This window comes from Brachionichthys hirsutus, chromosome 5 (assembly GCF_040956055.1).
Source record: "Brachionichthys hirsutus isolate HB-005 chromosome 5, CSIRO-AGI_Bhir_v1, whole genome shotgun sequence".
Taxonomy (NCBI): Eukaryota; Metazoa; Chordata; class Actinopteri; order Lophiiformes; family Brachionichthyidae; genus Brachionichthys; species Brachionichthys hirsutus.
The window spans coordinates 3,259,804-3,331,892 of record NC_090901.1 but is presented as its reverse complement, the minus strand read 5'-3'; positions in this window follow the sequence as shown (position 1 = coordinate 3,331,892).

Sequence of the window (72,089 nt, the reverse complement as noted above, 5' to 3'; positions counted from 1 at the left end):
TGAAGAGACAGTTGCCAGTTCTGAAACCTTGTTGTCTGGCCCAGGTCAAAACATCCAGAAGGTAACCTAATGTTTGTCCAAAGGGGGGGAAAACAGTCTCAGAGATTACAAGTTTTAGCTGCAACAATAAAATGTTACTTCAACTCATTAATGGATAAATGGACATGCATTTCTTTATTATTATTATTTTCTTTTTTTGCTATTCACTTAGATAGAAATATCAAAATCACGACACACAATACTACAGTATATGGTCTGGAAATAAACATTAACCTCTTTTGAGACTAGGTCCAAAGGCTAAAAATAAAAATAAGACTTTTTTTTGTAATCAGCAACAGATATTTTAGCATAATTCCTGGAATTTTTCAAGATGAGATTCCAAAATGATTGACACGTGCTAAGAATAGGTATTTGTTAGTTCCTGCCACAGAAAAGTGGGGATAAAAACAAAAATTTACAAAACTGTTGAAACATGAAAAGGCATCACCTTGGTGTGCGGTTGATGCAATTCAAAGCTGTATACCTATTGCAAATTCTACGGAAGCTCAATATGCAAATAATAATAATACTCAAAATACATTGGAAAAATATGTACATTGGTTGAGAATAGAATGACAATACAAGTTTTTACCTTGATCCTAAAAGAACACTCAACCAGTGAGTCTGATGTCAATGTCAACAGGGGATTCAAGGAAATAAGAAGTACCAGTGAAATTACCCCCCATAGTCTTGACAACTCTATTTTAACTAATGAAAAGCTGTTTATTTTTCTTACATTAACCGAGGACAAGACCAGTGACCTTGGCTACTGTTAACATCTTCAGATACTTTCAATGTGCATTTCTCAGTCTTTTGGCAGTATCTTACAGCATCTTAATGGAATCCTGATGAATCTAATATGTGAGGGAATAACAGGGAAGCTGGTTCTACACTGATCAAAATAAATGTGCGCTTATCTTTACCGTTTACATCAACGAGTCTCTAGAAGCAATAGCAATGCATGCTTGGATAGCCAGTGGATTCAGCAAGTATTAAAAGGCTTAAAATGAGGAGACAAGAGAACAAAATAAAATCAAAATCAAACCTTCAGGAGGAGCCTTTAGGGCCAAGATGCACAATATCACACCCTACTCTTCTCTGTGGATGCATCTCTCCCCTGAGAGGATTCTACACTCCGGCAAACAGCGGGATTCAAAGATATATCAGGTGCATGACCTTAGGGTTAGTGAAATGTACACATAAGCAGTATCAGCTGAAAGAGTAGGACACAGAGCCAGACATCATGTGGATAGATTTGTGCAATAGATTGGTATTATAGACTGTGATTTTTTTAAAAATATAGTTCAATCTACATGCACAGAAAGTAAAATTTAATTTAATTTAATACTGACTGACTTTGCATCTTGCCCAGACATAATGCATAATTTGCTGTATCTTTGAAAAAAGAAAAGAAAAATCCATTATCATTCAATTTTCCCCTCATTAACCTTTGGTTCATTGCTTAATGTGTCACAGGCCAAAGGCCATTGTAATCTCTCTCAATGGACACACAGTTCTTGATCAATATACTACTTGCTCAGCAACTCACATTGTTTTATTTTCCTGCTTGTGTTCCAGAGTAAGGTGTGAAATGAGTATCCCAGGTCTCAAAGGAGAGGCTTCTTTCTATATCCTCAAAGTAACAGTTCCACCCACTCAATTGTTCTCAACTAATCATATAAAAAGATTCAGGAAGAGTTTTTTTTATTGTTGTTGTGTTTTTCCTCTTCTGAACAATACCCTTCCGCCACAGGGTCCCATAACAGCCGACCAGTCTGCACCCCGAGCACCTCCGCCCCTCATCCCACCCTTGCTATCTCGTTTTCCTCATCTGGCCTAGGCCCACTTCCACATCTACATCCCATTGTCTGAGTGAAGGCAGCACGCGCACGGCAGGGGCCAGTCCAGACATGCTCATCTCTCTCTCTGGAAGACTGCCAGTATTCATTAAAAAATTAAAACTCGGTTATGTTCCAGATCCTTTTAACTGTTGTGTTTGAGTAATGTAATAAAGTCTACACTTGCTCTGCTTGTGACAAAAGCAGAGTATATATTTATTTGTAATGGCTTAATGCATATTTGTATGTGTCACAACACATGTTGGGATTCCTGTGTGCACGTGCCGGAGAAAGAAAATCCCAATACATCATGCATCCCCCAAGGTGGGCCCAGCCAGTGTGTGTTTGTCACTGTCCCTTGTCAGGAAAGAGGCTTGGAGCGTGTTCTCCGGACGGAACCCCTTTGGCTGAGGAAGTGCTCCTCTGTATTGGCCTCTTTGTGGCTCGCTAATCGAGCTTTCCTGTCAGCAGGCTGCACGGTCCCAGCGCACGGTGCGCTGCGTGATACAGACCCACGCCGGCGCTCCAAGGGAAGTTCTGGGATCAGCAGATAACGGCGTCAGTTCTCGCATCTAACACGCAGAATGGTCTTGCCTCTCTCTGTTCCTCTGCCCATCCATGAATAAGGGAAACACGGATTTTAACCATTTACTAAAATGCCATTATTCAGAGCGCTTCACAGCCAAACAATCTCCTTTGGAAACCCCCGTAATTTCCTTTAACGATTTAAGTGATTGTATATAACAATACAATTTTCCAAAATGTAAATGATTACACTTAATTAAAAAAAAAGACAAATTTTTTTTTTTACAAAGCTGAATACATTTTGTCAGGAAATACCAAATGTCAGGCATGTGCTCATTACATTATACTGCACTGTCTGCTCTGGGTTGCCAGGTTGATGATTAAAGCAGACCATGACCCCCCCCCCCAGCCCAACCCCCCAACCACACCTGCATTTTGAGATTAATGTAATATTTCTGTTTAAAATTATAATTGAATTTTTGTACACGGCAGAAAATACACATGCAAATTGTGAATACGATATCACATTGTCTGTGAGGTACAGTAAGTATACTATTTATTTATCCTTACTTGGATCTTTTGGGGTAAACTAGAAATTGAAGTCCATAGTGAATTTTACTAACAGTAAATGAGTTTCTACTAATAATGTGACAACCAGAGGAATTTAGTTCAAATCTCAAAGCAAGATTTTTTAGTAATGTATAAAAACAAATGGCAGTTAGTGTGAATTTCACATTAGCTGTGTTTTCAAGCGAAACGTTTTGAAGATGTGTCTTTATGCAGTCACATTTGAGAAAAAAAAAGTAATACAAAAACATTATAGGTCAAACAGATAGCGCTCATCACTGTATTTCTGGAGCTCTATTAACAAAGGACACACAGACACAGCTTTCACCTGATGGATGTTAAGGCCGGCAGCTGCGGCGTTCCGTGCTGGACAAAACTGACTACATATACCTCCAAAGTACGAGATGCCAGCTCCGGTAGTTGAAAACAGGACTATGATATGCTGATCTGAAGTGAATTATTTTGACTTTCACCGGTGACATTTTCCGGTGGCATATGGCAGCAGACTCATGGGAGAGCACAGCTTTTTGATGAATACTTTGAGTCTGAGGGACCAAAGGACAGTGTTGCCTTCTGTCTTTGCCTTGTGAAATGATAATGTGGCCTCGCTTTAACAAGATTCTGAAACCACTGAGTTGCCATTTTTAGCATCAAGAAATATTATAGGAGGAGCTGTCTGTTGATAGACACAGAGGACATGTAGTTTTTGTGCATTGTGTCATTTCTCTGTGTGTTTTTGTGTTTGTGGTTTGTCGTAGCTGATGAACAGGCACCATCAGCATACAGATATCCAAATACTGGATTAGAACAGTAAAATAACACACATTGAAATGTATTCTATGATTTGATATGCTTAAATAAGTAGCCTACTACGCACCATGTCTTGTCAATTTCAAGTTCATACATTCTGAAGGCATGATATAAAATGTGCATGAATTCTTATTTGCATTTTTGTCCACTACCTGACAAAGTCCAATATTAATTTGCTTTATGTCTCCAATTTGGTCGCCATCATCTACTATTACACATTTATAGTTATATAATTATTCATATTTACTAAAGCCGTAATCAGGTGCCTGCTGGAACAATAACGTCAAGATCTGCAAAACCAAAACAATAAGCTGAAAGATGATTGATGTAGTTTTGTTACTGAGCGATGATTTTGGATGGCAAAAACTTTTTTACCACAGAGATTCTCTGCTTAAATGTTTCTTCCAAAGATCCCCCGCAGATAACATTTTATGGCTTGTTTATATAGAAACTGAATATTGTTGTATTGCTATTCTAATATGTAAGGCTCCACATTGTTCAGTATAGCTGGAGGCATCGAACTTTAGTTCAGACTCTGTTGTACTTCACAGCATGTTTATCATTAAAATAAAAACCTTTTCATGATTTTTTTTTTTTTTTTATCATGACCTCTTTGAATCTCTGAACTTCTCTGTGAAATGTTTAAGTATACCGTTGGGCAAATGAATTCATCAAAATTGCTATACTGCATCAGTGTGTAAAAGGACATCCACATGCACAAACATTTGCATTCTGCAGTTTAGAAAACCCAAATCAAACTCCAACGTTAAAGCCAGAAATGCGTTATTAATTTACAGCAAATGTATCAGCAATTCATTGGATAATTTAATGAGTAACTGTGAAATTGGCGCACTTCAATGGAAAGCCCACAATAGTTTAATTACTATTTCATTGTATTACTGCTGGTCAGTGTGACGGAATGTACAAGGCTGTGGAGCGGAGTCGTATTTTTGGCTTTAAGTACGGCAAATATACACACACACACACACAGGCTCGCGCTGCTTTCAATGAGATTGGAGTTTTAAAATAAACTATAATTGCATTTAGTTTCTGTATTTGCATCCTGCATCGGTGGTCGATTGCATGCGTATTGCCCCAAATGGCTCCTCAGCTCGTTGTCTTTTTTTACACAACGCCTCTTCATGCCAAAGGAGGACTTGCCCTTTTTTGTTGCTACCACTGTGTAGTCTCATTGGCATGCTAAAGAGTCCTGATATTTTTGTCTTGCAAAGAGGGAATTACGCTGCACTATTAAGGGCTTATGTCTAGGGCATTTGAACCCTTTTTCATGTCTCTTGGAAGCTGTCCAAGTTGATTGAAAAAATTGCAAGATTAGAGAATGGATAGAGAGTTTATTGACAGCACTGGGGTTGGTACTTTGAGGGGCAACTGGAAACAATGTGCTGACTGTTAGCCAAGGAGCAGCCCAACCACATTGTGTGGGTGCCCCAAGTGGGTTTCTTTTTTATGTTTCTACCCTTCTCCCAAGAATGCAGTTGCAATGAAACCAAGTCCAAAGCAGCAATTTGTAAGTCAAGAGCCTGACAAAATTGGTAGTGTGCAACAAAAAAGGAGTTGAAAGTATAGTGTGTAAAGTGAGAGCTGAGGGTCTTCTTAGGGTGAGTGGAGGGCTGATCAGATTTGCATGCCACATAAAGACACCAGCAGTCCTGTTTTCCCATAGATCGACACCGGCTACTGTTACATGGTGTTGTTACAAATAAAATTAACATTTTTGAGTCAAATGTAAAGACCAAAGATGGAATGATGAGGTCAACGCATAGATAGATAGATAGATAGATAGATACATCAATACATTTCAATATTCATACTGGTGTTTTGATTTCTTTAAATGTAGTGATGCAGTGTTCTATGCAGAAAAGATGATATGGATGATTAAAAAGCTCGTTGCAACCAGAATAAACGTAAAATTTGTAGTTGCACGAATCCTAGCCACAAATCGAGACTTGGATTTGTGCATAAAACTACTTTTGAGCATTGCGTGGGAATTTTTCTCATTTGTTAGTTTGTCAAAACATATGGAATTGCTACATGTGTTGTATTAAATCAAGATTGATATATTAGTCTGGAACAAATGAAAGATAATTTTTTTTCTATTAATGTCCACCAGTAAAAAGAAAAGAAAAGAGTTAGGTTTGGCAACAATGTTATCTGAGAGTTTAGTGGCATTTAAGTGCTGCTAAATATACAGTGGATTCTGATAATCTGTGATATGCTGAAATTAGTGATCAGAAGAACAGCCGTTGGGTCAAACAGCTTTAAAGGTGAAGCAATAAATCCAGAGGTCTACACAGCTTTCTGGTAGATTTACAGAGTGACAGTTTAAATGCCGCCTCTGAGGCAAGCATTCTCAATGGAGCCCCTGATTATGAGAGCCATGGTCTGCCACTGGAAACAAACTCACTGACATGCTGATGAAATCCCTGCCCCGTGTTTATATGCCATTTTGCAAAGAAATCAGAAAAGGTAATCATGTATGGAAACGGAGGTTAAGAAGCAATGTAACAGTCTATTAAGCTTAATGTAGATATGTAGAATAAGCATATGCAGGCGGCCATTAGCATAAATCTTGGTTGCACACGAATGGTGCGGTGCACAATATTCTCTCCCTGTAGTTGCGTCTAATGACAAACACTGTGAATGAGGCGTGCCAGCCTGCTGACTGCTCTCTTGAGCTCTCAATTAGCCAGCTTGCCAGTTCGTCTCCAGTCCATTCAGAGTTGCGGTCTTATGCAGATTTCTGAATACCATAATGTAAAAAAAAAAGCACAATGGCATCAGTTGAATGTGATGCTATTGGAAAATCTCTCCAGAGTTCAACTGTGAAGAGTTTCAGTTTCAATCTTTTGATGAGTGTCAATTTACATTTAAGCTGTTGAATGAAGATATTGTTTTTGGAAAAAAACAACTTTTGCCACCAATAGTGGCAAGAGCTGTTTTTATTTTTTATTTGAGATATATGTTCTCCCTTCAAATATTGTGATCTGTAACATATAGAGGAAAACAACTCAGATATAAACCTAAAACAAACTGGCTTTGGAAATGTTATTTATTTATTTTTATTATTGGGATTCCTGTGTGCAATGTTTTTTTTTTTTTGCCTCAAGCATTTGAGCCTTTGTTTTGATGTTAAGGATGTTACTGTTTTTATGTACAAGAAATGTGCATAGGGTACCTTTAATTGTTTGTCACCTCAGTCTGCAATGACACATAATATGCCTGAGTTCTTGTACCAGAGAAGGAACACGCCTGTCGAATCAGTCATCTTTTTGGGTGGTGACAACACTGACAGTTGACAGCAGACTGCAATAAACATATATCACAAGAGAAAAAGCCATACTCAATTGAGTTGCGACTCAGTGTAGCGCCTTCAGGGGCTAATTGGATTGGTGTTTAGCAAGACCTGCAGATGATGCAAAGATTACCTTCATGCATAACATTGTCTTTGTTTTTTCTCCGTTGACTTCCTTCTCCCTTTTGTTCCTCGGTTGCTTTTCCCACTGCCTCCCCCCCATTTGCACAGGCCATTGGAGGAGTCATGTAAGCATACCTTTGTCCCTGCATGGGAGGAAGAAAAAAAAAAAAAAGATCTGGTATTAAATTTCAATAACACGTTTTCCCAGGTCCTCCAGAGTACAAGCAATCAAGGGTTAAATTGGATCTGTAACGTATGCTCTGTGACCCACAAATCGCTTACCCATCAAACAGACTCATTACGAGCCAGCAAGCAGATGAGTGTTTGTGAGCCTTGCCTCTGAGCGGTGGGGATTGTGTGTATTACCGCTAACACGGCTGAGGTATTTAAATTTTGATTTTTTCGTAATGGGTTTTGACATGTTTCATTTCCTCTGGGGGAAGCGCTCAAGACCTCCGAAAGTAAATGTTGCTAAAAAGTCATCAAGGCAGAATATTAAAATGCCATCAAATAAGAATTTCACTAATGCGATGGGGCTTGGGCTTCAGGTACGCAGGGCTGGGGGTCAAAAGGGCTTGGTTCTGGGAGAAACACTATTTGTTCCCCTTGGCTGCCTTCTTTCCCTCTTAAATAAATTATTAAACTACTTCAACCCCCTCCTCCTCCTCCTTCTCCTCCGTTTACCGCTCCTTCTCTCTGCCCATCTACCTCTTGTGCCTCTCACAGCTTAGCCCTTGCTTTGGGAAAGAAAGGCCAGCAAGATAAGGAACTGACAGTCAGAAAATAACCCGCCTTTGAATGAAAAGGATTAGCCAAAAAATATACCTTTTTATATACATTGACTCACCTCAACATTTTGTGCCATGCATTTAGAAAATAAAATAAAAAATATCTGTTTGAAATTACTAACACAGTGTCTACATTTTTTCGATCTATAAATGGAGATCAACTAACCTGACCTTTCAGTCTTGAAGCTTTGCGTTTTATTACCAAGGTGTAAACCGTTGGTAGCTTTTGTATTCCGTGGGTACTCCTTTTGAGGCCATTACCACGCTGACAACCCACCAGCTGTCACTAATTGCCCACTAATGGGGTTTGGTGGTCGGATGGTTTGTCTGTGAGTGGCTTTCCAATTCTACACTGGAGGTCCTTCTGGCTTCCCAAATCAAAGGGGACACATTTAAAAAAGCATGTCATGTTATTCTGTTATATTTCCTCTAACCACACTTTAACAACATCTCATTTACAGAACGGTACACTGCATGTGAACATGCCTTTTGGCTGTGACTAATCACAGATTAGCTACTTATACTCACTTAGCTTGCATCGATTTAAAGGAGCCAAACATTGCTTTCTTGGTGGAAACAGCCATTATTAGCATGCATGATATTTTTCTATTCCTTGTCACTGAAATCTTTGCAGGAGACAAGAGGGGCTCGTGTCTGCCCTCTGCGTCAGCCAGCCCGCTAATAGATGTGAGAAGGTCATCTGGCATTAGTGGTAGAAGTACGTTAGCATTTGTGCTGAGCGTCTCTTGCCAGACTGTGTGCATGTTTGAAGGCGCTTGGACAAGCAGGCCCTTTCATGGTGATGAATGGCTTTTTTCAAGCGTTCTGCTCCCTAGTTATGAGAAGGGTGACCTGGTCATTGGACGACTTTATGAAGCTATAAAAAATGTATGTCAGTCTGCAGTCTCTAATGCCATCCCTAAACGGGTGAAGGGGGGCAGGGGTAGCTGGAATGGTAAAAAGGCCATTTACCGTCACTCTAAATAGCTCTCTGACTGCCCGTCTCCACTTATCTGACAATGTCCTTGTCGTCAAGACAATTTTTTATTCCTTTTTATTTTTCCCCTTTGAATTGATGGTAGATAAGGCAAGATTTCTAAACGGTATTTTACAGTTCAGTACAGTCAAATAAAGTTGTAATTAGTGCATTCATGTCATGTGTTGCTCAAACAAAGATAAGTGCTTTAATAAGCTACATTGTATTAAACAATACTTTGTGCGATAATGCATGATAAATACAGATATCAGTATAATATTGAATAAACAATAACTTAAGTAATTGGTGTGTTGGAAAACTATTACACTGATCACGGCTCTGCATGATCAAGGATGGATCCATGATTTTTTTCCCCCCTCTTTCACGTGACATGGATGCAATTAATCACAAATGTCACCTTTTTAATAAATATGCAAATTTATATTAGCCAAAATGGTGTTACAGCTTTGTCATTAATAAATAATGAGCTTCTTTGTTCAATATCTAAGGTATTTAGATACAAACTATTCATATGAACATTGTGCAGAATGCATGTCTGACTGTTATATTTTGCAATCAAGGGCTACGAGGTGCACATAAAGGTATCGGAAGCTAAACTCCAAGCGTAATCTGCATTCAACAGAGCAGTTACTTTTATTTTAGCATTTAATATAAGGTTTGCAGTTAAGCAAAAGTATTAGAGGTAAATACATACAGCACAATCAATGTGTAACCATGTAAATGGAAATCCTATTTTGCTATGTTCCATGTAAGAAATTCTTTGTAACTGTGTGGCCATGATTTTAGTGCACAGCATTCAATTTCTCAATTATTAATTCCATGAATAAAAAAGGAATACAGACTGTTGCATGCATATAATACTTAATGCATTTCCTTTGACAACAAAATAACCCCAAAAGGTCACATGATAACTTTCATGTTTGCCAAACGCTATAATCTATCTTCTGACACAATGTAAAACACAACGGCGAAACAACAAACGACAAGGATGAATGTGTGACATCATAATCTGTCATATTTCTGTGTCATATGTATCTGCAGGTTGTGATTATTAAATTTAGTGGAGTGGGAATACTAATATAAAAAAAAATATTTGTAATTTTTATCATAGATATCAGATTTTATCATAGAAAATCTAAATTGTTTTTGAAATAATATAACCCGGTAACGTCGGAAGATTTTTATTTCTAAGTACTTAAATTGAACTCAGTCGTTTAAATGATAGCAGAATTCCCAGGCAGATCGGAAATGAAGGAATTTTTTTCCATTATCAGACTGGTGAAGCAAAAGTGAGATGTGGGGGGGGGGGGGCTGAACTGCCTGACTCTGAGTCTTGGTGAGCAATCAATCATGGGCCTCTCTGCAGTTTCTTTGATCTGAAAACAGCTGTATTCTGTGGTCATTGTTGCTCGAGTAGATTGTTTGCCAAAGTATTACCATAACTGTCAACCCAAATCAGAGAAATAATCTCATGGCCTTGGACAGATGCGGTTCCTCTGCATTATTGATATGGTCATCTGAGAGAGAGAGGGGGAATTATAAAACATAGTTCTATTTACAAAGGAAGATTGGCTTGGTCCTTGAGAGTGAGTGAGGGGGACAGGCACCCCTAGAAAGTGAGATATGGCCAAGTTCAGGAGGAAATAACAAATATCCTGGCTCTTTTAGGGTCAACTCACCCCTTGGGTCTACGAAAATGAGTCACCAGAATACACAATGGACTGATTTCTGAGAAATGCCATTACATACACCTGTGTAAGGTAATTAATATATATATGTCCTTTTTTTGGATTGCATGCCCCTTAATTGTGACTTGCGAGGCACATATTTACTCAAATATTCATGGTGTGGCATAAATGCTTAGCTACTTTTTGTTTCTGTATGCAACTGGTTTTGTCTTACAAAATGAAATTCAAGACTGTGACAAAGGGAAAAAAAACACACACAGCCTTTAGTGCTAGGTTGAATGTTTCCATTAGAGACCACAGTTGTGACTTGTTGCAAGCTTGTGAACCCGAACAAGCGCTGCATGTTTATTTAGTAGCCTTGCTAACCCAGTGAGAGTGGTGACATTTCAATCAGTTTGTGTGGCCGATAAGCAAAATCCCGCATCCCAAAATTACAATGCTCTAACATTGTAAGTAGACTGACATGTACGGTTTCTAGGTCGTTGTTATAGGCAGTCAGTCAGGCAGTATACTTCAAGACTTAAATATGTTTCTATTTACACTATTACAAAATATTTTTATTCAAAAAATATTTTTAAATGGTTTTAGGGCTTTACTTTTTGCAAATAAACAAACGTTTAATATATAAAAATGTAACAGAAGTAACATAGTAAGGTGAAGCAACATTTTTTTTTTCCTTGATCAGAATTGAGACTTTTAATATGAAAGCTCCAATTCCAAAATTATTAACGCAACATTTGCCAGACAATCCTTTGTGAAAACATGTGGCCCTTGTTGGCAAAGGGCTAAATTTGGCAAGATAGTGAGAAACCCATTACAACCACTGGCATATGGAAGAACAAATAGTTTCTCACTCAGCATATCAGGTCTGTGCCATTTTCCTGGTCTAAAAAAGTGACATGATAGATGCTTAGAAGTTCTCACTGGGCCAGGGCCACGTATTGTGGATGTATGGCACAAGAATACGGCATAACCCTACTGCCTGCAAAAAAACATAGCCATATTATTTGGTGTGGGTTTATACCATACAGTAACAAATATTTTTCACATTGGATTAACTATTGGATTAACTATTTATTACTTAACACGAGAGTACGCAGGAATTCTGGACATATATTTAATGTGCTTTCTTGACAGTTTTTCCACATATAGGATGTTTGTGACACTCACACATGTGTGAAATTGGTTGTGATTTTACAGCTGAATCCGAAATGACTTAATCTTCGGTGCAGAATAAAATAGTCCTTTTTCAAGCTTAAATGTCAACATGGCTGTAAATCTCGGTAGCAGCCATCGGCAGAGGTAGTGGCAACTCTGATCCATAATTTACACCTTAGTTGACTCCTCCATCATTTGACCATACTCCTGTTTAAAGGTTAACAAAAGAGAAACAGGTCAAGGTCTGCTGCCGCTACAACAGATCAATGACAAGTAAATAGCATTTTCTACGTCTCTCTTTTCGTTGTGCACTCATTCATTCATTGACAGTGCGCCTCTCCCTACGCTTTTTATCTTTTCCACCCCTTCACATGTTTCTAGCTGTGAAAAGCAACTTTTTTTTAGCTTTGGTATTGTTTGTCCAAGCCTCTGTTTTGGTAGAACTCACAGAAAATCACTGTCAGGCTTTAAAAAGGTAACTTTACTTACTCCTTTTCCTTTGAAATGTGAAACAGTCAAACCAATCAGTGGTATTTATTATTCTGTACTCACAATCTTTATAGTATTTAACAAAGACATATTAATTGTTTGGTCTTCATCAGTTAGGAGTCCTATTGATTATTGTTGTTATTGAGACAAAACACCATTTAAAATATGAGAATATATATATGTAAATGAGAAAATGAGAAGGCTCATAAAAAGCGAGGAGGATTAACGCTCTTTTCTGAATGCAAAGCTAAATAGCGGTGGGAATCTTTGTACTGGAGCTAAAAGGCTCCATTGGGCCCATTATTACGCCATTATTATTGACTGAGCACCAGCAGAGGAAGGGGTCGTGTGTGTTTTAGGGATTAGTTTAAGAATAAACCTTTCTTTAGCTGTCTGCAATGTTCATTACAACATACAACACAAGAGCGACAACGAAAGCATTTCCTTAGTAAGATTGTCATGCTGGTGGCAAAAGACAAAAGGTTATGAGGTCATTAACATGAAATGAGCTTGTTCTCCTGCGAGCATGTGGTCAGATAATGTCTTGTGTTTAGCTTGTATGGCCCGTGCCCCACCCCTCCATTAAGTTATGTGCAAATCAGTTCCGTATCGCAAAAAAATCGAAGTCTGTCCCTCTACATGGATCAGATACAAAATTTAATTGCTTCTTTCCTTAATCAATAATAACCATTAATAATAATTTTGCACTACCATGGCGAGCTGCATGGGATAGGCTTCTTGCAACTCCTGTATAAATCTGAAGAAAATGGGTGGATGGATGGATTAAAAAAAGGAAGCACTTCCTTGTAGTAGCCAGTCTTCACTTCTTTTCTTCCTAAGTTTGATAGAAACAAGTTTCTTGTGGGATGAAATAAATGACCACTAGAGAAACAAAAATCAATCAATCCGCACTTACATTTTATTGACTGTTAGCTCTGTCATATCAAAAGCTAACTCTCCTAACTGTGTTGTTTACTCGAGAGCCGCTCAGAATATTTCCTGAACTACATTGTCGTCCTGACTACATACTATGTACTCTGCATGTAATCCACCCAAGTTAGTGAATATCTGCTTTGAATCTTAAATACAATCTGAAAAGGTTATGTTCCAGTTCAAATGATGTGTTTTCAAACACTGCTCATAATGAAACACCAGTTCATGTTTTATTGTGGTTTAAATACTCTAGATTTTACGAATTGCAAAAATAAAAAAGGTACTCATGACCTTTATAATAATCCTTAACTTAAGGGCACAATATGGAACCTGGGGCCTTATTGTGTTTTTATTACACTATTTTGCACCACTTTATACACTTGGTGGATTCACCAGTTTCAGCCGAAGAACCTTTCCGCTAAGTGAATCCAGGCCCGCGGGTTTGAAAAAAACCCAAAAATATAGAAAAAGAAAAAGAAGTTCTCTGTGGTCCAAGGTCAGTGACCTGCTCTGTAGCTGTCTCTATTCCACCTCAGGGCACCTGCTAATGTCAGTCCTCTTTTGGATTCCCAAAATCTTGGGTTGCCATTGGTTATTTTCAACCATGATAAATGATCCCAGTGACCCCAGAGGTCTGACATGCTGCTTTTTTTTTCTGTGCTAGAAGTCAAATGCCATAGCATTGCCTCCGGATCAAAGCCTTCAAAGTCAAACTCTACTTAGGCTTCCATTGAAATAAGAACTCCAAACCCAGCAAAGTGTACAGAGCCAAGAGACCAGGCTCATGACTTGACTTTCACTCACACTACAGCCAAGTGTTGGGTCAACATACGCACATGCAAATATGCGTGAACACGCACAGCAATGCAAAGAAGCATATTTTACTTTTAATTATTTGACTGCTCACATTATAGGACATCAGAACAATCTTTTGTCAGACTAAAGCAGTTGCCTGTCATTTGTTTGATGCTAATGGGTCTTCAAATTGTTCATCGTGGGGTCAGTCAGTTTGAATCCTGGCAGACATTTGTTGACATTGTCCAAAATGTGTGTTTTTTTTATTACAGTTTTGAAAATATGACATCGTTGTTTATAAATTATTGAAGGGACATAGAGGATAGATATTGTGTTCTGTTCCTTCCATTCTCTCATCTAATCCTGGTCATGCCCACTTCCTTTTCCTGTTCCAGACATTGCTTTATAACCCCTCCCCCCACCTGACAGGATGCAAAGTTGGGCCTCTCAGCAGATAATGTGACGCACACGTGTGCTAGCGGAAGACAAGGCCATGAGCCACAAAGGTATACACTGGGTCCCGGATTATGATAACATCAGGAAGTGCAAAAAGGAAGAGGTGTCTGCAGGAAGTTGGCTGGTTTGCGAAGGCCTCGGAGAGAATCACACTTATCTTACTGAGAGGCCTGAGTGTCACCCTGACCAACATGACGTTCATGTCAGTGAAAGGTGACATATTTCTATGGCCACATTACACTGCACAATATTTATGTAAACGTTATATTTCCACTTTAATCACTGACAATAAAGAAAGTGAACATCCTTAGTGATACTGGAGAAAGTCCTATTAAAAGCAAATTCCCAATGCTCAAAATAAATGTTAAGGTGAAGACAGTCCAGATGTTTTTTAAGTGTGTCCCCCGCCCCCCATGCCATAAGTACTCCTGATTTATGAGCTTCTCTAATGGTATCTCAGTTCTGATCTGGCTTTCTTTCACTCTGCTCTCCTCAGAAGCTTTAAACTCATCAGGTTCTCTCAGCCCATGCCGTTAATCCTGAAGTACAAAGGAAAGTACGGCTGTTGAAAATCACGGATTTTTCCTCCATCCGTTATCTTATGTACTAAAAACTGCTGCCTGATGAATGATAAACTGATGAGCAGACTTAGTCCAGGAGCTATCCCCTCCCCTGCAGCTTCATTTTACATTCCCCAAACAGTTTGCCATGAAATTGAGAGCTGTTTTGGTGACAAATTCCTCACATGACACTGCAATGACTGAGTTTGCAAAACCAACCCCCCCCTCCCACCCTGCCTGCCAGGGACATTCTTATTTTTTGTTGAAGAGTGACAGTGGGTGGCCCATGAAAGCTGACATGTCAGCTTCACTAAATCCATATAAATGTATTATTTCAATGCATGTGTGACTGTGATACTGCTGTGCCTGCCGTGCTCACTGCCGTGCTGCAGAGTACGAGATGCCACTGAAAGGTTAAAGGAGTTTAGCAGTTATACATAATGCACCACAGAGTGATGTGGTTACACAGCAGAGGCTGAGCCGCACATCCTAAGCTGAACAGCATTTATGCGGTGTATGTATATACACACATTGGCCTGTTTATAAGATAACCCAGATAAAATTAAAGTAGCCTATATAACAGCCTGAGAATAAAAGGTTAGAATATTCAGGTTATTTTCATTTTGTTTGTGTCGAAACTGTTTTTGGATCAGCCCCGTGTCTGTTATTCTACTATTAATGTGCTACAACACATGCAGTGTCTCCTTATAATCTGGTCCGGAGTCTTTGTTTCTTAGATGAGAAAAAATAAAATAAAAAAATCACACTTGTTTTCAGGGCTCGTTTGTTCGCAGTATAAATCCTTCAAACGCATGGCATCAGTTAGTGATGCAGTCTTCCTGTGGTGTCAGACCCTGAATGATGCTGTAGCCTCTGGCTGTACAGATGTCAGCTTATTATGATCTCTCTGACAGGGTGTTCACTCTGGGGATTGTCTCAGAAACGCACACCTACACACGCGCACACAAACACAGTTTACACAAACAAACAAAGAACAGATTTCTGCCAAAGTCAGAAAATGTGCTATTAGATTTATTCTGTTCTTAAAGTGTCAACATTTAAATAGGAATTTCTTGACAAAATAACTACCTTGTATAATTTTCTTTTGTTTTAAGCAGTCATTGTGTGCTTTGTGTGTGTGATTGACTGCTTAAAACAAAATAAAATTATGTTTTTGTCCACAAAGCTTTAAACATCCATCCATCCATCCTCTTGTAGACGAGTCCACTGCAATCATCTAGTCTGCAGCCGCTTTTTCCGCCTTGTGGGTGTTGCTGGAGCCTTTCCCAGCTGACTACGGGCGAGAGGCGGAAACACCCCGGCTCATCGGACAATTTGGAGTGATCGATTCGCCTCAGCTGCTTATTTTTGGAGGCGGGAAGAAGCTGGAGAACCCAGATAGAACCCTCGCAGACACGAGGGGAACATACAAACACTGCACAAAAAATTCAGCCAAGAGCCTGCTTGTCGTGAGGCAAAAGTGCTAGCCACGCAAGCTTTAAACAAGTAAACTCATACTTGTCCGTTTAATATTTTTATTGCATATTTTACTGCATGAGGTGGGTTGATTTTAGTGTCCTTTATATTTGTACCTGCACCTTTCTATCCTTACAAGTGAAAGTGTTGCGCTGTGAATCTGAGACATTCAAGAGCATTGCATGCCGTGTTAACATGCTATATATTATATACTCGTAAAATGGCCCATGTGAAAGACAAACATGTCCTGCCACACAGATGCCATAAAAGACAAAGAACCCATAAAGGTGCTAAATTACACTTATATTTAGCGTGTAGATTCCAGTGGTCTGCCACCTTTTACTGCCCTCCCTCTCTAACGTCCTTTGGGGTTTTGTTCACCTGTCCTACTTCGCTGTCATTGTTGTGATGTTTTTGTCAGCTTGTGCCTGGAGGGCATCAGAGCAGCAGGTTTGTCCTGAACTTCTCAGTTCTGAGCTTTTCATTATGACAGTATCTGACTTACTATTTCAGGACACGGAGACTTGTAGGGAGGCAGAAAAAGCAGTAAAAGTCACGACCGGTAACCTTGTCCGCCCGCAGTCATGGGTCAGTGTATTTCGGAATCTGGCTCACGAGGAAAACCCTTTCCAAGACAAGCTCAGGAGAGGAGTGGGCAGGGGGGGGGGGGGGGGGGGCGGGCATGCAGAGGTTACAGAGTGAGAAATATGCACACTGTGAACACTGCTAAACTTTAACTTTGAATGATTCTAGGCTGTTCTGTTTTTAGTATAGAAGTAGTAGTAGCTCTGTCACTTCCTTGTTTTTTCCAGAATTCAGTGACTCTTTGATACCAGGTCTAACCCTAACCCTTTATGACAGCTCAAAATGAAGACTAGATACTGTAAAGTTAAGTATTATGGTAAGATCAAGCTGTGGCGTGAAGATAGACAATGGCTTTTTGTATTTACTCTCATTTCCTTCCTAAATTGAGTCACAGATGAAAGTTAAGCCGTACAAAGGATTTTTTGTGAACTACAAGAAACACCTATCCAAACACATGTGCAAGTGCATGCTGGAGCAATTAATAACCATCTGAGACCAGCCAGTTGTTGGCTTGTTCAATTGTAGTCAATTTCAGTCGGTGGGTCAACCCAGCCTGGAATGGCAAATAAATACTGAAACAATTAGGATTATATATATATATATATATACTGAGGCATTGTTATTGTATGAAATCATGGAACATGATGAAGATGTTTTCCTTTTCATGTCCAGAATTGTTTCGGTATGGAGCTGTGTGTACATTATACACTCATTCATTCGTTCATTTTCTTGAAGCTGCTCATCTGAATCCGGGTCATAGCACTATGCTGCAGGTTTTTGGAGATCGGAGGAAACTGGAGAACCCGGAGAACCCGGAGAGAACCCACACAGGTTGAAAATGCAAACTCTGCACAGAAAGGTCCCAAGGACCTTCTTGCTGTGAGGGAAACCACGCTATCCAATGCGCCACCGTGCTGCCCTTGTGCCTTTATTATACTATTGAATATTTAATGTTCTGTTTCAACAATTAGACAGAAATAAACACAACAGCAGGTATCCCATATGGGAACAAATAAGCACCAAATACTAGACGCCTGCATCATGTCACATTAACCTTGTCACCACTAAATACAATGTTTCCAATTCCCTTGTGTCAACAGTTAATGCATGTGGAAGAAGAATCCCACTCAGGTTTACAGTCCCATATGAGCATACTTAAGGACTTCTCCTCTGACATGTTCTTGAGCTATGGCAGTCCTCCTGGCAGGGAGCTTGATTAACCGCCGCATCCCCGAATGTGCTATGAAATGATACAGCTTTTTTCTTTTCAGAGATGATCTGTTGGTTCTGCATGTGTTAGTTATTTCCCGATGTTTTCTACGGCTGCCACCCATTAACACGTAACACTTAGGAGATCGCTGGGTAAATGATCGACTCACATGACAGTTATGGGTCTCTGGCTGCAGATGACGGGGTGCTTTAAAGGCGCAGTAAATTATTTTGAAAGTAAAAGCAAAGCCTTGGAGGGGAGGGGGACGGGGGCTAAGGGTGCAGGGAGTAAGCATGCCATTAACATTCACTCTATTAGGATATACACTCCACACATTTCATTTAGTTGACATTTCTGTGTGCTTCCCCAATTAAGGAACTATGAGGCTTTCCATTTCACATCGCAAACCTTTGCTTGTACGCCACAGGAGCTATTCCAGGGATAGAAAATAAGGTTGAAATGGTTAATTGGAGCAGTGAGGGTTTTATTGAGGAGCTGTCTTATGTTGCATGCTTTCCCAACCCTTTGACCCAGAGGCATACACCTGGTATTAGGTCAGGTTACAGCCAGGCTTCAAGGCTTGCAGGTCAAGACCTAGTGCTTCACAGACCCCTAATCCCTTGCACAGCAACATATTTGACTGAAGGGCTGGATCTACACACTTTGAGAATTTAGACTTGAAAAAGTATAACGCTATCTCTTTTACCTGCATGCCCCCTTTTTCCGATCTGACTCCCGTACTCCATCCACAACACGATGATTTAACGCTTAAAGGATGTTGAAGGGATTTTGTGGAGCATTAACCTGTTGTGATTTATGATCTTACTGAATTATATGGACTACATTTTGTCTGCAGACACGTTTGCGTATGGGTGAGTGTAAGTGGTGTGTGTGTGCATGTGTGTGTGTGTGCATGCGGGAATATAAGAGAAAGAGAGTAAGAAAATTAGTTGCTCCACGTTAGAACGCCTGATATAAATCTTAATTCTTCAACATCAAGGATTAACAGCTGAGGTTTAGAAACTGGAATAAGGAAGATCCTATGACAGTTTGACCGTGACATCAGATGTATTCATTTGCGCAGAGCGACTATTTTATATATTTTCTTTTTACTCAGCAAGGCGCTCGCATATGGTGCAATATTTTCTGTCTGTCAGGGGTGGTGAGTGAAAGGCTACTGCACTTGTGCATTATGTGAAAACACTCCTACCGAGTCAGCGCTTTGACCTCAGGGTGAATACTAATTATGCTACAGATGATTCTCCCAGGCAATGCAGTGATAAGCACACCAGGGGGAGCAGTTATACTGTTATTTTGAACCCAAATCAGATAGAAGTGGGTCCTGGAGTTCCCGTTGTAGATGCTTTCACAAAGTAATAGAATAGATATTTCTTGCATGATTACATAAATAAGCGCATTTGGACTGGAGATCTAGCCTTAAGTGGCCCCTGCTGCTCCTCTATCAGAGTATTTCAGAGCATATCCAGGCCTGACTCATGAATGACATGCCCGTTCACACACTCTCCCGCCTTGTGCTATTATAAAATTGTGCTCTATCTGTACTGATACAATCAAAACCAATGAAAAAATCACAGATAATATCTCACCAGGATGCACCCAGTGCGGAAAGCTTTGCTTTCATGTCCTTCATTTAATAATAGCTTATTCTACTACTTATTATTTTTAATTACCATTAATAATATAAAAGGCTTAAAGGCAATAATATAGAGCTGTGTTTGTGATATATATATATATATATATATATTTACTTCACTATAAAACATCTTGAAAGGGTAGTGTGCATTACTCAGCACTTAAATGCAGACGCACAAAGCGCTAAGATGCTGTATGTTTATTTTTCCGCATCAGCAATCTTTAACGATTTAGATGCATTGTGCTGAGATGATACGCAGCATCAAAATCAAAACATTCACATGGTGCCAGTGCATAATGACAAGCAGTTATGTCAGTGGTTTGATTTACCATGCACATTTCATTACGTGTACGTCATTGCACAGTACACATTTATACAGCAACTGTATGTTAATCTCAATCAAATGTAAATTGCTCTGTATTTAATACCTGTGAAGATCCTCTGTCTTGTGTTGGATTATGGATCAGGCTATGGATTCTAAAGTAAAGAATGATTTGATAACATTTCTAAGAATGTACATGTTGGTTAATATCACTTTATTGAATATGTAATTATAAAAGAAAAAGTGAGTGTATGTTTATAAATGTGTGTGTGTGAGTGAGAGAGAGAGAGATGGAGAGAGATTGTTTCAGGTACAGGTAAATGACTCTATTACCACACTTCTTTAAGTTGGTTATTGCTCCATATAACTGACATATGGCACAGCCTCCATTTTTGTCACAGGCAGTTATGGGCTGTGGTGATCATGTGAGGGATTTCTCTGGTGCCCTTGGTTTTATAGCAAGTGTGTCTTACATCTCTGATAAATACACCTATTTGAGCAAAGTAGTTAAGAATGCGTGCAGCCTCTGTGCCTTCATTCTGTTCCTTTTAGTGAGCAATATAACAACCACTCGAGAATTTCAACACAAGTGTTTTAGGGCATGGCAAAAAGTAAAAAGAAAGAAAAACAACAACTACATATTCTACCTCTTGTGCTTTATCTGATTCAGTCATCACAGTAAAGTATTACTCTGACAAAATGTAAAATGCTGGAGGGCTGCTACAAGCCATAGATACTCAGCGCCCCCCTTTTTAATAGTGATTGCTGACCTCTGACTCTCAGGATCCCGCCTCCTCACCCCTGACTTCCTGTCTCAACTCCTCTGCTGTAAGTCGTGTTGCTGCCCTGTGTTCTCAGCCTCCGTCTTCCTCGGGGAACTACTCAGAGTTCTGCTGCAGTGAAACAACTGTTTATTAAGTTTCCACTTTGTTGTGCTTCCCTAAACCAAAGACGGACAGATTTAGTGTGTCGGGTCTCTCTCTCTCTCTCCCCCATGCAGTGAATGGCATCATCTATATTATTGGTTTTAATACAGTTTCAACTCTATATAAGGTCTGTGATGTGTTACTGCACAAAAAGAAGGATGACTTATTGATGTTTAGAGCTTTTCACTGAGCAATGTTTGAACATCCACGGTAAAAACTTTATTCAATTTTAATTTCTTTTAATTCATATGAACAAAAATATCACTCTAAATTTGACTGCAGAATGTTTCATTGTTAATCTCTTTCCTTTTAATTTTATGGCATCTTCAGACACAGCTGCAAAAACCATGCCAAAATAAACATATAAATAAGTGTATGATTTTAAAACACCCCTGAACATTTCTAAAGACGGAGGAGGGGCACACAGCCATTTACACTTTTTAGTTAAGGCTTCTTTATTCCCAAATGTTAAATACTAATGATTGCTCACCATTTTGAGCTCAACCCCCGCTGGAGGCCTGTTCAAGATCTCCACTGAGGCATTTGTGTGTGTCTACCCTGCTTCTTTCTTCTTCTTACCCACACAGGCTCAACTTCACAGGGCAGTCGACAGCCCGTGGACAGCAGATGAAAAACCAAGGCAGCATATCCTCATGCGCCTGTTAAATCCTCAACTAATTAGCAAAAAAACGGTGTCTTTTCTTTTCTATTTAAGCATTTAGTCTCAGGGGGGGGTATAGAGAGAGAATAAGAGAGAGGAGAAGTGGGGGGGGGGGGGGGGGGGTGAGATGGGATAACGCTGTGAGCAAAACTGGAGTGAGGGAGTGGCTGTGAGGGAGGAGAGCCTTGTGAGATCTCGGCCAGCCTGTTTTGAAAACACACTGTTGAAAGCCTTGGTTAATTCATGGCTTTTGTTTTTAGACCTTTTGTGTTTGCCAGTTTGACCATATAACATCATACATCTGCTCTATAGATTTTTGGGGGCCTTCTCGCTCAGGCACCCACAGAGTTTCCCTGGGCTCAAATTCAAGTGGTCCTGTAACATAAAAGCACCTCGAGTGTGGGCCGAGGGAGACATGCAGATAACCAGAAACGGGGGAGACGACTGTTTTATGCATTTGAAAGTGATATGTGCACAACACTTTTTGCAATACCTTTTTTTTTTTTTACCATACATAACATTTATGACTGTTTATAAGAAACACCCCATATATTTTAAAATTAATATTAGCAAAAAAGATTTAAATGCAATGTATTCAAAAATATTAAAATGTAATAAATTATTTATTGGACATTTGACATTCCAAAGCTCCCTTCCAGTCTGAAAAATACACCACCACATTAATTGCAGTGCATTTTTATTCAAGTATTTGATTACACTGATTACATTACAATAGATAAGATATGTTTTTTTTTAAATAGTCCTTTTTATCTTATAATAATCCTTTCTGATTCCATGAATTGTTGTAAACCCTTCTGCTTTGCATGTGCTGCTTCTTATGCAATACATTCCCTTTTTGCTGCTAGTCCCTATTTTAATTGCTATTTACGAAGTTAATATTTGGTAAAATTCCATGTCACTTGGAGTGAAAATGTTCACAATTGGCTATTTGGCATAACATCTTTCTTAGTCCAGAAATCATTGTTGTTGGTTTATTGGTCAAATTTGGCCTCTGTGAGTCAGGTTCATTTGGCGATTTAAGGTGTTGGTGAAGGTGTTTTTTGGAGGATGACAAGCAGGCATGAAAGGATCAAGTTCTCAAATTGTATAGAAGTAGAACAAAAGAATGGTTAGCTTACAACTTGAGGAACCCGGGGCATAAACTAGCGCAAGACCAGAGACAGTGATTTGGTAACTTGTGGATGAAGTAGGAGGCGGTTGAGCATCAAAATAATCAAACAGATGTGAGTGATGATCCTACAGAACTAGAGAAATCAAGAACAGTTAGCCGATGATAGCAACGCAAGAAAACTTCGAGGGTGAACTGGGCTCTGTATACAGAAGAGGCAGATGAGGCTGATTGCAAGCAGGTGTATCACCCATCGTGGGTCCATCCCAATTCTCTTAAATTGCATCCACGTGTCCCTCTTGTGTCTATTCTTTGAATCTCAGCCCTTCCCTTCAGGAATGCATAAAGAGACACGAGAGAAGAGGGGAAACAAGGACATTTGAGAAATGAGAGGTCCGTTCCCCTTATGAGTCATGCAAAGCGATGTCTGCTCCTGATGATGGCGGCAGCTGATCACAGCTGGATCAGCTGTCAGTCAGCTTTAACAGCTGTAGAGAATTTTATGAATTTGTGTCTGAACATGTGCTGGTTTCAGTAATGGGCACACTTAATGCAGAGCAGGATTGTTTCAGCAAACACCTGCTACATATTGATTCACATTTGTGTGCATCATTTTCATTTGCTCTTCTTTGATTTGAATGGCTTGGATCATTTATATTTTGTAGTTATTAAAAATATTTTACATAAAGTTTTTTTATGAGCAGAAGACAGCAAACTTTTTGGTCAAGGAAGCCTCATCTCTTCAGCATTAATGCACAGAAGAGTGATCAAAGACAGAGGGAAGTGAGGCAGTGCATGGCTGCAAAGGTGCGTAACGACAAATGTCTATGTTGTCGTAGGTTCTGTAAATGCTGGATTGTGAGGATACAACCCTTCCATTTAGTTTCACAGTTGATATTATGCAGTGCTCTAGGAATCTAGAATATTATATTTTTTATAATCAATGCAGCTTGAGTTCCCTGTTTTGATATTCATCTTGTACTAATCGCGACGAAACATTCAGTATATGTTGCATCTTGTGGAAAATTACTGACGATGATTTGAAAACTCAGGACAGTTGCACGATGATTAAATATAATTGTGCATCATTAGTAGAACCATCCTGGCTGACTTCGATATCTATATTTAGTTCTGAGCTCTCAGACGCATTTGAGTTCCACAGTTGTAAATATGACTTGGAAGATCTCAAAAAATAGAAAAGAAGTCCCACATGACGGGAATGGGACATTACAACGGCGACAAAAGGTTTTAAAGGAGACATCAAGACGTGTAAATGATTTCTGGCAATTTTAAGAAATGATGAAAAATTCTCACAATGACAATTTGTCTTTGTCCAAATTAGAGAAGAATAATTAACCATAGCTGATTAGTTAATCCATATTCTGTATGTTATCTAACGGCTCATACAGTAGTCAGCTGGCATTCCGGATGTTTAGTCTTCATAGTGCCCATAGCAGAGCATGCACAGGGGTCGAGGGATTAAACCCGTCACGCCTATATGAAATATAAGAGAAAGAGTGTGAAATATTGTGTGTGACTTTGCATGGTGTGCAGTTTACACATGTGCGCATTAGCTATAAAAGATCGCGCACACATGTGGATGTACACATAGTTGAGGATACAAAAAGATCCCAGCCCCATCCCAGCAATGAGAGGCACGGAAAGAAGGAACCCCAAACATGCACTTGGGTTATAAATTAGGAGCTGTCAGTATTACAATGTATATTAATAGTCACACCTCCTTTTAATGAGTTTGTCATTGGCAGCTGAGAGGAAATACAAGTCATCACAGCACAGCTCATGCACACCCCGATGAAAGAAGCTATAATAAATCTTGTGAGAGCAGGGCTCACCATAAATATGTATCGCATAAGGCATCTGTTTTACATTCTGCATATAAATCAGCCATAGTGCTGAATAGCAATGAATCAGAGGTTCGACGCTTGATTTGATAACAAATCGACTCTGAACTTGGGAGGGGAGAATTGAAAGCCTTCAAAACAAGTGGGGAGTGGCAGGGTCAGTGAGGACTTGTGGGACCCTGACAAGCTTCTCCTCTGCATCCTTTGTCCTGGGTGAGGTGTGGGACTTGTCTCCTGTGCGTTGTCTTCTTTTTCACATTCATATGATGATATTATGGATACCCGAACTCGTCAGAGCGAGAGGAAGAGGCTCATTTGACATGTCTGGATCTGATTTTTCTCATGATGTGCATAAAGCCTTAAAGTTAAATTGACAACATCAAAGTCTGCCTCTTGTATTCATGTTTAACTTAAATTCACTCTTGACTGGATTTGAATGATTTTGATCACTGTGATGAGGTGCATTTATAAATATCTATGTCATGAGAAAGCTCTAGATTCTCATTTCATTGTCACATATTTGATCTTATTTGATCCCTTTCCCTTTGAGAGCAGCGTAGCGTTCACTGCTTAATGTTCAGGTTCAGTACAAGCGTGCAGATAACGTTACAGGTGCAGTAGCCGCAGAGCGGATGCTGCAACCCTCAGAGTTCTAAGCATGATGAGATCAGTGAAATACTCTCTACTAACTTACTACGAGTCAGTTAAACACAGCCGCACAAGAACATGTTCAGTTGGAGAATACTAACTGATACTGAAGCTTGAAACTGATATCAGCATGAATATTTCAGATACTTATCAATGATAATAATCTCCAATACATCATAAACAAAGAATTACAGCTATATGTCCTAATATGGACAATTTATAGTAAAATATAAACATAACTGTTATCTGATAGATTATTATCTAATATATTTTTTATGCACTTTCATTGCTTCTTATAAGCAGTTTGATAACAGTAAGTCTAGAAAAATATATCATCAGATGATTGTTGCCGCTCTACTTGAATATCAAATCTTAATCTGGAATGTTCAAGTGCAATCTGGCAACAATATTTTGAAAATAGTCAGGAAAATTCATACAGTCAGGGGCTTGGAGGGCATCAGGTTGGAAGAGACAGTATAACACACTTAACAATGATGCTGGTTAACTTACAAGAGGAAGATGTAACCATCAACAGAGCAGCCAAATGGGAATTCTCTCCACAAACATACAAATGATCTTGTGATAGCATCTGGGGTCTAACATCTGCTTGGGAAATCAAATATCCAGGGAGCAGATGTTCATGCAACCAATGGTGTTATTTTCAGCACTTCAAATAGCTGTTGGCTCTTCAGGCAGCATTTAAAACTAAGGTTTGCCATTTGTTTACACTGACCTGCATCAAATGTGCTGGACACTACCGGTACCTAGAATAATTAATTAGTAGTTATTGCTCAAGAGATGTGTTTGTGCAGATCCAAGAAAATGCAACTGTAAGACATTGTGATTTGGATTAGATGTCAGCATTAAATGCAAGAAAAAAAAAATTGGACAGCTGATATATCAGCTCTACAACAAGCCGAACTTCCCAATGGCACAGCAAAGGGTCTCTCCAAAGACGGGATGCCAGAAGGAACGTTAAAGACGAAAGATTCACAAGACAGTGCAAGCTATTGAGAGAGATTATTCCTCAGCATGTTCTTCCTCTGCTGTTCGGAGCAAGCAGATGGTTTCCATTGAAATTCAACAATCCTCCTTTGCTCCAATAAGACAACCGACTTTTAGATTTGCTGGCATGGATACCTGCAAAATCCCCCATTTCATATTATACTTTAGGCTATGGCACATACGTGGAGCAGTAGTTCTTATTGTCATATATGTATTAATAATAGTAATAATCTACTCATTTAGATCTAAGAGAAATGTGTGTGAACTGCAAAAATAATTTAAGCACAGGGTGTGAGAAAGAGATGCATCCGACTGTAAATCCCCGAAAAGCATACCAAAGCCATTGTATGTTTAACAGTTAAGCATTCTGTGATAATGCAATCAGTGACAAGTGAGAGAAATGTGAATGACACTGACAAAAACACTAATAGGTTCAGTGTACTTTCAAGCTTATAGAACAGTGTGTACTGTGTGTAATGGTTGAGAAAGTGGGCAGTTAGACAGTAGAAAGTAAGTAAAGCATTTCTACTTCAAAATATTATAAACTTATTATTGTTGCAAATTGAATAAAGATTGTATCAACCTTGAATTACTATACTTCACATATAACTAGCCTTTGCTGTGGGCTGAAATAGTAGACATTGTTTTTTTTAAATGTTGGATAGTACCTAAAGGCCTTTTGTTTTCCTCTTTTCTTTGTAACATTACCTTGCAAGAAAGATAATAGTTTACCTTTTGTTGCAGATAGTTGCAATGTAATTTAAATTGATTTAGCACCACAAAATATCTTCTTTTCAAAAATGAGACAGGAGCAACCGGATGCATAATTTCTATAGAATACAGAGATTGTCATGACACATGAGGAAGATTGAGGAAGAGGCAGGCTCAGAATATCGTTCTTGCTGGTTGATTCACACCTGCACACACCCTGTGGCAGCTTGTTCTGCAAGGGTCGTCTGTTGCGCGGCAGGAGTATTTGGAGATGATTAATTGCTCTGTCTTGTCAATGGTGAGCTCAAAGCAGCAGGATCCTCTGCATATGTAAATACAAGCGGTCTCAGCACAGCAATCTTGAACAGCATTAACACAGGTATGCTTCAACATTCAAACCTATTCACCAATCTTTTCAATTATCTCTGGCATCCAACCCGTGTCAGAGAAACAAAACATCACTTTCCTTTCTCCTGATCCAAATACATCTTGACACAAAATTCTTACTTTTTTTTAAATGATGCATGATACAACAAATAAATATTCCAAGGAGCAATTGTCAGAGTCTGTTAGTTTTCAGCCAACATCTAAGTACAAATGCATATTTCAGGAGTGATTTAAGAGGAAATTTAGTGCACAATGTTATTTGACAAATATTCTACTATTCATTCCACATATATATAATTGTCTAATGGTGTTTGCTGTCCCATCACATGAGCCCAAGGACTCCTTCAACAATATCAGTAACAAAATTATTTTTGATGTTTAGGATGCACCTCTGAAAGGCAAACATACTTCCCATTTAGAAGAACCAGCAGTTTTTAACCTTTTGACATATATTTTGTTGGCGTCCTACAGGCACTCTGTTAATAAGGCAGGAATCAGCTGGCGCTAGTAAAAGACCTGTTGATATTCAGTGAGGGAAATGGAACCAATTTAGGAAATTCCAATTTTTGGGGGGGACCAACGAGAGCGATATGGCGAAGAAAGGTTGTGTATTTTAGTTAGATGGAGACGGCAGTCGACGCACGTGAATATTGCTGAAAGAGCGTCGCTCACATTCAGACATGGACAAAAGGTGGAAATGAAATAACTTCCTTTCCTTGGGAAAACACGGCAGCTCTTGACAGAATAATAGCAGCTGAGTAGATGGAGAAGGCATTGCACTACTTGTCCTGAAACACAGGAAACTATTGTGTTGCTCGTTTGCCTTATTAACAATGGACACACTCCACTAACAGAATGAAAGCTTTTACCGTATATATAGTGTGTTCTTCTTCTTCTTCTTCTTCTTCTCCTTCTGAATTGATGATTCAGATGGAGTTCCTGGAATCTGCTGGAGTCACTTTCACAGTTTGGTGGTTACCTTCATGAGCACACAAACTTCCACATCTGTTTCAGCTGTTTTATCAACCTTTGACACTTCTCTTTTTGTGTTCCTTCTTCCTGACATTGCTGTCAGCTGGTATCACCACTGCCCTCTTCTTGCAGGGCCATTTTCACAGTGCATTCTTGAATATTTTATGTTTCATCCTGTCCTCAGTCTCCATTTTTCCGGTTCTTGAATAACCTCAACTTGATACACAGTACGGCAGTAGTAATTCTTGAGATGCCAGAGTACATAAGAAGCCAGTATTCATTTCAATTCAATTCAACTTTATTTCTATAGCGCCAGATCATAACAGAAAGTTATCTCAATGCACTTTACAGGTGTAGCAGGGCTTTAAAGACCTGCAGGGAAAGACAGAACCCAACTTGACCCAAAAGAGCAAGCACTTTGGTGACAGAGGCCTTTTATCAGGCAGAAGCCTTGGACAGAACCGAAGGGTCACAGTGGACGGCCATCTGTCTTGATCGGCTGGGTTGAGAAGGAGAGAGACAGCAGTAGAATGACAGAGAGACGACAGAGAGGGAGAGACAGAGACAAGGGCAGGTGGGAGGAGAGTCAAAAACAAGGAGATGGAGAGAGTGATAGAGAGCAGGAGCAGACAAAAACATAATGTAACTATTATTATTATGATTATTTTTAGTTTTCTTATCACCAGAAGTAGTAGTTGTTGTTGTTGCTGTAGCTGCAAATTAGTTGAAGTTGGATTTTTTTTTCTTTTTCCAAAAGCATGTCTCCAACCTTTAACCCAGGAGGTTGAGAACCACTGATGTAGACAATGTTATCACTCTGCATGAAAAGTTCTTAGATAAAAAGTCAAAGAGTGCATGATTTGTTTCAGTTTGAAGTGCTTAGTCCAAACACTCTTCGCTCTTTCTTATGCGCTCGACAATGAATTGTTATTGCAGATAATTGTAATCGCCGCTGACGTTGACCTGTGCAGGTTATCATGGTGGTATACCTGGCTTCCCTCTTCCCCTGAATCAATTGTATGTTTATCTTGTGGCTCTTGCTTTCAATGGTGAGAAAATGTAGCCGCTGCAGGGATAGTCTGTTAATGACTTGACCCTGAGTGGCTTTTTCTCATGCAGACAAAAGGGCGGTAATCAAAGAAAGGCATATAAATGTTGGGAACTTTGTGTTGCAGGGGTGTAGTAAAGGCAAAGTAACTTAAATTAACTCAGTAATAAATTATTATTTCATTCATTGTCATTTCTATAAAAATAAGGAATGCACCAAGTCTTTTTAACTTTTTTTAAAACACTAAACAGCAGTATTATGTGTATAATTCAATTTAAATGTATTCCATCTTTGGATTACAGCTATTAGTCGCTAATTAATTAGAGTGGAGGTGGGATAAATGAAAGATCACCAATAATTTATATCTCCATTATGAGCATTGGAGTTATTTTTCAGGTCAATCTTTGACTTTTTTAGTTAAACAGGAACAGGAATATTAATGATTTAATATATTAACTTTAAATGAATAATTAATTTGTCCCCTGTACAGAAAACGACACACGAGCATTGAAAGACCTCCGTTTATTGACTGAACCTGTTATCGTTTCATGAAGAATATAGTACTGAAGTACTTCCCAGATGAATATTCCTTACATTTTCATTTGTGAAGGTGCATGCATGACCCCATGGAGGTGGATTGTCTGGTTTGTCTTTGACTCGGTCCCGTCTTTAATCCAGATTGAATAGCCATTGAATGGATTTACATATAAAATGTAGATATGTATGGTTCATTTATGGTTTCCATAGGATGGGAGGGTGGAACGAAAGGAGCTGGCAGCATGGCAGAACAGGACAAGGGTCCTTGACATGTTATATTATGTGAGACACAAAACTGGAACATTTAAAAAGCTATTAGCAGCAGTTAGCAGCTAAATACATAAATAAAAAAGAGAGAGAAAATCAACTGTGATGAAACAATGCAAGATTATATCTGTTATATTACAGAAACTCATTCACCAGCTATTTATTTGTATTACTGTAAATGTAGCAGGCAGTGTTGTTGCCTCTGTCATAAATTCAGGGTATTTTTGCCTTTGTTGCTCCACTAAGTCTACGGTATAAGCTATATTTTGATTCTGCATGTGACCATTTGATGACATAATTTCAAGGCAACATGATTACCGGTACTGTAATTTATTATTTACTAGTTTACATTAAAATGCCAGTCAAGACGTCACGTAATCTTTTCCACATATTTTTTTATGTTTATTCTTAAGCTAATTTTCATTTCCCGTTATTGTATTTAATTTGTATTCTTCATTTATTATATTACTCTATGCATGCATGCATGTATGTATGTATGTATGTATTTTGTTCATTTCTGATTTCTTCACCCCCTTTAATGAGGTTAGGTTTTTAAAGAGGCAGCGAGCATCATGAAAATTGATTCTAAAATGTTATTTCCACAGTCAAATCAATTATTACGACTTGATGACTTCAGCACTCCTATTAATTCCAGATAAAGTAGTGTAATTTGAAAGAATCTTCACTGCACAGGTGGATGTGTTGTAATAGTTTTTCAATTTGGGTGAATGGTACTGTTGCAATACAATACTGCATTTTGTTGATGGACTAATGGACTACTAGGGTCCTTATAATTAACTTTGCACATCTTTTAACCGATGATGCAATGTTGTCCCCAGTGGTGATGCTTGTGTTCATTTTTATTCATTCGTGAGTGGGTTTATCTTCTCCCTCTCTTCAGCTGAGATGGTGAAAAAGCTAAGTCTTTAATTCCATCTATTAAATAATTAGAACCAATTTAAATTAACCATCTACTTTATTCATGCTACAAGGAAAAGAAATGAGAAAAAAACCAACAACTACTAATTGACAAATTTGGAAAACTGTGTTTCAGATAATGACGTTGTACACAAGGACAGTTATTGCTTTTATAAATGCAATGGAGAGATTTTATGTTGTCAAGAAGTCATTGACAGTGACATAAACGCTGGTAATGAACCTGAATGACAAACTATCAAGTATTGCAAACCTTCATTTTAAATACTACTTTTGTTTTGAGGTACGTGCTGAAAGGGTTAATGTGCTGTGATTCCTCACAGACACATAATTAGCTCTCATGGAGACCTTTGGCTCGCTGAACTCCTGCCTGAACCAGTTGACACCGTGACTGCATAGCTGATGCTTTACCTTCCTATGACCTATTTGGACAGTCAATTTCTTTTTAGCTGAGGGAGAATAAAGAGGCATTGTTGGAGTCTACCATCTTGACATAAATGAAATGGACATTTTCTCTTCAGTTTTCATTTTAAACACAGATATCTGGGTTAATGAAATGTTTTTGATGTTTGTGAAGGAAAAATACTATTTGCAGTTATGTCATTAGTTATTTATTGTTTATATATATACATATATATATATGTCATATATATATATAGGAAGACTTTCAGAAATGTCAATCTAGAGTGTTGTCAGAAAACGGATAGATAAATTACCATGGTTATCAGACTTGAGTGTTTAGTATCTGGATTTACCCTTCCCCACTTATCCCCGTTTTTTTGTCTGCTCTCGCTGAGACAAATCTCCACGCCTAGCCCACTGCTTTTATTAAATTCGCCTCAATAAAAAAGCTCAGACAGGATTTATTAGGTACTCAGTACAGACGTTTAGTATTTCCCTCCGTTATTAACTGAAAATCAATAGATAGCAAAGAAAATGGAAGTCATACAAGTGTTGTCGCCTTTATATTATGTCGGCTGTCGGGTTAGATTCATAACGGGGCCTCAGCATCTCCAAGGTGGATTTTCTGCTTACATTGCAACACCTAAAGTGCAAGTTATTCATTAGATTAAGCCACCGGTCAGATACATTTTCAGGCCCTTTCACACATCTGTCTTGGTAAAACTCGGAGCAGAGTGAGAATGGATGCTGATACACCCTGATAGAGATGTCGCCAGACACAGCTTGCTGGATTTATTATTATTTTGTTCTGAAGACCTTTTTTAACGCGATGGAGCCTGTACCCTTGAAGCATAAACCGCAATAGCATTCTGCTTAACCTTGTTCCAACTCTAATACAGATCATTCGTTATTTCTTCACGCTATTTATTTTCTCGTCTTCTGCAGCTGTCAGCTGCAGTGTGTCGTACCTAGCACGATGACCGCGATTTGAATTTATGATGTGTCAATCTTGACTTTTTAATGAATGGGCATCATGTATAAATTTGACTTCTGAAAATCAAATGACATTCCTGAAACTGCTGCATATAAAAGCCACACAGTCTAAGCTCTAATAGCTCTAAGCAACACTAAGCTCTAATAGGCTTAGTGAACCTACGGCACACTTTCAAGTTCAAAAGGGTAAAGGTAGCGTTTACCTTATATGCAATAAAATAAAAGTCATTCACTAAGTCCACCGGGTTTGGATTGACTGCAAAGTAAATCCATCATGAGAAGAAGCTGCTTTGTTCACTTATTAGTTGTTTCTTTCACAAAAAGATGAGACAAATTTGAGAATAAGAAGCTCACCCACCTCACTAATTTAATTACGCTTAAGACCTCCGTGACAGTAATGTAAATATCCCATCATGAGGATCCAAGAAACAAAGTAATTACTTAAGGCTTTGCTTCACATCTCTCAAGACTTTTTTTTTTATTACCCAAAAGCTTTTTAACATTAGCACTCCCTTCCTGACAAATTAAATGAAATTTCATTACTCTAGCCGTCCTAATGGCATGAAACTATCAGCTGGTGTATGCCTGGTTTCTCTTCCCAGCCGCCTGGGCAGATTAATCAAATAGTCAGCCTGCGAGTCAAAGCGAGAGGAGCATCGATCTGCCAGTCTGTGTTTGTCTACGGTTCATTCGCGCTGCTGCTGATCTGAACCTTGAGTGAAAGTCCTCCGTATTGATCTGCATATGTTAAACATGTACAGTCCATCACAAAACAATTATTCAGAGCACAGGCAAATGTCTAAGTGATGCTTCCTTTAATTTTCTGTTGATTGCAGAAAATATCCATGCAGCATGTTTAATTATTATAAAACTATATTATTATTAATGCAGTTAAGAATAATTTACACATGTATTAGACTTCATATATTTCTATTTCCTTTTATTGTGTTTTTTGAATGTATAAATCCCATTTAATTCAAATTGGAACACTATTAAACTCAAAATGTCCTCCAAGACCCAAGAACAAGAAGGTGTTTTACTGCAATAAATGATAGACTATTTATTATTTGTTATGAGCAGCCATTATCTACGATATTTAACACCTTTGGTTTGGTAAGGGTTAAGTTGCTTGGCCTCTGATCTCTCAGGGGTAAGGTCTTGGCAAAGTGCCCCTCCTCCACCCCGGGCCCTTAAGGGACTTTCAATCCAATTGCTCACTTAGAGTGGATGCAGATCTCAAGGTTACACCTGAGTGTTCAAGGGCAGGTCCAAGTGTAATCGGCACTTAGATCATAGATTAATCTTATTTGCGATCTATTAGACTTGATTCTTGCTTCCTTGTCTCCCCTCCCAAAGCCAGGATTACTGTGATAGTTTAAGATAATGGATTCTTATGGAAGAGGAGGTCAAGAACCGTTCTTGTTTCAGAACCTGAAGATAATATGATTAATCTAAAAGCCTCTTTCAATGGAGGTCCCACCCTCCAAGACCTAATTGGCAAAAAGCTATAGAATAAATCTGAGGGCTGTTGGGCGGTTTTATTAATTACAATTTTATTATCTTACCAAGAGTAGGTGATAGAAAATATAATTTGTATTTACTTCATTCACTTATTTATCAACATAAACAGATTTGGTGCTTTTTCATCAAGCAAATCAACAGGAAATGACTTTTAAAATGGTAATCTCATCATCTCGGGCTTTCAACCTTTAGGTCCCTGTATATGTATTTTAGTGATATAGAATGCAACATATTGATGTTGATGACACCATTTCAGTTGACATAATTGACCTTTATTTAATACGAACAAGCCAGAGATTTCAGTGAGATGAACGCTGATCACTACTTTTGAGCGCTTTACAAAATGTTCAGTTAACATTTAAAAGCAGACGAAAATGCAGCGTCATTGTTCATGCATTACATAAAAAGGTTATGTGAGAGAGATGTATTGATTTCACTAAATACAATCTCATTTTTATTCAATAGCTCTGCTGTTCTGATTTCTGTGTTAGCCACGAGCTAAAAAGATAACAGATAAACTCAGATAAAAATATATCCAAATGTGGCAGCCTTCCTGATAACCTCTGAAGACACGTTGGTTATCTCGTCCAGTCATCAGCAACTGAATATTTATCGCAAAGAACAGACCCATGTTCCAGGCTGCATGTTTAACACTTTACACACAATTTAGAGGTCCTTTTTCTCGAGAAATAGTAGCTGGCTCATATTTGAACCAGAGGTTTAATTTTTTTACTTATTCATCCAGAAATAATTAAGGTAGAAATCTTTGAAGATTTTCAAAAAGTGTTTAAAAGCCGTTCTCAGTAAAACACCTTAATCCAGGCATTCGACTGTTCATTCTAATCTTAACCTGCATTTCATTGAAAAGGCTGTTATCAGTTTAAATGTCAAGTGTTTATTTATTATTCATTAATGTCATGTAGTAATGCCAATACATGCTGCATAAATGTTGTTTGACATTTTAGCCTGTATTTTTATATGATTGTAACTTTGAAAGTCATCTTTTTTTTCAGTATTCTACGGTACCTGCTAGTGTCAAAGCTAAATACATAATTGAATTAAGGCTAAGAAGGAAGGTTCTGCAAATACCTTATATATAACAGTAAACAAAAAATATTATTTAATTAATTTGCCATTAATTTTGATTCTGTAATTACACAATGATTATATAACATGCATTTAATTGTGAAAAATCAAATTCTGAATATTATATTGCAAATTATTATTTTCCCCCCAAAACCTCAAAATGTCAAATTGTAAAAACATTTACTTTACTGTCATACAGTCACAGCAAAAAAATGGGTGAGTAATGAAATATTATAAAAAATATTTGTGAACACTCTTCTTGAATTACTGGTACTTAGTAATTTTGCTATAATGAAACTAATTATTGTAGTTTTAATGTCTCAGAGTAAATAATATACCTTCATATTCACTGCATGTCTTTTATGTGTGAATGTATCATTTATCAATGTGTCGCCTATCAATAGCATCAAAGTTAATTATGACCTACGAATACCGAGTCATAAATCTGAGATTGCATTAATCTCTGACAAATGTTATGCTTGCTGTGTGTCCTTCATTCATGTTATATATATATTTTTTAAATATATATTTGTTTGATTTGCCTCAAAATGTGAACATGTTGTAGTAAAAATAAAATAAAAAGAAAGTTACCTAAAAAGACGAGCAGCCTCAGCTGTGTGCAAAACATCAGTGTGTCATGTAGATCGATGTTAACGCAGTATAAAAAGAGAAAACTAGCGAAAGGATCTATCCGACTTCTCTGAAACTCGAAGACGCTGATCTGAGCCCATTTAGCAACAAGCAGTAGGAAATCAATTACAGACCAAAGGACTGTCTGCTTGTAGTACGTTATGAAACAGGGACATAACCTTTGCAGAATGCAGATTGAGGCCTAATTTCCATGCTCGCCTGATACTGTCACATCGGTGTTCTCATTAAAACCTGTCTGTCATCCATCTCCCTCACAAACAGCCCGGCTTTGTTGTCACCATTTATCATTGTCAGAGTTGTTATGAGAATTAGAATGGCTCGTGTCTTTATTATTACTTCTTGACGCTTGTGCAATTAGTAGTCAGTTTGCTGTTTGTCTCTGAACTTGTTCGTGATCTGTGAAGATAAATCGATATATTTATAGACAGTAACTCAATTTGAGTGGCGATAAAGGAGACGATATTCTTGATGTTTTAAATGCAATATTTCAGATTGATGCTGAGGGGAAATACACAGTGGCAGACCTTATTGCACTAGTAGCGCTAAATGCACGCCTGAAATACGCTGCTTCTGAAAGGGTTACAATAACACTGGAGCTGCCATTTAGGCTTAGCCGCAATTACTTCACAATTCCAGCAGTCTTGAAGAAATGCACATTTAGTCACTCGTCTTCTTGAATATGAGTCAATTCATAATTGTCTCATCTTCAGCCGTTTATCCAAATCACAGGCCACAGGTTGCATGTTTTTTTCGTGCTTTTTAGGAACTCTGAGAACCCAAAGAGAAACCCACGCATACACGAGGATAACGTGCAAACTCTGAGCACAAAGCCCACCAGGTGGACTCAAACTCGACACATTCTTGTTGTGAGGCAACAACGGTACACAGTTCTCCATCGTGCCGCCCAAGAACATACAGAATCTACTTGTTTTATTTATTTCATACTGTACTTTTTCTGCCGGACAACTACCCTTTTCTGCTGCTCCCCTTTTCTTCTGTGTCTCGCTGTCTCTAACTCATCCAGCCATGCACTAGCTATACACTCTTTGTAATAGCATTTTTTTTTTTTTTTCCAAGACCATAATTATTATGCTTGTGGCTGGGGGGGCATTATGCTTTTTTGGGTTGTCCATTCGACCATCCAATTCTTGTGAGAGCAATATCTCAGGAACACCTTAAGGGAATATCGCAACCTCCTGTACAGATGTTCACGTCTCCTCAAGGATGATCTGCTTAGAATTACAGATAACACGTTTGTTTGTTTTTCCTGTTGCAAAGTTTTTCTCAACTTATTTAACAGACCTGGCAGTTTTTCCTTCTTCAACGTAGTTATTGACCGTCATTTTCCTCCATATAAGGTTTATATTTTGTGCAACATAATCATGGCATCAAAATGAAGTGGATTATGCTAATGACTCTAATTTGACTACTAATAGAGACTGTTTCCCCTGCTTCAAGCTTTTGGGGGTCTGTGTAATCAGTACAGACAGTCGTTAAAGGAATGGAGAGGCAACTAGCAATGTCAGGAGAGGGCCCAGGCGGTTCCGGCTGACACTACCCCAATCTTCCAGGACCCATTAAATGGCAGTTTCAACACATTACCAACCATAACATCCTTGAATATCACTGATTTTATTTGCAGTATCAAACATTTCATTTCACGCACCATTAATGGAAAAGTGCTGAGGTTCTAATGCTGCCAAACATTTAGTAACTACCTGGACTCAGAGAACCAATTAACTCCAGCGGCAGCATGGCCAATTAAACACACAAATAGGTGAGTCCAGTACTGGTTACTGCCCTGGTAATTTACTTTTGAATAAAACCAAGCAAAAAAAAAAGTCGGTCCCGGAACGACCAGTTGAAGTGGAAGGAAGGAAGCATCAAGGTTTAGAAACAAAAATGGAGGATTGTAGGAGCAATTCAGTAGTTATTCAAGCAAACATAAGTTAATGATGTATTTGAGTGGTGAATAAAATAACAGCTGAACAGCGGAATTAATGGTAATAGGCTGGAAATCAGAGCTGCTGTTTACATGTGTAATTGACATAAATAAGTGAAGTCCCAGTCAGATGAAACTGGCTGGAGAACAAACAAACTGCAATAATGGCAGAACAGAAGAGGCGTGCATTGCTACCTTGTGATCTTTCAAACATGCATTAGCTCTGCGATGTCAGAATACACTGTGTTGTCAGAATCGTGCATGCTTGTGGTCCACTGTCTTGTGTCTTTTGTTCAGTCTTATTATTTTTGTATGTTGGGAGGGATTGGGTTATGAGCAGCAGATTTTTCAGACATCATTTTTCATTGCACCTTTCAACTATTAAGCCAGTGCAACGAAGAGAAGAAATAAATCCTTAGCCCTTCTCAGACTTAAAGCTGTGCCTGACTGATGCCTGATGACAGAAAAGTGAAGCAAAGAAAATGAAATTGTGGTCAAGCAATGGAAAGTCTGTGTTTTCAGTCCATGTCCATGAATCACTTTCTTGCATACACCATAAATTTGCATTGACTTTACAATAAATAGATGGATATAAATAACACTTTATGTTGTTCTAGTTTATTAATGTATATTATTTCCAATTGAATATCTTTCTAAATGTAATTACCCGTGTTTGTGTTCTGTGAATGTAGCAGGGTCCTTTTGTTGTGCAGACGAGTGTAACACAAGGACAAATGCATTGCCGTGTTGCCTCGATGATATGAGCTGAGTTATTGGTTTGCTGCTCTGTGATCTTACTGTAGTAACCTCGTAACCCCAACTAAACTAGGTCATACTTTTGTATTGATTTTCCACCATGGTTTCAATTGTGCTTTCCTTGGAAGCCGAAACATGTCAATGCACAGCTGAGAAACTCTAAGGGCAATGGGCAACAAAGAAATAGCTAAGATGAGTTTGTTGTTTATGTGAATCATGTGATATTATAGTTTGGTAATAGACTGGAGCCATTTCCCCCTTTCGATTGTGTTTCAACAGCAAGGAACAACGTGTGAGTGTGAAAAATGCACTCATAAGTTCCACATAACTAAACGTGGCATTTGTATTTATGTTTATAATGCTGCTGCATGTTTCATCTGCATTGCTTATATTTTGTCAGAGTACTCAAAGTTGTCCGTAGTGTATGAATGTGTGTGTGTGAATGGTTGTCTGTCTCTGTGTGGCTCTGCTATGCTCTGGCGACACGTCCGAGGTGTACCCCGCCTCTCGCCCACAGCAAGCTGGGATAGGCTCCAGCAACTCCCGTGGCCCACAAATGGATGGACAATATTAACGATGCTTAGTTGGGTAATGGTCTGCATTTCACTAAACAGCATGATCGGATATCAGAGATTAAACATGTATCTTCATGTTTTCGAGAATAACGAACAAGGAGCTTTGAGCCAAATTACTCTTCCCAAGACTGACCTATATTTGCCTTCAGTGTTTCTAATACAAATTGTTATGCTTTTGCTTGCATATTTGTTCAGCATAACGTTTTTTTGGTGTGTTTTTATTCGGGATGCAAACTGACTCCGCTCATTTTGTGTAGCCTCAAGTGGCAACACAGAAAACTGTGAGACTGAATTTGATCTAGTTGATCTGGTTTTCATGAACGCTGTGAAACACAATGTGTTGGGCAAGTGACATGCTGTGCTTACAAAAACACACACACAGAGATTACATGGCTGATGAGTAAGGTGCTCATGGTGATGACAGCCTTGCAGCTTGACATTATTACCCTCCGTAAAGAGCACATCAACATAAAATGTGCTTACTGTCCATCATGTCCTGAGATTGTCCACCATCCATCGTGTACTTGTGAACAAGATGTCTCAAAATCATTACCAAATATTTTGGTAAGGATTTCTTCCAATTTTCCAACATTGTATAGTTAGACTTAAGGATGCAGCGGGTGAGGCTTATGAATCAATGATTTAAATGTTAATTCTGGCAAAATTTTAAATGAATGTATAAAAGGTCAAATGATGTAGTGAAAGGTTTTATTTCCAAAATGGTTACAGGTCATCTTCATTGTGACTTTTTTTTTTTTTTTGCTATTATGCAAAGCCATTACTCAAGAGGGGAAGAAGATTGTGAACATAATTCACTTTGTGTCAGATTTTGAATTGATGACACTCCTGGGTGCCCACCTTGAAACTTCAATGGTTTTATAGATGATCTGTGTCACTGGGGTGACGAGTGTGACATTTTGGAATTTGCAGCTCATTACGGCAACATTTGAGTCCCTCTATCCCTCTAAAACTTCCCTTTAATAGGCAGAAATCTTGGACAGATCCTAGGCTCATGGTGGACGGCCATCTGTCTGACCGGCTGGGTTGAGAGAGAGAGAGAGAGAGATGCCAATATCATGGTCAAAAATTCCTTGACAAAGCAAAGTGAAATCTTGAATTCAAATAGAACTACACTATTTTTGGAGCCAATTTATAAACCCATTCCAGTTCCATAATTTTTATTTTTCTATTTAATTTTTCCTGTTTTTTTTTTACTCATCTCAACTTTGTCCAACATACAAAGTTCAGATGGCAAAGGTTAGCATGCTAGGAAGCTAAACTAATTTGACCTTTAAATGCTATCATTGCTATTTTACCCATGTTGCCTTTACGACGAAGGAATTTATTGCCCTTTTTTTTTATAGAACATGACTAAATATCACTCTCAGATTATAACATGTAGTTAGTAACAGGACGCTGCATTGAGGAAGTGAAATTCAGGTGCGGCTCCTGTTTATTGTCATATGAGTCATATGAACATCTCAGTTCTTTAGCCCACTTCCTGCTACCGTCCAGATCCGCACATTTCCTACAAAGGGTTAATTCAATCATGTCAGGGTTCCCTGCTCTGTTGCTTGCCTCTACCATCATACTTTAGGTGCAGTGGACCGTCTCCTCATTGATGGCACCTTTGGCTTCACAATAGAAGCTAATTTGTTAGAATCTTTCACAGGTCAGAGGCTGCTTAAAGGCGAGGAGGGTGCCTTGGCTATTGGAAAAATAAAGCCATCCGCTGAGTTGGATGGGGGAAATTAAATGGCCAGTCATTTTATGACTGTAGACATACAAGACATAAATATCCATTTCTTTTCTTCGATGCGGCCCCTGCTATCTTGCCAGCTTCCCAGTTAACACAGGTTAATAGATTGATTCCAGTGACATGGCTCATAATGAACAGTAAATTGTTTTATCTCTTAAGTCTTATTTGGTCAGCCAGGAAAACATATGAGGTAATATGGCTGATGCTAAATGGAGCGTATAATAGATCTCTCACTAAGGCATAAGGATAGGTTGATGGTGGGGATATGATTAATGAAAATAATAATCCTCTTGAAATTGAAATTTCTCCCTTTATTTTTGCCCCTTTCAACCCTTTCCTGTTATGGTCATTCTGACTGCTAAATGCTCAATGTGATTGATCTGCGATTCCCCAAAACTTTATTTATGTATTTTGGGTCATTCTCACAGAAAGGTTTACTCCGGTTATGACAGCGTCTCCAGCTTACATAGGACTCTACATAGCCAGGATGCTATGAATGAAAAAAGAAATAAAATACAATAAGGATTCCATCTCACTTTTCAAAGTTATGTATATAATACAGAATATCCCTGTTAAAATTACATGAATTTAATTTACATTAAATATTGGCAGAAATGTAAATGTACCTGTTTTAGCTGTAGTGACCATTGTTGTGACTAAAATATTAATATTATACCAAAGTGTTTACTAAATATCTTTCTCAATCCGATCAAACACTATATGTAGTAATTAATCATGTGAAAACACTTTAACAGCTCATTCTACCTTCTTCTTTAGACCAAAGTAGAAAAAAAAAACGTAAAAAAAAATCAATGACTTTTAATTCTGCCCTATTGATATGCTTAGATAATGCACCAATTGAACTGTGCTTCTGCCAGTGGTGATGAGGAGTAGATGAAGAGTAATTGGGTGCTGACCCTTGTGTGCCTTAGCCACCATATCACCCAAGCTCCCCCCCCCCCCCCCTCTACACATTCTCTGCTACAAGGAGGAGGGCTGATTTTGCAAACCCTCAGTTGTGGCAAGGTGATAAATTACAGTTCTTAACTATCATCGATTGCTCAGTGTTTCTCCACTTTCTGTGGCGACTGTTCAGTCACTCTGATTGGCTCTTAATGGCACATTAGAGAAACGAAAGCATACAGTTTCCCCAGGATTGATTAAACCTGCTTGTACCTTAATAAAGACAAACTGACATGCTCTACGCTTTGGTAGCCGCTGAGCAAGTAGAGCCGTAAGTCCGATATCATGTAAAACTTTAAGATACTGCTGATACTTGGGTGGTTTGGATGTTACCGATTCCACCGCAACTTACAATTAGTTTGCATTCACTCTGTAATATTTTGGAAATGGTTATGGTGTTGAAATACTTGACATAAAAAATTGACAAGGCAATGTAATAATGTGGATGTATTGCTTTGCGATCAGGCTCAGATGCAGTCAGCATGAAAGTGAAGCTTGTCAAACAGCCACACTTTGAAGATGAGGTGATGAACTGAGACCTTATTCAGTGGGTTAAATGTTTCCTCCTCAATGGGAAGTTAATAAAGGAAACTGTGTGCCTTCATATAGCTCGAGCGTTTCTTTCCCCAGGGGACAAAATTGAACCTCAGTTTGTAGTAGTGTTCCAGTGAACCTTTTTTTTTTTCGAATTCACAATTCAAACAGTTTTCTTTTTTTAAATAAAACCCAACATATATGGAAATATATTTTTAATAAGACACTGAAATTTGGAACAGGATGAATGAGAAATGCTTCAAATAATTACATCCACCACAGAGGTTACAGTATGTTTTCGGATTCTGGATGACTTTCAGTCAAAGGAGCTTCAAAATTAGTTCCTCAATATCTCAGTTTGATTATTGATTATTGACTGATGTTTATGGAAACTGACACAGTCATGTAGGGTGGGGCCCTCTATCTTACCACCAAATTTAATGTGGATCTGATCCAGAATGCGGTCAGGAAATAATATTGAATGTTAACATTGAAAACCCCATTTGTGAGGGTTGCTATGGTGACTCTTGCTGCAGGTTGATTTCTGCCCTGCACAGCTGCGGAGGCATCGTTGAACTGAACGAGATGCACCTGTTACACATCTCACCTAATCAGGACCTGTAGTAGTGGGCAAATGCATTTGTTGTTATCTATGGATCTATATCCAGAACAAGCGGCCAAAGGTTTCTTTTCATTGTTAAAAAATCTACAAATATAGTTACAATAAATGTAGGACCATTATTTTTGGTGTAAACCACAACATAGGGAGACTGAGGTGCTCGGTGGAGTTCTGCGCTTTCTGGGTGCTTTTCTAGTTACAACATTAAAACAGTCCTGACATAGTTTACATACAATTATAATAGAATCAATTGTTGATATTATATAGTGTTGGGTTGGTTGGGTATCTCAAGTGTCATTCCCTTGTGTGTGTGTGTGTGTGTGTGTGTGTGTTTGAGAAGCCAAGGAAACCACTTTTGACAGTTTGTCAGCTTGTGACCCACCACTCATAGGACTGACCCGGCCCATCAACAAAATGTCACTGAAGACAAATCAAAAAACAAAAGAAATGAACATTCATTTGCATAAGGATAATATCATAATAGCGGCAGGTTGTGGAGTCTAAGATGCTCTTGGAAAGATTTCTATTGTCTCTGAGTCTGATGTCAAAATGCCAAGAGAGGTGTTCCCCTGCCAGTTCAGTGTGCCTCTGAGGTCGGGGCTTTTGCCCCGGCCTGGGCTCCAGGCCACGCTGACTCTGAAGTGGGCCTGGCGCTTGTGTCAGTTGCACATCATGTGAAACTACAGAGTTGATTTAGTATAACAGGGTTAAACTGATTAGCGATGCACTTGTGTTCAGGGGGTCACAGTTTGAAGAACAAAAGTGATATTAAAGGATATATAGGATGTGTTTCTCCCTTGCTGCTTTAATGCCATCAGTGCTTTTAACATACAGAAGTCAGCTCCTGATCCCTGACAGATAGGTGCCATTTTTTCTTTTCAGTTTAGCCTTTCCTTTCCTTTCTTTGAGGATATCACAAATCCACCCTGAGCCCAGTCCTCAATTTCTTAACCTCGTGTCCCCCCAACTATCAATACATGAACTCTCTTCACTTTTAATTCTCACTTTTTGGCATATACTCAAACTTCTGCTTGCCGTTGCCGTTTCCTTCTCACTTTCACCCACACTCATCCCTGGGAAATGTAGATCTTTTCCTGACAAGTTCCTCAAGAAGCAAAGCCTCTGGAGATCATCAGCTGAGCTCTGCCAAAAAACATGCGTGGGAATATTCTGGATGGGAAGGGGAAGGGACTTTTAATTGTTTTTCTTCTTTTTTCTTTCTTTCTTCTTCTTCTGGAATTAGTCAGTGGGAAAAGATATATGTGATTGTTCCTTTATTTACTTTACAGTGAGTACACTGCGGTCTAATGTAACTCTGGTTCTATTGCTTTTAATGTATGTCCACACAGTAAAAATGAGTCATAATTCTGTTCTGCATGATAGAAATCGAGCTACTTGCAGAGAGGAAATTGTCACTGTGTTTATTAACTCGTTAACCTGCCTGCATGGAGAGCTGGAATAACAAGCGCCCTATTTAGTTGTCTAATTGGAGCTCTGCTCAGATGATTTCTTAATCAGAGTAATTTGAAAGTTCAGCTCAGACGTTATGGGATGGAAAGTATTGAAAAAGAAACATGTATATTTATAAACCAATCCATAATATTTTATCCAGATATTAGGATATTAGTTTAATTTGTTAGAAAATCCAGCAACAATCTTAAAACATGATATTAATGGACAGCAAAGTTGCATACAATTACGAATGAGCATTTGATAAAAATTGTATGCACAGTTTCATCTTTTGCATATTGTTTTCACTATTATTTTCCATGCTTTTATTTGTATTTCATTTCAATAACTAATTTTGTTTCCAGGCAATAAGTGTTGAATAAAGAAAAATATATTTTGTGGAATGAACACAAGGAACTGGTCATGGAACAGAAGTTATCTTACAAATCACAAATGGTTTTTAATCCAAGTTTGCAAACAGTCTGCAGTAACTCACTGTGCTGCTGCACAACTTCAGCTACCACCTTTGTTTGGTGATCGACGTAAAAGGTCTGCCTTTGTTCAGCCACAATACGCCTCCATTCCTATAGCAGATAAGCATAACAAAGTAAAAGTAGGGGGCCGTCAAGCATCCAAAGCAAGAAGTGTCCAAGCAACACTATTTACATATTGGAGGGAATCTTAATAAGTTGTATTGATTTAAATGGTTCTGACAGTAACTCACTGTCACTGTTTTAGTCATTTGATGATTCTCACTTCAAATAATGATTATATATATATATATATATATATATATATATATATTGTGAGTACTAATGTTGAAAGCCATCACTAAAGCTCTATATTCAATTTTTTATCTACTTATCATTATTGACGTTGCCACTTGTTGACTGAGCATTTTGTGGCTCCTGTCACGGCTGTTAGTGGAAATAAATTACAAGCAAATCAGGGAGAACGCATTTGCCTCATTGAACAACTCACTTTATTGTCTTTACATTGCAAGGGGACTTGATTGGTATTTCTACAAGTGGATCGCTACAGGGGGCTGATTACCTAATAGGACTCTAACAACTGGCGAATGTAAACCAAAGCACAGGATGTAAATTTGTATTGCTTTCTTGTTCTTCGGTGTATTAAATTAAACATGGAGGAGACTCTAGCAGTGTGAGAGAGCCATATTCCACATGTGGATGGTTGAATTCTGAAAGGTGCAGGAGTTGGAACCAGCGGCAGCATTTTGAATCTCTGCTCCAGAGGACGCAGGCAGATCGGTTTGTTTAGCTGGATGTGATTTTGAGTGACAGGAGGGGGTGTTGTCTGCTCGTATGAAACACAATGGGGCATACTTTCTCCACACGGCTATTAGGCAATAATGACGTGGCTTAAATCCAAGACATTCGCTGTCCGTGTCTGCAGATTGAGATATGCCCCCAGCTTCTATTAATCAAATAGCGACCTGTGTGTGAGGGCAACACTCGAGTGCATGTTTCTGTATAAGTGAAAAATTCAAATTGCTGCTGTTAGTGATTTCTATAGTTCGAGGGTTATTCTTGCGACAAAGTCCCCATTTGACAAATGCTCTCAACCAAACTTAATTAGGTTAAGGACTGTACACATGGGACTATAATTATGCCCCACGTGTACAGCCCTACAAACATTTGACTAAATGCACTTTTAACTTATCAAAACAAAAAAGACAAAAACAAAGAAACCCAGTGGAGTATCCTCTTGCAGGAAATATCTCATCTCGCTTTCCCTGTAACTGATTCCAGGAAAGGAGCTACATGAAAGATAGAAGTCAAGCTTTGGGGTTTAGAATACTCAACAAGATAGATTCTTCCAAATTCTAATTGGAGAACAGTTGATTTAATTGGTATCCATTTGGCTGACAAAAGAAGGCAGGAGTCGTGGGCAGGCAGGAATACCTCTGGGGCCGATGTGAACATGAAGTGGCTCTGTGCAACGCTTGGGGACGGATCACTTCCAAAAAAAAAAACGTGGGAGCTGGAAGAACAGATTGCAGTGGGACTGAAGGAGGGTGTGTGTGTGTGTGTGGGGGGGGGGGGGGGGGGATGAATATCTTTCAATTGAAATTGAGAGGCATCTTTATTTGAGGAGGGAAGCCATTTTAGATTCAAAACTTATCTCCCTCGACTTAACATGAGAAAAATGAACATTGCTTAGCAATCCTTTGGAATGCAAACTTGTGGACACACAAAAAATCTCATCTTGAACGAAATATGCTAATAATTTCTGTTTAAGCCTTGTTCAAATCTCGTAGGCTCCCTAGTCTTCAAAGAGAAACCATTTGACTGTCAGTCAATAATAATCTATTTAGAGACGTCGTAATGGCTGCCATTAAAAATGGGCCTTTGCCGTATTTATTATATTGTTTGTTCTTATGTCAGGATATAATCACAAAGCACTCTCTACTCTTTTTGTCTCTGCATTATCTTGCATATGAGAAATGTGGTGCAGCGTATGTTGTACTGTAGCTTGAGCAGAGCAGAGGGGGAACCCAGGTGTTGAAGTGTTTTTACTGCCTCTGTAGACAGGAAGGGTGGAAGAGCAAGGGCAGATGACCTGGAGGGGGTTCAGAGGCAAGGGCCGTGCTTAGGAGACCTTCACAGCCTTCCTCGAGGGGATACAGCCACTGCTTATCTCTTCCTACACTTTTACTTCTTTTTTATCCTCTTCCACAGTACTGCTTTCATTTCCCTTTCCTCTGAGTTTCGGAAGACGAGGACTCCGGCATTATTTCCTACCAACGCCAGCCATTGTATTATCTGCTGACACGCATTTTCAAAGTGTAGAAATGCTCCTTTCCTCTGTCAAGCCCGGCTGGACCGTAGTCGTGATGAATGCATGGGATGAATGCGTCTTTAATCATTCAATGAGCACTCGTCAATTTGGAAAACAGCACACATATATACACACTCAAGGCAACCTTACAAAGACGTAGCATTATCGCGATGACATTAGTTGTTTTACATAAGACCTATATTCGTGCACGCAGTTAGAGAGCGGAGTTACATTGCCTCTGCCCCTGTAGTGACTACACTGGGTTTTAATCCTCCTGCAGCATATGACAGGCTTGCCCTCACCTTGCCCACCACTTAAAGAAGCAATCTTTTAAAAAGTCCTCTTAAAGCCTATGTGGATGTACGTCCGTGCAGAGGAGAGTGCAGTACGCTGATGGAGAATGGGCCCATTCCTGATGTAAATGAAGAGATGCATATCAGTGTTAATCCGTTGCTTTGTAGTCACGGCCATACCCAAAGTCTGTCTAATTTCCCTCACACTCCCTTTTGCAGCCAGAAGTGTATCGATCGGCAGTAATTGAAGTGTACTTGATAATCCGTAAGGCAACAGGGGAGAGGGAGACCCTCAACTCTCACATCGATGCACAGAGAATAGGGCTGTGGGGTTGTGTGTGTTTGAGTGTGAGTGTGTGGTGCGGGGTGGGGGCTCTCTAATGTATGGGCGGGTAAGGCAACACCTCCCTCACGGCTTCTTCTCAGCTGATTAAACTCATTGAGAGCCAGACAAGTGGAACAAATAGATATAAAGGTCTGCCTGGCAGCTTACAGCCATTCAGATTTCTTCATTGAAACAGCAAGCGCCACATCTACATTGCCTGCTTTATGCCAACAGCAGGCAAGTTGACTGCCTGTTTTGAAGTGAACTATACAATATACAGCACACTTGGTACGATATCTCAGGTGGAAACTTTAAGACGAAAAAATAATAATTTTTCCTTTGTTTGAAGGTGGAGCGCACAATCAGCATGACTGTTTGCAATTTATTTTAAAACACAAACTGAAAGTGCAACACGTTGTGTGCAGCGCTCATCACAATGTTTCTTTGTCCCTGTACCATTTTGAATAAAAATATAGTCTTAGAAAAAGTTGAACAAATTAGAAAATTGCATTGATCTCCTTTCCTATAATCATCACCAAAAGAAGCCCTTTTATTGCTTCTTACCTGTTTTATGTTAATAATTTTGCAATACTCCCATCCTGTCAACATTCTCCATATCTCTTTAAGGAGCACTCTAGTGTTATTTGAAGGGCAAGGAACATGGATAGACAGTTGATTGTTTGTTTGTTTTTAGTGGGTAAAAAAAACAATAAGGAACAAAATAGTTTTAAAAACAGAAAGTGTTTTCATGAACGCCAGTTTTAAGGGTTTAGTTGTCAAAGAGCCTGTTCAGTAATTTTAAACATTCCCACATGTGCAGTACACAAGCCATCATGGGAAATCTAATCAGCAATACTACCAGCTTTAGCTATGAACTTGTCTGGAAAGAGGAACCTTTCCAGAAGAAGCAGAATTAACCTCAGATTTGGAAATAAATGTTTTACTCAGTTCTGATTTACCAAGAAGAGGACCAGTTTAGATATAACTGATTGTTTTTTCTGCATAATGTTTTTGAGATGTTGCATAGATTAATTACCGTTGGATTGTAATTGTCCCAGCCAATGTCTCTTGTGTGTGAATATGTGCACTGTCTCTCAAAATCGAGATTGAAAGGTAAAACAGACTTAATTAATTAAGTCTAAAGTTGGCAATAACTGTAGTCATAAATATTATTTTTTATTATTCCGATTCATGCAAGAAAACATTCTTTAAGCTAACATTGTCCTGATCTTTACACCGAAACCTGAGTCTCTGCCTTCTCTATTTTACACACACACACACACACACACAGAGGGAGAGAGAGAAAGAGATGTTACACAGTCTCACCCTGCAGAGAAAATAAGAAATAGCCATAACTCCTTCCACTGCCAAACTGCCCTGCATGACCCCTGTTTTAAGTGGGTAGCAGGTAATTGCTGAGGCAGTGTTACCCATCAGCCTACAAGTCCATGTGTGCCTTATGTGTCATCTCTATTTATTATATTCTGCACGCTCCCTGGGCCTTGGTAATCAATTTCACAAGGATACAGGGCTGATATCAGCTGCCGAGCACATTATGAGGCGAGCCCTCCTCTTATCAAGTGCAGAATTGCCGGCTAGAGGTCATAAACAGAAAAAAAAAAACAGGGATGTAACACAACTCCCCCACTCACCTGCTCGCCCAGGTGGGAAGGTGATGTTGCGAGGGGAGCATGCACTGTAGAGCAAAACACCCAGTAAGAGAAAAGGTGCGTGACCCTTGTAAGGTGCCTCTTGTTACGCCCGACCTTTAGAATTTCATCATCATCTGTGTTTCTGTCTGCTTAATAATTTGGAAGCTCCCTACTCCTCTCTCGCTCGATTCAGCTTATGTGTACCTCTGTTTGTATTTGCTGGTGGTGGAGGTGCTGTGAGTCCTGCAGACACCCTCCATCTGATTATCTCCAAGCACTATTTGCAGACCTTTATAGACCAACCACGACTCCATCAATCATTTGCCTTGCCTTCTTACTCCTCAGGCTGCCTCATGTCCCTCCTCACCGCTGCTGGGCCAATAATAATACCTAAAGCTGCTTCTGTGGGGGCGTGCACTTAATAAAAGTGAATTCTTCCTGTGAAACTTAGGGGTTTAGAATATTGTAGGGAATTTCCATATTAGATTGAAAGCCACAACATGATTACATGCCGACACTACACTATGTTGCACAACATTTAGATTCATATTACTATACTGATTTTCATAACGTCTGGACTGAAAAGACGACGAAACAGGAAGTTCTGCCGTTCGACGCATGGAGCGCACACAAGAAACATGGCCGAACCTCAGCGCTGATTTTCCGAACCAACTGTACCGATCTGTTGTTTATATAAATGTTTAAACTTTACCTACATTCTCTTCTTTGACGACGCACCTACGAAGGAGATTAAAGAACCGGAAGAGGGTTTAGAAAAACCTTAAAAATATACATATTAAAAACGTTTAGCTGGGAAAGAGTCAGATGTTGCCGAATCAACAGCAGCACTTTTCCACAAATGTTTTTTTTTTAGTATCAAATAAATTTTGCTTCTAAAATTACATTTTAGGCAGAGACTAAGGAACCTGTATTTAAACATCTTTGAAGCCCTAAATGAGGCCTATCTTACCAAGGGAGTGTTTATAGAGATTATTTCTGGTCACTGGACAAGTCGTGCGGTACGAGAAATGTCATGGAGTCGCATCAGCCTTAGTAAACATTAATTATGAGTCCATCTTTGTTTACTCATCCCTACACCCCTCACTCGGCAGCTGTGCATATTTGCCAAGAGGATTGGATCTCCATGTCGCTATGTTTTGGTGATGGGCCTATACCACTGACCTTGTGTTTCTGAAGAAAGATGTTGATTTTAATCACAAAATAAGTGAATAAGTAAATGAGAATATCCAAGTGTAAAATCAAGTGTAGCTTTTTTGACATAACATCTATTTTATCACTCTGGTATTTCCAACACACAAAGTTTGTTTGCGATCACAAGCCTTTTGTCGTACACATGTGCCTGGCTCTGTCAGCCCTGCTCCACCCCCACCCCACCCCGCACTCAGCTGACCTTGTGCAGCCTTTCCAGGCCAAAGACTTGATGAGTGTTTTTTTTTAGCCCATCCCCCAAACATCCCTCGGCATGTGCGCTGCACATCCGCTCTGTCATTAAACCCTCCACCCATGGCTTTAGTATCCAACCATATGGTGCAGCTAGTGGAGTGTTGCAAGAAGGCTTGGCTTTCATCATAATCTGATGAATCGTTCTCAGAAAAAAGGTTTTCTATGATGACATCACAACCAATCATCAGGACAACAATCTGCATTAGGTGCTTGGATGTGTGTGTATACATGCGTGCCTCTTTTATGGTTTTGCGTGTCTTGCTTGTGTGGCTCTCAGCCCAAAAGTGACGAATTAAGAAGCATGGCAGAAATCCTCAAGAGAGGTGTGTGACATAATGAATTTGTAATAAATATTCCGATGCGGTAAAAATAACCTGTTCAATAAAAAGAACAGGAAAAAAGAAAAACGTTCCGCTTTAGCGTTGCTTTATGGTTCTGTTATGTACGTAGGCTAACATTTCACAGGCGAATGCCTTGAAGAACATATGAAATGGTTTAAGGGCCCTGGTACCTTATGCGGGAGATGAAAGGTTGCCATTGGAGTCGTTGGAGGCATGTTCAATAGCAGCGCGAACAATAGTTGCCAGTTTCACAGTTAAGACGTGACCAGTTGTCTGGCAACATGTTTAGTATGCAGGAAGCAGAGCGTATCACGCACAAAGATGGAAGAGATTTTCTGTGACTCACACAATCCAAAAGAAGCTATCAATTCCCTGACATAAGAGTGAATGGATATGGTTCATGTCCAGGCGATGTTATCGGTGTCCACTCACTAAATCCACAGCGGAAGAAAGACATGGCCTGAGAAAAACCAGTGTAAATGAAAAGCACGTGCTTCGTAGACTTATCATGGGCCGCAAACGTGCATGTACTTCTGGTAGAGAAAGGGAGACAGGAAGAGAGAGAGAGCTTGTTATATAATGCTGTTGAACCAGTTTATGTAGATTTGGGTAGGTCACATTGTGACATCTCTCGACTGACAGATGTGCTTATTGGGGAAAAAAAGCCTGTTCAAATATGGTAAATCTGGTATTTTGTAGGTCATAGTGTTTCATTATCCAGTTGATGTCAGGTCATGTTGATTATTATCAGCACTGTGTTTTTTTTTTCATCTCTTTTATATTATTACTCTGTTTATAGCGGCCTACTGACCTCAAAAGGCAGAAAAACAAATGTGGTGACAAAACATGAACCCATTCCCCCTGGAAATTTGATTGAGTGCAATATCAGAGGCAGTTTAAGAAATATTCCCTCATAATTTGAATTGTCTCCAATTATTCCAGATTTCCATGCTGCAGTGCTGACTGAAACATTTTCTAAAATTTCTTCGCCCTCTCCATTTGCTAATAGAGAGACGTAACTTTCAAAGCTGCCTCTCTCAAAGTTCACAGAGTCCAACCTCACATAAAAAAACATACTTGCATTTAGTCTAATAGGCCTAGAGGCCTCTTGACTTTCTCATTTAGCTCTTTTTTGTATGTCAAAGCAAGGGGCAAAGGGGGAACACAGGCCTGAAGGAGTAATTTTACCAGGCTGAAGTGTATTGCAGATGGGAATTATTAATTTGTATCTGCTTTGCCTCAGTCTGACCACTTACTGAAGAGGGGAAAAGTGTCACTCTATTCATGGTTTGTGTGTGTGTGCGTGTGTGTGTGTGTTTCTGAAGTCTCTGGTCTCAAGCACAGCCTGGTTCAGGGTCGTGAGTGTTAAATGTCATGCCTTGTACGGCGCTGTCAAAGAATAGAATAGGCCCGGGATGATTGATGACTCGAGAGCCTGAAACCAAAACCTCCCAATTGCAAATACTACCTTGTGTCAGTCTTCTCACCCCCTGCTTTCTTGCTCCTGATAGTTGCTCACCATCAGAGCTGGGGCAACTCCCACATGCACATTCACTTACAGTCAAGCACGTAAACCACACCAGCATTGATTCAAAATGTCTCCTATAGCTGAAACAACCCTGGGACAATGTTTGCTGTGGTTACGTACTTTGCAAAGTCTCAGACTAAAAGGTGAACCACTGCTTTTAATTTTTTGGGGGACTCCAGCTGTGACATTGCACATTTTAGGAATCTAGAGGTTTGTAAAAGTTAGACAATAACTGAATAAGTTCTGGGTTTGATGACAAGATTATTAATGGCTCAGGCCAGACTGTACTGAGAACCATGCATATTCAGTAGCTGCGTACAGATGGGCGCCTGGCTGTGACGAGTGTTCTGTTGTCTGTTATAGGTCAATTATTCTACAGTTAAACGTCTCCATTCTTATCTGTTAGTTGGCACGACACATAAATCACATTCAGATCACATTCATAGAAAAACTGAAATAATAAAAACACTTTATTTAATGTATTTAATAGAATAAAAATATTTCTGTTGTGTTCCATTTGAATTGAACATTTTAGTTACATTTACATTTCTTTCCCAAATATTTTAGTAAAATAAATATTGGCACAAGACATATCCACTACGTAACTGTTAAAGAAATGGTCTCAGGTAATTCACATGTTTAATGTCGTTATTATTGTGTGCCAACAAAGCTATGAATCTAACGCAGTTCAAGTATCTTTGCCCGCTGGCTTGTGACAGCGCTAACAAGAACCACTTCCGATGAAGATGTCCCCCCCTGAACACAGAAATGATCAAAGACTGTCATACCATTACAATAGTTCCATTTGTCTGCTTTGGCAGGGACATGCATCCTGCTTACCGGATGGTTAATCAGAGACTCCCTCTATCATCTTCATCAGGATCGCCTGTGGTCGCAGAGAATCTGCAAAAACATGCACGCAATTCTTCATCTTGCTATTTCTCCCATGGCCACTTACTTGCCCCCCCGATATGATCACGTCTAAATGCAGTCTATTTAGTATTTAATATCAACAAATGATATTTTTTTCCCAAAAGTCTGCATGCTAATTGCAATTGATTCTATCTTTTATTTATTCTTCGAGGTGGAGGGGGGTGGAGTGAAAGGCATAAAATGGTATGTGACAGCTGTTATTGTTTAGGCATATGATACTCCTACACGTGTCAGTCTGAAGTCGACTATTAAAGCAAGCATCATTTCCCTCAACTGAAGCAGAGAACATAGAGGCTGTGAAATCACAGCGTCAGAACGGCTCAACACCTGCCAGGCTGACCTGCAGTGACAGGCCAAGCTCCTCTGGCCCGCATTAATAAAACAGATAAACATAAAGCTAAATACCAGGCCATGCTCTGTTAACTTTTATGTGGTTAAGAATGATTGGCTTTTTGCTTCACTACCCCAGAGGGATCAAAGTACCCGGAAAAGATCTGTGAGCACCGGCGTCCCAGTAGAAATCCTGCTCAGGTCCTTTTACCTTCCATGAATATATAATTGTCCCTAACTGCACCCTCTATCACACACAATATTGTGTGATATGTACTTAAATACTTTTGGCAGGGGGCTGCAGGAGGACTATTTTAAAATACATTAATGAGATGTGCTGTAGCTTTGTTGTGTTGTAATAAACACCTGCCCTTTATTAAATGACACATAAAGACAGGCAGTGCTTTGCTGTTATCATCATTTAAGGAGTGTGTATTATTGTTTCAATTGGTATGCATTTCTCTGTAAAGTTTTTATGGCCCTTTAAGTTGCTACTTTGATATTTTTTATTGTTATTATTAAAGGGAATTTATTTTACCTATTATATATTTCAGCAAAGATATTTAGAGCATGTTTGTGAATGTGAAATTGAGAGAGGAGGGTACGATATACATGAAGATCTCCTGTAATCCCTTACCAGCCCAACTCTTTTTAGATTTAAAGGTACTCCTTAAAGTATTCATAGGAATGACTTGCAGAAAGTTAAACTACTGGTGAATGTTATGACTTCGAGTGAAACTCTTTTATAAAATAAATGCTCTTCATTTCGTATCAGCTTCTAGTGTTCCATTTATGTCCCTTCAGTCAATGCACTGTGATTTGTATGACTAACAAGCCTAGCCAGGAGCTATATTTCACATCTTGACGTGTAAAAGGGTGGACTTGAAGGTTATGGAGGTTGTAAGCAGCACGGGATGTGAGCAGACGTCTGCAACTGTTTATTTACCATACCTCTCATTGGTGTCAGACTTCCTGACATTCTTGTAACTTATCTTCACCACTCTGAAGTCGGCAAACTGGCCGGTGGACAAGGGGATGTGTGTGGAGTCTGCTTCCATAGTGCAGCTTCGTGCTCTCACAGGGACTGAGTCCAAAAGAGCCAGACTTGTGCTTTTGAGGAGTCGGGGTCAGGAGAGATTAACCTGTGTGATCCGGCAGTGCGAGGAGAAATTTGACTGAGTGTGGAGCAGAGGTGCTGCAGAGGTGCTGCAGAGGGCAGTGCAGGCCGGAACAGGTTCGGCCCCTGCTTGCTTATCTCTGGGCCCCACTGTCGACAAAACTCCTTTGGTCAAAGAGTGCTGAGAGCGGTGTAAAAAAATGTGTTTACAATTGGTCGAGGTCAAGGACTTGAGGACAGATCACTAATAACAAAATGATGTCACAGTCATTTCAAAGACAGACGCTGGTTTCGACCAAAGGTGCAAATAATCTAATAAACAAGATTATCTCACTTTATCAGTTGACATCATAGCTCTTTAATTGCTGGTACCTGAAATAAATAAAATATCAATACTTAAAGTGAGTCTTTAATAATGACATAAATTTAACATTTAAAGCAAGGAGTGGCATAAAAAGCATTATTTACGACGCATATAAATCAGGCAGTTCAGTGGTGGCGCATTGTTACTGAGAATGCATTGAACTGACCCAATCAGAAAAGTATATTTAAGCTGCCGTTGTCTTGCCAATGTGTAATGGACTCGTTCTTCATCATTTTACAGTCTCTAAATATAGACTCAAAGGCAATTGCGAGCCAGCTGGCGAGGGCGATAATCTCCAGACCTCAAACTTTTCTTCCAACTGCATGAAGGATCTATTACGCATGCCTAAATAAATAGGTGGCATAAACACAGTGGAGCTCTGCGAGGTTTGTCGGTCACACCGATGAATAGTGTCTCACTTCGTTGAGGCCTTTGCCTTCTTTCAGGCCTGTGATCAGGAAAACCTGGACCCTCCTGTATCCACGCAAAATAACATCAGTGACAGGTGGTCTGCCAATTTAGTGTGAATTGCATACCCGAAACAAACTCACAGAGGAAATAAACAGGAGCTAGTGCGCCAACGTTTCATTTCTTCTTCAAATTCTTCATGCATTACCCTGCAGAATTAAGCCAGTGAGGACTGATGTAATTCACTGCATGTTTCCAGGGACCCACAGCTAGGACTGGTATCTCCACTAAAGGTTCGGTGACCTCTATTCTTGCCCAACCTTTTCTAAACATACTATCTTCATATTGTTCCAGGGGTGAGCAATGTGAAGCAGCTGTTTCCCTGTATATGAGTTCAGTCTGAGCTTCACCCTTCAATGCACAGGCCCTTCCCCCAAGTTCTTTCTTTCTCACACAGACACAGATAAACATATTAAAAGAAAAAATCTTTCATCCATTCCCACACCCTGTCTATCACCATATTTGTATTTTAATCCACTCTAGTTATGGCTCTTCAGAGCAATCATTGTTCCAAGTCGCACGTCATTATAGAATCAGCCAATGATGATAATGTTAAAATGTTTGTTTTAAACAAAGTGATAAATAGACATGTGAGGATGATTTATGTAAAAGTCTTTAGGGATGATTTTGTTGATCTTCAACACAAACTACCAGCACGTTAAAGTGATCTGATTTGAATCCTAAAAGCTCAAATAGAAATACATTATTACACCATAAAATCACTTTACATTCTCACATTTCCATTCGTTGCTGGAAAATGTTTTTGTATTCAAAATTAATTCTGTTATTTTTGGAAGAATTTATCTCCACTGTATGGGTAATGATGCTGAGTCATTTGTTCCATACTCTTTATGCCTCGTGCAGTGCGGTTCTTACCTTTTGTCGCAATCCTGCAGGATTTCATATTGAATGTGACTGCAACCATCAGCGCCTCGCTGGCCACACAGTTGTCTGGTTCTCGGTGTTTAATCTATTAAAGTGCACCCGTGTCTTTTTCCATGACATTGAACATCGGAAACTGACTCTGAGCTGACATCATGTTTGAGGACCAGACTTCCACTGACATGAGCATAGTCATATCTCCTTGTCTTATTGATGCCTTGGCTTTAATGTTATTGAACTGTTTTTTTGTTTTTTTGCTTAATTGCAGAATGCTTCTCTGATAAAAAAAATAAATACAGACATTGTTGTATGTGGTGACAGCAAGATACTTATGCATTAATCAAGATTATATCCTTCACTAAGCAAATTAAATAAACTTTAGGAAAAGTAATAGTCTGAAAATTCTGGTCCACTCTTATCATGCTCATGATAATACTGTAAATTTACAGGAAATCATCAATGGTCCTTCCAACACATGTTACATATTACCATGTGCATATAGTCACAAGACAGTTACTGCCTCTGTTTAAACTAATAATTAGGCTCAGATTGTAAAACATTGCTTTTATAGGATTTCCATTGCACTCGCAGAAATCTTCCTGTGTCTGTCAACAAGCCGCATACACAAACTGTAAAAAATAAAAAGAGTCCACAAAGCTAAAGCACCACATTTGTCACCAAAATCCCAAAAGTGGAATCCTAATGATTGCCTTTTGCTTTGAAGGAAAGTGAAAATCCGAACAGAGTAAGTGGTGATTCTTGATTTTATTTTGTGAACTCTGCGTTCGAGTTTGCTGAAAAAAAAGGAACAACTGCCAGCGACGTGATTAGCCTAAGCAATGCTGCAACAAGGAGAGAAAGGAAAGTGGCAGTAGCTGGTACTTTAAAGTGTCAGAGTCATTGTAGCAATGACTAGTTTATGATGCTGATGTCAAGCATCACACTCAATGAGGCCTTTGTCCCAGAGTGAGACTAGGGCAGTGGGAAAACTGCCCACTCTTAGTCGGCAGGCCCATCCATCTTTCCGTGAGGCCTTGCCGTCCTCTTTGCACCAAAACTCTTGTGTATTAAAGATCTCTTGGGTTAATGCGCTGGAAAATTGGCTTGCATTTTTATTGGTGGAGGCCAGCAAAATGAAAGAAAAACAACTCACTGAGGATAGAGGAGGACAAAAAAAAAATATCAAGAGGAGTGATTGTGGAGCGCAGACCCTCTAGACTTGTTTCCTGTGACTTCGGTAAATGAGAGCCCAGTGTCTGACATGCCGGAGATGATATTGCTCTCAGGATCGGTGTAGGTCCGTCCATTTATCATCACGGTCATAACCAGTGGTCGCTACTGCCGAAGTATTGACCCGGTCACGATGCCCGTAAGAGGACATTAGAGATAAATCCAGAGGGACATAGAAACAGAAGAATTATTCCTTTTTCATCCTGTTTCGCCTCTACAAATATCTTGTGTTAAATCAATTGACACTTTGGTTTCTTTTCTTTTTTTACTGTGTTGTAAATCTAAAAAAATAAAATAAAAAATCAGCGCCAGCTCACTCATCTCTTTGCTCGGATAAAATGTTTACCTCTAAGGGCTGTTATTGACACACACAGACTGCTTATGTCACGTCTTGCCTCTCATTCATTTTGATGAAGGAGCTTAAGTCAAACCTCAGCACGGAGCGCATCAGTGCGATCAATGAGCGCAGAGTGACTGACCTACTGGACACATTTATGGGTGTGGGAGGCTAATTAGGAACCACTTCCCAGGCTTGGAGAGACAAGCCCACAGAACAGCTGCTGGTCAGCAGTGGACTCCTAGCCATGGGTCAAATAGGTGGCAGCTCGTCACGGACAGTGACACAGCTATAGGACTAGGGAGGCCAATTTACTTAATGGCTAGCCCTGGGGCTGGGGACTCCCAGTATTTCTTGATGTGGACACTTGTGGGTTGGCAGTCCAGGAGTGCAAAACAATCCACTTTATCACAGCTGGTCTCGTAGGAAAAGCCATCTTACAGGAGAGGATTTCTTTATATTTTTTTGGTCTTTGAAAGAGAAATTAATTAATTATTTAAAGTGCAGTGTTGAAAGCTGTTGTGGTAAGTTATTACAAAAATAAATGTTTTTACGCTGAGACTGATATTTAAGGCTGTAATTACTGCTACATTTACGACAAGAATGAACGTTAAGCAAAATATGATTCTTGTTTTCAGTGGTGTGAATAATTTAATCTGGCAGAAAGTCGCTCCAAGGGGCTTCACGTCAAACCCGGTTATTGACTTCAGCACTATTAACTGTAGGGGTGTTTGTCCCTTCACGTTCTTGCCCCCGCGGGTCAAAATGCGTTAGTCCCAGACGTCTCTTAACACAGAGATGTTACAGTATCACAGGCAGGAAATCATGGTCAAACATCACCTTTGACCTGCCGTGTCAGCTGATCCACTATCGGCTCTTTTGAAATAGATGCTCAACTTCTATAAATTACCAGATTTTCCCACCATGTCCCTCCACACACTTTGTCTGGCTCCAGCCGTTTTCCACTACAGACCCCGTGGTCAACTAATAGTGATTGCACAGTTGCTGAAAATGTGTCCCCTTGGGTTCACAAAGGTCAAAGGTCTCACACCAGGGTCACAGCTTGTCTTTATGTCTCTTTCCACCAAAGGCTTTGTGGTGAATAGAGAGCCGCAGGAAACAAAAAGCTTTCAGCAAAGACAAGCAACTTTGCTCGATACATCAGCACCTCCACTCGCTGCCATCATCCCTGGTAAAAAACACACTTTCTAACTGAGATAATACGAAGCTGAGGGGGAGCAGAATCCACTAAGACGCAGAGAGAAGTGAGAATAGTCAAAATGTACCACAAGCCTTCAGTACCAAAACACATTTTCTTGCCCTATCTTTGCATTTGACTCTTTTAAAACTATATTAGCAAGCTAATAGCCAGACCAGCCTTTAATCTAGTTCCTTTGTTCCCTTCTCCTCTTATAATGTGTTGCAGATTCCAGAGGTTGAGACTGGCAGGGAGATTTTCAACAAATGGCATCTGGTTAAAGGTCAGATTTTGGGGGGGCCCAGTGGGTGAAAGGTTGAATAACTCCGAGGAAGGTATAGTGACCAAATCTTAGGGTAGATGTTTTAAGCTATCATCCATTGATTGAAACTATATATTTACTGACAATTTGAGTGCTTTCAGAAAACAAATAAAAGCAAATAGAAATCTCTGAGTGTTGAGTCTTCATGTCTGCACAGTTCTGTTGTACTGCATTAGGTATATTAATACAGATTCCTTCATTGTTATTTATTGCTTTTAAGTTGAGCTGTTAAATTGAGCAGAGAAGGTTTGCAAAGGAGAACACAGTCTGGATTTCAAAATGCAGGTGTGTAAAATGGAACATGCACTTTCCTCCCAAATTAGGCATTCAGGGCATGGAGAGAGCAGTGGGCAAATTAGTGGAATAACTGGTTGATTCTAACCAGATGATTGCTTCAGTTGGACACCAGAGAGTTTTCATTAGGTCTCTAATTTACAAGCCTCTCTCTGCATTCCATCTCATGAAGCAACTGCCCCAGGTCTTAAAGGCCTCCTTTAGCCTTTGCCCCCTGCAAACGGTGCTGCTGAAGTCCAACACTTTGAAATGTACAAATTAAATTATAGCAGGGTGGTGTTCAAGTGTCGAAGGGCTCGCAGTTCAAACATCTTTCATGATCTTATATTACGGTATTTGATTGTATGATAACCATCAGGTGTCAGTAAACAAGCAGCTGGTATGATATACTGAATGCATCATGAAGTCATAAAGCCTTTTCTGTTTTCCACAGACATGGTCTTGAATGGCGAGAATTTACAATTACATTTTTTTATCATTGCAATCTTTTTATTTGCGACACCAAAATGTATGCTCCACGATAGGCTTTCTCCAGGTTCTCTGGTTTCCTCCAAAACCATCCAAGTTAGGTGCAACAGCAAGCTGGGGTCGGCTCCAGCAACTCGCATCACCTGCAAAGTGGAGAAAGCAGATTTGTATTAGCAAATGGTTAAACAATTTAACAAAGCTTGGATGGTAAAATAGAAATAATAAAAATTCATAGACTGCATAGACTCACTAAGATAAATATAAATATCATTATCAAAATCTCTAGTCGAACCACATTAATAGACACTTGAATAAACCTCTTTTTTTGGCTTCTTTGTTTATTTGTTTGGGTTTTACACACTGATCTCTTAACTTTAACTTTGGTTCTCTGCAACTGAATATTTTATATGTTCACAGCCAACACTATCTAGACAATATAATTCTCTACAGACATGCACAAACACATTATTCTCTAGACTAAATTTGTTTTGCGTTTTCTATAAAAAATATATAATTGTATCTTTTTTTTTTCTCTCATAGATGTAGAACATTAACAACTTGTAATTTATGGCATTCACACAGGCAGCAAAGCTTCCGAGTTCATCATAAGCGAATGCCTAAATTAAGCAACAGTTTCCCTGACATGTTGCTGGTGATGGTGTTTAGAAACATCGGGATGGATGAAGACGGACCATGTGCTTCTGCTAATGATGTTGTAGGAAGGGAGTGAACACTCTGGGAGGCCCCATGCTGCTGCTTAACTCTCGCTTAGCTGACAGGTCATGTGTGATTAAGAGGTTTGTGTTACCTGGAGCCCTGCTGAGGAACGTTCCCCTTGAGGGGAGTTTCTCCTGTCCACCTAATCTGAAGAGGCCAAAAATGGGCAGAACATTTACCAGTACTTTTATCAGTTTTCCCCACGGGAACTCTCTCAAGGCTTCATATTCAATTTGGTTACTGGAGCGTACTTACTACTGATAACTTACAATCTGTTTTATTTTAGAGCTAAATTATCTGTGTGAGTTACGCTTCTTCATTTCTTAGTGTTATGATGAAAGGTTGTGTATTACACGCTGTGTTGGGAGAAGTATGCGTGGAAATCCTAATTATATTTAAAACAATTTAAATGATGTGATTTGTGGTTAGGAATGAACAAACATGCATGCAGTTACTAGTTTAGTTATTCAATTACGAACCTGTCAATATGTTTCAAATGGAACATCCAGAAACTGCTTGTCCCAAAGATAATAAATAGTTTCCAAATTGTCCCTGAAATTGTGTCCAACAGTGATTACAACTGGCATCATGCTGTGCTTGTGTGCAATGGTGCAGGGATGGAAATGAGTGGGGGTGGTAGGAGGGCTACAGCTGAGACAGTAGAGGGAGAGGAAGTGGCTTACAGGGAAGAAGCATCACAGAGGAAGACGTGTTGGCATGACCGGCCTCCCGTCCCTGTTTGGTAAGTGATGAATGAGGATGATGTGCAGCGATGGAAGCACGGTCTTTGAGAGTTGACCCGAGTGTAGAGCAGCAGTACTACAGAAGTATGTACTCCTTACATGTTTGCAATATATTTGATTCATCAACATAATATAGATGAATTTAGCTTTTAAAATCCAGTACCATCCCATCACGATTAACTGTATAAATAAAAGTGGAAAAGTTAGTTATTTAAATATTAGCTTTTTAAATACATAGAGATATTAAAACATCCATCCATCCAGTAAAACATATGTTTACATTTTTCTTAAAGCAGGTCGTTTTTTTTTCCTCAAAATTGCAATCATTAGAGTTCCTTTAAACATTTCAGCAATATGTGAAAATATATTTATTTTGTCAAAAATATTCACATTCTAATATTAAACAAACAAAACACCACCTGTCTACACTTGTTTTGCATTTCTTTGTTCCAGAACATGTACATTTTTCACTTTTATACACGGTTTTACCATGAATCGGTTCAGTCCAACAATGTCAAGGGTAAAAAAAAAACCTGAAATGAATTCTCCATGCCAGACGACCGCAGCTTGTTTCGAAATGATTGTGGTTCAAATAGCGAGCACCAAGGAGACAACTGATATTGTCAGCATGTTGAGTTGTTGTAGTGTTTTGAGTGGGAGAAGGAGAACCAGGGGAGCGGCAAACAGGACAGGGTTCGGCCAGCTGCACCCTGTCTTTGAGGAGGGGATAGAGTGTTTCTCAATGAGGTTGGCAAACGCTGGCTCATAAACTTTCCCCTGTCTCTCCTTTTGATTTTCTTTGGACATCTGCCTGGCCCTCCCATCAGGAATGTGCAGCAGCTGTTTGGTGCAAGTGTCTTCGCTGTGTGAACTCGGGCTTGTGCACGAGTCCTGGCTTAATGAATTGAGCCAATTCAAACTGGGCCGCCTGGGACACTGGGACTTGGTGCATCACTCTTCTCTGGAGGACGACAAGCAACCTCAGAGAAAGAGGCTGGGAAATGCATATTACAGAGGTTAACCATTTGCCCTCATACTGTAATTGGCTTAGATTGTCTAGCAACCAGATTTGCAGGGGCAGAACGTGCGTTATTCAGCAGTGCAAAAGTGCATCTGCAGCCAACATGCTTGTGGGAGCTGTGTGCGTTAGGCGGAGCTGTAAATGTAAGTGAAGTGCATGCACAGACAGCAGACACGTAGTATGAAACCAGCCAGGACGTAGTATTTGATATTGTGTTATGCTGCAGCTTTTTGGGTGCACAGATTTTCAAAGGCTAAATCAGTATACTTAGTGCATAGTTACTGTAAAAAACTTCTTCTTTTTTAATCAATATTTAATCAATTGATGCATTATAAGTTATTTTGTTTTATGAGCTCTTGTATATGGACTTCATCATAACAGATCTTTTCTTTGGCTGCAATTGAAACTAATCCATGCATTTTCTGATGAAGTTTAGTTACACAAGCAATAAAAGTCCGTCGTGCAACAAAAATAAATTCCTTTCTTTTTTTCCAAGCCAAAGAAAGGTCCAGACTTTACTCGCAACGCTTATCCAGACTTCAGACAAACGTGGACAAAAAGGATTACTGATGATGTGGACGGTCTTCATTCAAGGAGAGCTGGCAAACAGATACTGAGTTTACCGACGCCGAGAAGAATCTGACTCTGCTTGTTTGTTTAAACAAAGAGATTAAGGCGTTGGAGAATACAGAATTTAAGGATTAAATACTCGCGAGAGATTGCCGTCTTCCTCGTGCCAGCGAGGCCATGTCTTTACAGTGAGAACATTTGCTTCACTGTAACAAGAAAGGACTTGAAATCTCTTAACTGCTAGACTAAACACACAACATACAAGCTTGTTATATTGGATGCTTCACGTGTCTGAATACAGATGAATCCCCATATTCATTTGTCTTTCCTCTTGTTATATTTGTGTGTGTGTGTGTATTCCTGTATGACTGGCAACACAACACGGTGAGGGGAACTCTATGAGCCATGATGAGTTGTGTTAAAATCTAATCAGAAACTAACAAGTCCCTAGTTATTTGTTTCTGCCTCGATACTTGAGCGTTCCCAGATGTTGTGGAAGGTAGGGAGTCGATTGTTTATACAGCAGTGAATCTCACCCAAACACACACGTTCTATCAGCCTTCTTGGCTATCTATCAAGGGAGGCACAAGTTACAGTTTTTCTGAAGTCAGGCAGGCACAAAAGCCCTTCAGCAGCAAATTACAACTCCCACCCCACCTGCTGAAGCCAGCGTGCTGGCGGCACAGTGTTCAGATGGTAACCTGCCTCCGATCGATCGGTTGTTGTTGCAGCTGTGCTCTGGTTGATGGTTTATTTAAGCGGCTCCACATGCTTGTTGAGGGGAAGGCAGCTGAATACATAAAACAGACTCTCAGAACCACTTTGTGGTCCGTCTTAGAATAAATGGAATAATAAAAACCAAATGGTTTCATCCCGTTTTGTTGGCTCATAAATCCAGGAAGTTGCTTCTTAGCTTTATGATCCAATGCATGTTGCATTTTCTTTTTTCTCTTTTTGGTTTTGCACGATGAACTCTGGCTTTTAGGCAGCATGTCTGTAAAACTGGATGAGCACCAAATGCAGATTCAGTTCATAGTTTCTGTTTCTTCTGTATTAACCTGATATGGCTGCATTACATTTTAAGGAATGCTTATTTAGAGGATGAAACGACACTGACAAAAGCTTCAGTTGGCAGCATTTAGAAAATATATCAGCAGCTCCTTCAGCAACAATAATGCTGAGACTAATTTATAGTATATTTGCTTATTAAACACACGAGCATGAGGATATAAACTGAGCTGCCGATGTCCATGTCAAGCCCTTAGAGGCTGCTCTGTTTAGTCAGCTAGGCTTCAAGGTCAAGCCTAGACTCTCTTCAGAGAGGTCAGTGACATCCCCTCTGCATTCACAGCGTTTCCTTCCCTTCAGCCAGAGGAGAGGATGTATCTCTAACTTCCTGCTGCCATACACTCAGACAGGAAATGTGTAATTTGCTGTGCTATGCCTGATATCTCCAGTGTTCATGGTAACATGCAGCAATATTAAAAGTGTTTGGCATTTTGAGAAAAACTCAAATATCATTGAGAAAACAATAATCTGAGAATTACATCACTACTGATTATTAGAAATGAATTGATCCTTGATTGTATTATTGCAGAAATTATTAATGTTGTCGATATGAAGGTTTACAGTTGTTCAGCCTGTCAAAATAAATCTTTGTAAAGAGTCCTATTCAAAAGATGCATATACAACAGTATTATGCAAACAAGAATAAACATTAATCAAGACCCATCCCAGCAGATGTTAAAGAGGTTATTGTGAAGTCAAAGAAGTTGGAACATATTTGGTGAGATTTCTGTTCTGGACATAAAACTGTTCATGTGACTGACTTTAGACTTTAATCATATAAAAAAAAGAGCTTGGTCTACTTTAAAGTCACCTTTAGAAGTATTAAAAAAAAAAATAGTATCTGCGTTTAGACTCCAGCGCTAACTCTGTGTTGCACTCGCCTCTTGGATTTATTGCTTTCACACTTCATTTCACTTACCAAACTGACCAGAAAACATAATTTGTTGTGAATTACGTTGTAACATTTGTAACAAGTATTGTTACCGACAGTTAATCAGTGGAATACTTTTAACGGCAATGTTTAGGAATTACCACTGCTGCGTTACTCAGCAGAGCCATGAATCATATGCAATTAGATGCACAGAACAGGCAAAACCACTTTCGGTTTTATGGACTCTTAAATATAATTAAGCCGTAGGAAAAATGCTGTGTATGCTTGCTCATCTGTTTTGAATGTTTGCCATCAAAAAGGTATCCATAATGTCAGTAAAGCACTTGAATATTCTGAACTCCATTATATATGAGTGAAAATAACCTTCGGCGTTCATGTTAGATGACAGTAACGGCAGAGCGTGAATGGGCATCCAAGATGTAAATCTTGGATGATTGATGCTTAACAAATTACCGGTATGTGAGATTTAGTTAAGTGTCGCATTTTAAAAAGATAGATTGCGACAAAAGAGGGATTTCATAACTGTTGACTTTTATTTTTTGGCCCTTGGAAACAGTGCAGGTGAGCCTTAGGAAAAAATAAAATAGCCACGTTGAAATTAAGGGTATTTCTGTAGACTCCCAATGGGTTTACGCTTGCCCTAGAAATGAAGACTAAAAAATGCTTTCGGAGCAGTGCTGTATACGGAGCGCTGGGTCGTTGTGGGAATAGTCAGAAAACAGTTTTGGCTTTCTTTTACGCCAAGATATTTTGGCCCTTGTCTCTATGAGCATGACCTGAAAAACTGTAACCTAGATTCTAGAATCCACTGGAAACATTTAACTATTGGAAATCTGCAAACAGCAATAGCTGTCACTGTATTTAATCATGAATCGTACAGCAAAACTCACCGATGTACTTTACAAAATGTTTAAAGAACCTAGACACGACCAAGGACAGAGTCGACTTTATTTATCAATGCGTGTTTGTTGAGATTAAAGTGCATTACGCAGAGATAAATCACAGGCTGCTCTGATTGTACAGGAACACATGGAAAATATCTCAACAAACTTCAGAACACTTGGTGGCGGGACTGTGCCATAGATGGTCACATATATATAAACAAAGCATGACTTTGTCTTGCTGTTTTATAGCTTTGGAAAGCATTATTGTCACGGCTTATTCATCTGCCTTCTCTTACCATTTCCTTTTGAGAGGCTTCACTTTTACTGTCGAAAATATGCAGATTTTATTTTTCTACCTGTTGATTTGCACGATAATACTCCCACGTCTGGCACCTGGTCCAGTAACTCCATCTGGTATCGAGAAACAGCAACAAACCAGCGATTTCCTGACTAAAGGCCATCTCGTCATCTGCTTTGCACTTTGACGGACTTGGCATAACACCCCTGAGAAAACTTGGGCCACAACTTGTGGAATACGTCATGTTTTTTTCGTTCTACCTAAACCGACGGGGCATTTCTTCTTTGACAGCCTCTCTAATTACCTTTGCTATTTATGGTACATCAACTGCTACTGGTTTCTTCATTATCTCGAACATGACAAAATGATTAGGCCATTGTCGGATAGCGTCGTCCCTTTGACAGGGTTGGACACAAAGACTGATCCACACTGTTGAATGCTATGAAAATAAAATTAAATATTGTTTCACTATTTGTTTATTTTCAGTACCTGTAAAGTGGTTTTCCTGCAACTTGTAATATAGTGTCACATATACTGTAAATTAGGGTTAGGGTTATTACAGTCCCATGGTTAGGGTTATTATAGTCCCTGCATTCTGGATGCCATATGCTTATAAAGTTCATTTGCAGAGGCTAGAATTGTTAAGAACAAGTGAAAATGTGTGACATAACTTTACAGTTTTGGGTGTCAAATTCTGCCAATATTTGAATTGCTCAATATGATCAGATCAATACTCTTAACATATTTGAAATTGGAAAATACTGTATCTACAACTCATCAAACACAGAGTCAACTGCTTGCCGTTTGTGTATTGCGCGCTGTTCGAAAGTGCCTCTGCCTTTTTAATAGAGTCCACAATAAACAATGATCAACAGTTGTTTTTTAAGTCTTAGAGAGCTCAAACAACATGTTTGGTCTTAATCCCAGGGAGGCCATTCGCAGCAATTTCACTGTCCTCTCTGGATGTTGCTGTCAACACTTGCGTTTGATTAAATCCCTCTGGCATAAGTGACCAGTGACATTGATTCACCATCCTCGTAGTTGCATTGACTGGCCAAGCCACAAGAGGCCTTTTGAAGGCTGCTGATCCCCAATATATATTTGTAACACATTTGTTTTAATTAAGTGTTCACACAGCATGGAAATTGGATACTGGACTAAATGAATGGAACCAACGGTAATGCGGCTAATTGTGGTTACTGTTGCATCCATTGTGCAGGATCAATATTTAGAGTAGCTTGTGTATTGAATTCTATAAACTCAAAGGACTGATCAAATAACCTGGTGAAGTGGGATGACAGATCATTTGCTAAAATAATCTGCGACGAGAACTTTCTGATTTCCATTTTTTTTCCTGCTCTTGGAAAATTGGTTGAAGTGTAAAAATATATTTCTAAATTAAGTAATCTTTGAATGCGAGATTTTTATTTGCATAGTTGGTCTGACAAACCCTGCCTTCAGGGTGTCTTGTCGACGAACCAAAGCATAGACACACATTCAAAGGCTCAGTTTTCAAGCTACAAAACCCCCCAAAAATAAAACACTCAAAGGATTAGAACAATTTAGAAAAGGGACCCCCTTCTTTTCCATTGTGCCTCTTGCATGCTGCGGCTATTTCTTCTTGCCCAGCATGGACTCCACTTTGTGGCTTTTAATAACCTACCCCTTCAAGCTTCTACCCCCCGGGAGACATTTTCCTTACTTTATTTGTGCCGTTCTGTGTCTACCTACAAGCAGCTGCAATGAGGAGCAAGCAGTTGAGGTAGCAGCAGCAAATTTCTTCCAGTCGCTCAACACGCTAATAATCCCCTTTTGCTTTGCAGCTCAAGCATTATATTGCAGTTTTCATGGACTGGGAGGTGTTGTGTTGCAGTGGAATCAATAGCTAAGGGGATCCCAGCCCAACGATTAGCTTGTCAGTCAGGCCTCTGTGGTTGAAAAGAGGGGAGGCGGCGTAAATCCCAGAATACCAGGGGCCACCAGCATGGAAAAGCTGGAATGCTGGCAGCCACCAATCGTGCTGCACCACCTGTTGTAAGAGGCAACATGTGCTCAGTGTATTAACTTTTCTGCTACTGTGGTTAAACCACTGGCTGCTCGGACCAGTTCCGCAGTGCCGAGGACTTTTATGCACGAATAAGAGACATTTCACTTAGTAAGATATTTACAAAACAATACTGCATGATCTCGGCTGGATTGAGCGTAACTTCTTTGTATTTCTCAGTCTGTATCTAGCATTTGAATCGGAAGAGAATGCTTGATTCATTGCGTTCCAGCTGGGTGGTTAGTCAAATTAGAATGTGATGTCCATAATAGCTAACACATCTTCTTGATTGCAAAATGTAGATGTTAAAGCACTTTCTACTCCACTGTTGACCTAAAGGAGTCCCAATCGTGCTTTGAAATTCCCTGGCCTGCAGTTTGTGAGTATTCACTTAATGAAATCCAGTTTGTGCGTTTGTCTAAATGATGCAACGCCAATGCAATACAAACCCTTGATCTTTAATCTTTTATATTAATTCTAAACTGTCTCTTTAGGATTGTCTGTGCTTGAAATCCATTCCCATTTTTTTCATTTCCTGGAAAATAGACTGTAACTAAAACTGTTTGTTTTTGTTAGAGTCACATTAAAAGGACATTTAGACAATGTAAATCTCTGACCTTTTAAGAATTATTTGGCTCTTGTCCCAGTGTTGCCACACAGTTCACCATCAATCGAGAGCTGTGTGATATTAAACAAAGGAAACATGCTGCTTGTGATTCTTCTTTAGCTGTTATTTCCCATATATTTTCTCGTGACCTTTTCCTGTAGCTCAGTTAGAGGATGTGCACAATCATATTCTTCCCCTTATTATTTATTCTGAAATCTGGCCATGATGATGAGCACAGTACTATTAGAGTCGAAGTAGGCAAAATGTGGCAGCAAAGCTGCAAACATCTGTGATGCATAAATATTGGATGATCATTATATTGATGTGGTTTTATCTGGACTATTATTAATGTGGTGTTTGTGTGACTCTCCAATGATTAGAGACAGAAGGAGCTAATCAAATTAATATTTCACTTTCTACCGTTCTTTTTTTCCAGGATTTCCACAACATTTCATTAAATCATCCAACATTAGCTTGTAGTTTAATTTTTGTTTAGCCTATTCCACTGAGATTAAAGATATGTGGGTATTTAAATGTTTCCACTGGGATCACTCTTCCTGTCCTTTCCATTTTGAGAAAATCTACACAGATAATGTGGCGTGCAGATAATATTTCTGGTCGGGTTACACTAGGAAACCGAGAGACTGATCGCCTAAAATTCGGTTTCAATTTCTACTTGAGTAAACTGGAAGGCAAACATTATGGAAAACTTTGAACCTCTAAAAATGTTGCTTCGTCATGAATAAGTCGTTTTTCCTCTTGTTCTCTGCAGTTTTGACAAATTACCCTTTTGAGAGAGTGGAAATGGAAAGGCCATTTCCTCTTGTGAGAAAGAGGAGATCACTAACAAGCCTCCCACAGGGGGGCGTGCTCTCGTATCAGCACTGGTCATAGTCGATGCCACTCTTGCTCGACTGGGCTTAGGAAAGGCAGTTTAAAGTTCCAGGCTGGGAGACAACTGTCAACGAAGGGTCACACTCGGAGAGAGCTGGGGCATCAAGCCGCAGCACCAGCGGAGGAGTCAAGGGCAGACGGGGACTGTTTGTTTTGAAAATGGCTGAGAGGGGGGGTGAGGGTCACTGGAGAAGAATTGAGACCCCATTAGCAGCATTACACTTACTTCCACTAGCTTAGCTTCCGGCTTGAAGAACAATGTTTTGTTTCAGGTGGTAAAACGTTTCGGCGATGATGAGACAGAGACAAAGTTGGTTATAATATTTCAAGTGACGAGACACTAAATGATGTGAGTTTACTATGCATACGAGATATTTCTTCATGAGCTGTAAATAAAATAAAAAAAAACAGAGTGGGAAAGAAAAGCATAAAAAATGGTGTTGAAATAAGCTTGCTAAACAGAGACTCGTCTCCTGAAGAAGTGAATGCGACAGCGTTAGTCACCATTCATTAAAACATTTTGTACATATGTTATATAATCAGGTATTAAGTATTTCCCTAATTAGATACGTACTTCAAGTACATTTACTACGATTGTAAGTTTGTAAAAGCAGAGCAGATGAACAGATTAACCACACATTTAGTTATATGATGATCCTTCAGCCTGATTTCTGTTTAATAGCTTATATTTCTTGTTTTCTGTGTGTGTGTGTGGGGGGGGGGGGGGGGGGGGGCTGGCATGTGTTCACATGTGTGAGAGCGAGCGAAACAGAGGCAGATAAAGAGAGGGGGAGTCTTTGTAAAGAATTTGGCAAGCTCAACAAAGTCCCTCAAGAGTCCTTATGTAGGGATCTAGGAGAATGTTCAGGGTTCCACGCAGAAAGACCCCTCAAGAGTGAAAACACACTAGCGTTAAGTTATTAGCTCCACTTTGAGCTCTGTATGTGAAACAAGCTCTCACAAGGGCTGGTGAGAATCCCTTAACTCACATTACTCCACCCCCTGGCTTTGTCTCTTTTCTGGAATAAGACTAGGAGGGTTCTTCTCGCCATGTGGATCGGTCCTCGGGCCCAATTATCTGGCTACAATGCTCAATTAGCCATAATCCCTCTTTTGAGGTGATTGTACAGGGGTTTTAAGATTTAACTTATAAAATGAGAGCATCATAGTTGTGATGTATGTTGTGATGTGATGAATATATAATTATCTGGGGGGCGGGGGGTTATTCATTTATCAAAAGAGACACTAAAACTGCGTTGAAGACTGACTGCTACTGCTGTATATAAATGATATTGCAATCAGGTATGAACAGAGAGGACCCATTAACTATAAAAGGTG